Source organism: Liolophura sinensis, chromosome 9 (assembly GCF_032854445.1).
Source record: "Liolophura sinensis isolate JHLJ2023 chromosome 9, CUHK_Ljap_v2, whole genome shotgun sequence".
Classification (NCBI taxonomy): Eukaryota; Metazoa; Mollusca; class Polyplacophora; order Chitonida; family Chitonidae; genus Liolophura; species Liolophura sinensis.
The window spans coordinates 9,472,025-9,544,113 of record NC_088303.1 but is presented as its reverse complement, the minus strand read 5'-3'; the positions used below and the strand labels follow the sequence as shown (position 1 = coordinate 9,544,113).

General features: G+C 40.4%; 2 protein-coding genes across 3 annotated transcripts; one reads left to right on the top strand and one right to left on the bottom strand.

Annotated features, from left to right (window-relative positions):
- Positions 1–2,623: 2,623 nt before the first annotated feature.
- On the bottom strand, positions 2,624–21,514 carry LOC135475363 (solute carrier family 35 member E2B-like). Of its 2 annotated transcripts, none has more exons than XM_064755223.1 (6): positions 21,132–21,514; positions 11,497–11,632; positions 10,733–10,981; positions 8,272–8,325; positions 5,760–5,960; positions 2,624–4,570 (listed from the first exon to the last, which is right to left on the bottom strand). In XM_064755223.1, the coding sequence occupies exons 1-6, from the start codon at positions 21,370–21,372 to the stop codon at positions 4,360–4,362; spliced, it is 1,092 nt and encodes a 363-aa protein (XP_064611293.1). In that variant the 5' UTR covers positions 21,373–21,514; the 3' UTR covers positions 2,624–4,359. The 2 variants fall into 2 exon arrangements, with proteins under 2 accessions (XP_064611293.1, XP_064611294.1); XM_064755224.1 differs by lacking the exon at positions 2,624–4,570 and adding an exon at positions 4,977–5,521.
- A 9,798-nt stretch (positions 21,515–31,312) lies between these two features.
- On the top strand, positions 31,313–61,601 carry LOC135474951 (neprilysin-like). Its single transcript, XM_064754654.1, has 22 exons — positions 31,313–31,592; positions 34,784–34,914; positions 38,088–38,189; positions 38,590–38,751; positions 41,295–41,378; positions 42,202–42,407; positions 42,862–43,035; positions 43,505–43,594; positions 44,368–44,501; positions 44,756–44,849; positions 45,028–45,156; positions 47,480–47,578; positions 47,979–48,059; positions 49,412–49,515; positions 50,046–50,104; positions 50,333–50,384; positions 51,860–51,927; positions 52,312–52,442; positions 53,035–53,100; positions 54,082–54,180; positions 55,390–55,466; positions 58,265–61,601. The coding sequence occupies exons 1-22, from the start codon at positions 31,513–31,515 to the stop codon at positions 58,362–58,364; spliced, it is 2,322 nt and encodes a 773-aa protein (XP_064610724.1). The 5' UTR covers positions 31,313–31,512; the 3' UTR covers positions 58,365–61,601.
- Positions 61,602–72,089: the final 10,488 nt, after the last annotated feature.

Genomic DNA, 72,089 nt, shown 5'->3' with positions numbered 1-72,089 from the left:
ACGACCATCCGCAGGTTGTACCATGTTATAAGGTGATTTTTCATTTTATCAAAATGTGTGATAGAGGTACCATTGCAGAAAGGCTGTCCTGTCTTAATTTGCTTCCAATTAGGTCTGACCACCTCAAGTGGTACAATATCATGTCTGGCCCATGGACTAAGTGTTTTGGTCACTTCATATATGTCCCTATGGCACACTGGTCTCAGACGCCATCATTCATTTTAGTGTTATGCCTAACACATCTCTGCTAGTCACACAACACAATAATTTCTGACACCGCAATAACCGAACAAAGTATGCTAACTAGGAATTTAATGAATGGTTTTCAGCAGACCCATACAAGGAGAAGAAAGCCAAACAAGTCGCTATATTCGCGCAATATATGCCATCGCTTCGCTTCATCGTCAAGCGCTACAGAACGACGATTCGACGAAGGCCTATACCGGCTTTCATAATTAGACGAAGTGCTTTTTGAGCAAATCGGCTCGGTGTTTTGTAAGTGTACATTTACGAGACTAAAACTGATATATATATATATATATATATATATATATATATATATATATATATATATATATATATATATATAGAAGGTTTTTGTGAAAGTAGACTTACAGGTATAACAGATTCAATAAGCAATAAACTTTTATTCACTTTAAAATGGTACATATACAATTACGAACTGGATCATGTAACAACTGTTTGAAGAAAATATGCTTACATAGCCCATTTTTGGAGATTCTCTGATAAAACCGTTGGAAATGCATAGATTGAAACTGCATCCGCATCCGTGTCATACACATGGCTCGATTACATGGAAAAGTTTGTTAATCTTTACTGTCACACAAACATGTACACGAACATCTTTCACTACCACTCAATGCCATTTCACACACTCTAAGACATATTGGAAACCCGGAAAATTTTAATAAAGATATATCCAAGAATGTACCAAAAATTGAGGCTTCGGATTAGGGTTAAATATTAATTAGGGTCAAGGAATAGTAGAGAGTCCAGACCATTCTGCCATCGTATTTCCACGTTTGATTTTTATGGCAGCTTTGGGAGGTATACTCATTTTGTTGGACCAGATAACAACGTCCGACATAAGAACAGTTGTAATCAAAGAGCAAATGAAACCCATATTTTGAATATCGAGAACTTACAACCAGCATAGTACAACATTTTAGGAACTGGTCTCATAACCTTCCTTTTCCAGCATCATTAAAAAACTGCTGACTGTTCCTCTTTATATGAATCCGCCTTCATATATTTTCTTAGCTGTAAGAATGGTTTGTGGTGAACGTTATTTTCAGAATAGGCCTTGATATTATTGACGTTGAAAGTCGATTTTGGTAGACGACTGGTAAAAAAAGGTCTGTTTTGACACCTAGGTTGTCAAATGTTCACAAATAGCTGAAATGCATAAATTTGGCCGAGGAACATATTGTATCAACTTTCCCACCATTCGCTTTGTATTCGTGAAGCGGGCAAAAGGCAAACCATTACCCATCTGACCAAGGCTCCAGCAAGTCATTCCCCCAACTGACCAAGGCTCTAGGAAACCATTACCCCGAATTGACCAAGGCTCCAGAAAGCCCATAAACCCTACTGACCAAGGCCCTGGTAAACCATTACCCCACTTGACCAAGGCTTTAGCCAAACCGTTACCCAAACTCACCAAGGCTCTAGCAAACCATTACTTCAACTCACCAAGTCTCTAGCAAACCATTACCCCGAACTGACCAAGGCTCCAGCAAACCATTAACCCCTACTGACCAAGGCTCTGGTAAACCATTACCCCACCTGACCAAGCCTTAGCAAACCATTACCCCAACTGACCAAGTCACTAGGAAACCATTGCCTCACCTAACCATGGCCGTAGCAAAGCATTACCCCCAACTGAACAAATGCTCTAACCAAACCATTACCCCATTTGACCAAGGTCTCTGGCAAACCGTTGCCCCAACTGACCAAGTCTCTGACCAAGTCTCTGGCAAACCAGTACCCCACTCGACCAAGTCTCTAGCAAATCATTACCCTACCTAAACAAGGCTTAGCAAAGCATTACCCCACCTAATAATGGCTCTAGCAAACCATTACCCCAACTGACCATGGTTTTTAGCAAAACATTACCTGAAATGACCAAGGCTCTACCACACCACTGCCCCAAATGACCGTGGCTCTAGCAAAATCATGACCCCCACTGACTATGGCTCTAGCAAACCATTACCCCAACTGACCAACTACCCTAGAGAACGGGCACCAAATCGCAATTCAGGTTTAAATAGTAAACAATGCGTTGATATCTCAACAATTCACATCGTCCCAGGCATCTTCTCAACAGTGAAATGTCCACACGGACTGTAGTGCAGAAACGTGATGCGATTATATCTCGAACACTCGTATGACAAGCGAGACATCACCAAAGATCGGTTTTGATTTTGAACTACTGTTGCCTGCCACTCTCTCACTCCTGGTGGACAACAATAGTTTGTTTCACTCTGACACTTATTTAACTATCTCTGAACTGTGCTAAACCGCTTAAACACGTTACGAATTGAAACATCACAAACATGGCAACGACGCATACCATCACTTGCTCTAGAATCATATGAATACATTAAGTTCTGTTTCCAATTTAAACACCTTACATGTTAACGACTAGCCATTATTACCAACATAAATTTGAAATATGCACGTTGCTTTTTAAAACTAGATGACCCCATATGAATACGATTTAAGCAGATAAATATGCCGTGGTGCTAACGCACCAAACAAAATACGTTTACATGCTTGTAAAGCAAAATGAAGTATACAACCGAGTTTAATAAGTATGAACCTGGCATAACACCTTCCTAAACAACCCAGTTTCCCCACATAAATCAGCAATCATGACAATCTTGGTCTGACGATTGGAATAGTTTCAAACATGCGCTTCTTAAGACATTTATTGCCGTTTATGGAAGCCAGGCATTGCAATATTCAATGTTTGAAACATATATGTGTTTTATTTTTGAACACTTCTTCGCACTTTTTGAAGAAAAATGTAATAGAATGCATATTTATTTCAATATTAAAGGAAAAATCAAGTACCACATTTGATAGCTTAAAATCAATGTTAATAATATATATTTATTCTATTTTTAAAGAAAATAATCATTGACGTATGTGGTTTTTGATATTGCCACGCTTTTTTATTATTACCGAAAACAAGGGTTCGAAAGTTTACATACACAAGTGCATCTGTTTATTTAAATGTAGAAAATATCGAGCTTTTTAAGCGATTGAATGATTAGGCATGGGAAAATATGAATGGGTGTCCCGGACCTACGCCATACACAAAATTTGTGATGTCACTCCCATACATTCCCTCGTTTTCAACCCCAGTTTTGCTTTCAGCTGTACAGATAAACCATTCACTGCACGTTACACAGGAAAACGAATGGAGGTCAAGAAAACATCCCTCTCATTACGTATAGAACAGTCTTTTTTTATGACGGTCTGAATTAAGGCTTGCGTCATGCGTGGCCATGTACTAAAAGCTCATAGTGTGCCACGCATCTGAGGAGTGTTGATAACATGTACGTTTTTAAGTCTTGCTATACGGATAAACATTTTATCAGTCTTTAACCGGTCGTGAAGGAGCCCAAGTGGACTGATTCTCTGTAGCCCTACTCTTAAACCTTTTCCTTACAAACATTTAAATGTTAAAATTCAGTTGATCGGCATGTAAAATATTGCCTGTTTTTTACACACCGCCACCTTTTTTTTAGATGAGTCTCAGCTGCTTTTATCTTTCTGGTTACAATGGATATATTTCTAAAAAAAAACACTCCTCCCTGTCGCGCCAAACGAAAGCAAGCCAAAAATTAAATTTAAATCTCTCGACGCCTGGTGTGTCGATTGCGCGAGAAGAGGAAGGGTGGGGGTGCGGGGCCGTCATCCAGACTGTCTGTCCCATTGAAGAATGTTGTACTCCCTAAACGCAGAGGATAGGCGTTGTCCGATTGGTTTCGATGCTTTTTCCCAGAAGATCGAAGGATTATTTTCAATATTGCATACTAACACACACTGATGGATTTCTTTTGCCCCATTTAATTCAATATTTTATGTTTCAAAAAGACTGTATAAACATATGTATGAAAATAATTGAACAAAAACTTCAATTTTCATTCAGTTACTGAATACATTTATCTTTAATAATAGCATAATGATATTTTTGTGTGTGTTAATATCACAACGTTTGGCTTGCCATAGCTGGTGCCATTTTTTCACATAAATCCATAAAACAATGGCTTCTGGCGTTTATTTTAAAATCGTAGGGGTTAGGACTGGTCAAGAAGAGACGGACGGAAGTTACACAAGTTTGTAAACTCCTCCACCCATTGATCTGGGATGTTCAGTCCTCCTTTTAAGGAAGATTCGATCTCCATGGCGAGCAAGGGTATAGAGAAACACACCACAGATTACCATCACAGATCCTACACCACTAAGAAAAGTCACAGGATTCCCAAAAATTAGCACCGAAGTCCATATAAGCACAGCCCGCTTGACGGTGTTGGCAACACTGAAACCGAAATTTTTGGCTTGTAAATAATTTCTCCAATTTTTATTTCATTGGGGACGCTACTTCACGACACCGCCACCGACTTTCCACATTTTCTCTTGTTATTACCACGTATTACCACATTATGGTAATGTGTTCTTGTATTATTACCACTTATTACCACATTATGGTAATGTGTTCTTGTATTATTACCACTTATTACCACGTATTACCACATTATGGTAATGTGTTCTTGTGGCAGGAAGAAAGATTTATTCAAACATAACATCTGTTAAATTTTCACACATTTAATCCCTAGCATTCAAAGAAAAGCGTTTAAATCTAAAATTCACGAGTGGTAATTACAAATTAAGAGAAAACAAACGAACTGAAGTGTTTTACCAAATCCTTCTATATTATACTTTAACTTTGGTGAAATATTCTCAGCTATGTACAGCAGAGACACAGTTCAACTGACTGCCCAGTGTCGTCATTCCACATGACGTGATATCTTCCATACAGCATTTATATTCAGTTACAGTTCAAAATAAAAGTATATACACTCGAAAAATTAATCTGTTAATTTTAAGACACAGTCTCTTGTCTGAGTGATGCTAGAATGTATTCTGCTATTGCAGCAGCTTGTTCTGTTAAATATAACACACATACTCATACCTTTTTCAAGATAAATATCCTATTCTACTAACACGATATTACATTGAATTGGACTGAATATTATGTTACTTTTTGTTATAACTAACAGATTAATTTTTGAGTGTATGCTTATTTAAGAATGCCTTTGGTCGATAACTCACTACAATTACATTTTTCTGGTAATATATTTATTTATCTGATTTGTGTCTTACTTCGTACTCAAGAATATTTCACTTATAAGACGGCGGCCAGCATTATGGTGGGAGGAAATCAGGCAGAGCCCGGCAGCCATTTTTCTGGTAAAATCAAAACCCAACGCTGCAATAACCAAAACATAAATTCTTAAAGATAGTTCTGGTATTTCTGTTAAATTCTCACAGAGTCTAATGATACTCATGTTGAAGTATTAACCATTCCAATGAATGGAAATACAAACTTTTAAACTAAACATGAATGGTATGAATGGTGTGAATGGTGTGAATGGTATGAATGGTGTGAATGGGTCACTATCACGAATGCAATGCAAATACCAGTACCAGACCAGCGATATACATACCTATGCGTCACTGGTGAAATAAAGTCCATCAGAATATAGGCTGACAGACTCTGACAATGAAAACATATACCGTCCAGTATTAACATCCCTGCCAAATGAGAGTCTAAAATTTTCATGGCCAAATTGTTCATGGTAAAGACAGCTAGTGGAAGTTGAACGGAGATGGAAGCGAGGCTTGTGTAGAATTGTAACTCCAATGGCCTATGAAGAGATACAAATTCAGAAAAAACGTCAGAACAAAAAGAACAGGAATATATGGCAATATTTAGTTGCACACACAGAAAACACACTTTGAAAAAAAAAAAACACAAATAAAATAACCGTTGATACACTTGCTTACATGAAAAGTTTCAAACGATCTTGACTAAAACAAAATCAAGCAAACAAAACAAAAAAAATAACAAACTATGATTTGTAAGGTTTCTGTTGGTGGTAGGTGTTTTTGTTACAATCTTGTAGGCGGGAAACACATCACAGTACAACTAAAACCATTCACGGACACCACCATCTTTGTAGTGCAGATGGATCCTGAGCCCTTCAGTGCCCACATGGTGGCCATATTGTACAGCCAGTATTCAGCTAATCTATACTGTCTGATGTTATAGCTATACAGAGGGTGCTGTGAAAGTAACGATGATCCTGAGCCCTTCAGTGCCTACATAGTGGCAATATTGTACAGCCAGAATTCAGCTAATCTATACTGCCTGATGTTATAGCTATACAGAGGGTGCGGTGAAAGTAACGATGATCCTGAGCTCTTCAGTGCCTACATGATGGGAATATTGTACAGCTAGTATTCAGCTAATCTATACTGCCTGATGCTATAGCTATACAGAGGGTACTGTGAAAGTAACGATGATCCTGAGCCCTTCAGTGCCCACATGATGGCAATATTGTACAGCTAGTATTCAGCTAATCTATACTGCCTGATGTTATAGCTATACAGAGGGTGCTGTGAAAGTAACGATGATCCTGAGCCCTTCAGTGCCCACATGATGGCAATATTGTACAGCTAGTATTCAGCTAATCTATAGTGTCTGATGTTATAGCTATACAGAGGGTGCTGTGAAAGTAACGATGATCCTGAGCCCTTCAGTGCCTACATAGTGGCAATATTGTACAGCCAGTATTCAGCTAATCTATACTGCCTGATGTTATAGCTATACAGAGGGTGCTGTGAAAGTAACGATGATCCTGAGCCTTTCAGTGCCCACATGATGGCAATATTGTACAGCTAGTATTCAGCTAATCTATACTGTCTGATGTTACAGCTATACAGAGGGTGCTGTGAAAGTAACGATGATCCTGAGCCCTTCAGTGCCCACATGATGGCAATATTGTACAGCTAGTATTCAGCTAATCTATACTGTCTGATGTTATAGCTATACAGAGGGTGCTGTGAAAGTAACGACGATCCTGAGCCCTTCAGTGCCCACATGATGGCAATATTGTACAGCCAGTATTCAGCTAATCTATACTGTCTGATGTTATAGCTATACAGAGGGTGCTGTGAAAGTAACGATGATCCTGAGCCCTTCAGTGCCTACATACTGGCAATATTGTACAGATAGTATTCAGCTAATCTATACTGTCTGATGTTATAGCTATTCAAAGGGTGCTGTGAAAGTAACGTGTGTGCAACAAATCCATTGACGTACTTTCTTAGCTCTTTGGTACTTTGTGTTTTGGGTATTGACCTTGTGATTATTAGCCTGGAGCCTCTAGATTGGTTGACGACTGGTATGCGAATGTTTGTTTCGATGCAGAGATTAACACCCCGAAAAAACATCAAGCTTTAACCTGCCTATTTTGTGTTCGGAGTTGTGTACTTTCTTCACAAAAGAATCGCAAGAGCTAAACTTGTGGCTTTACAAACTATAAATAATGGACATTCACTTATTTCCAGCGTAACTCATCTGAGAGTTTTCTCTTCTTTTATACGTTTCAACCGTCTTTCAAGGAGCTTCGCATATATTACGACACGAATATATGGGTTGACGTCGTTTTTTGAAAATGGCTACAATGGACAGTTATTCAGAGGTACAATATCTCATACTGAGCAGGTATTCCCAGCAATCGACTCGTTGTCCAAAAGTTCACATCTAACTGTTTGATAATTATTTTTGACCTATGAGTAAAGTAAAGCAAGCAGTTAAGAATCAAATCAAATCAGGTTTAGTGATCTGAGTCTTTGCACATCTTTTGGACATCCAGTTGACTTATTTGCAAAAGAAGTGTTTATGACTGGTGAAATGTGTAATCAAAAAGTCTCATTCCACTTTCACGAAACGCCCTCTTATGAAAACTCTCAAAATTTCCTTCACACCCCCACAACATAAGCATCTTCCCTCTAATCAACGTCCAGGAGTTCAGCTGTTCAACGAGTTACAATCGCTTCTCGTAAATGATTGGCTGATTCTATTCTGTAACGCCTAATTGAGGGAATGGTGCCGAGAATTTGTTAATCCGATTTAAACATACCAGGTAAAGGTATACTAGGTTTAACACTTACGTGTACTTGTAATTCTCCCCACTCATAAGACGCTTGGAAAATACGTTTTGAAAACTGAAAAAATAGAAATAGAAATAGAAATTTGTTATCATTTATTTTTTTGTGTGTGTTTTTATTTCCTTATAGCATCGGTATTTTGTTCACTGTTGTTTACTGGTCTACAGTTTAAAGTAAAATAGCAAAAGATTCTTGCTTAACACCAGATCAAGACTTTTTCATTTAAATGATGACAGTCACTTTTATGGGTAGAGGAGACCGGAGTGACCGACCAACACCACTAGGTGATGCACAAAAAGGCACATAATATTAGTGGAAATAGTAGTCTTCAACAAACGTTGGACTGCACAAACGGCCAGGCGAGATTCCTCAACCAAGGCCCCAGAAGCAATGGGTGCAGGCGAATCTTCAAATCCAAGGTCGGGTTTGATTTGTTTATTTATTTATTTATTTGATTGGTGTTTAACACCCTGCTCAAGAATATTTCACTTATACGACGGCGGTCAACATTATGGTGGCAGGAAAGCGGTCAGAGCTCGGTGGAAACCCACGACCATCCGCAGGTTGCTGCCAGACCTTCCCATGTACGACCGGAGTGGAAGCCAGCAAGAGATGGACTTGAACTCACAGCGACCGCATTGGTGAGAGGCTCTTGGGTCATTACGTAGTGCTTGCGTGCTAACCCCCTCGGCCACGGAGGCCCCAGGTCGAGTTTGAATTCGCACCTCATGAATATTAAATGCAGGATGGATAATGGCAGATAAAAAAAAGCCCTCGGTTTAGTTGATTGCGTGTTTTGGGTTTAGCATTATTCTCAGTGCTCGTTTTACAACGATGACCTCTTGTAACAGAACGGTTCCTGTTTCGATATATTTACAGTGCTGACCCACGGAACGCCACACTGAAGACATCATATAGGGCACCACACCCAATTTGATATACAGGGTGTCCCAGAAGTCGCGCACCATCCAGTTTGAGGTTGAATGCTAGAGCTACAGAGCGGTGTGTTGTCCCATCTCTTTCAAATATAAAAATCAATTCAACTCTTTCTTGTACTGTTAGTTTATTAGCCATAATTAACTCTGAAAGAGAGAAAAAAGATTAAAAATCAGTATTCATTCTGAAACACAGAAAACAAATGAAAACGAGGATGGTGGCGACTTCTGGAACCGCTCTTTTGTTTAGTGCTGCTTCACTGAGACTCCTTATCGAAAGCAAGTAGGCCGCCCGTCCGAGCCTTTATACTGATACGGGTCAACCAGTCGTTGCTCCATCCCCTTCATGCTGAACACCAAGTGAGGAAGTTACAACTTCCTCTTTTAAGGTCTTAGGTGTGACTCGACCCAGGACTGACCATGGGTCTACCGCTCCGGAAGCGCACGCTACCAACTGTACTACCGGGGCCGGTGCAAGGAATTAGAGGTATAATACAGATTTGGTTTATTCTTTTGCCCGGTGTTTAACGCTGACTTCTGCAACGACGGGTCACTCTCGTTACATTCGACAAATTTTGTTACATCATCATACCAGTCTCCAAATGTCTCATACTGATTCATCAGTATTATTGCTTGACATCTGCGGGACACAGCGCCATTCTCGGCACAAATTACAACTACAGATTTAAACCGTACCGAGGCCCTAAAATCATGCGGGAAACCCCACTGGAGTTACATTGCTGTCTCATTGGAGTTACATAGCGGCCCCATCGGAGTTTCATCGCGGTCCCATCGGAGTTCCATCGCGGTCCCATTGCAGTTCCATAAAGGTTCCACTGTAGTTCTATAGTGGTGCCATTGGAGTTACATAGTGGTCCCATAGGAGTCCCATCATGGTGCCACTGGAGTTTCAAAGTGGTCGCATCGGAGTTCCATAGCGGTCCCATTGGAGTTCCATAGTGGTTCCATTGAAGTCCCATCGTGTCTCATTGAAGTCCCGTCCTGGTCCCATTGAAGATCCATAGTGGTCGCATTGGACTTCCATAGTTGTCCCATTGAAGTTTTAATCGCTGTCAACTGGAGTCCCATCGCTGTCACACTGGAGTTCCAGCTAAGGTATGCCAGCATTTTGCGGGGTGGTCATGGGTTTCCTCCGGGCTGTGCCTAGTTTCCTCTCACCAAAATGCTGACTGCGGTCGTATAGGTGAAATATTCTTGCGTGAAGCGTTAAATACTAATCAAATAAATAAATGTTTTGACTGAACGACCGAATGAACTGATTGCTTAGAGATGAAATGCTTTAAAGGGGCTTGGAAGTTTACTATAGCTGTGGACTAATTCAGTCAGTAGATGTTTCAGTACACTTGATATTCAAAGTGGTTATTCATTCGCTGATGGTTAAAATGATTCATTAGCAAATCACGTACGTTACTCACACAGACTACGTTCTAACATATGTATGTAATCCAATTATCCAATAAAAATATCAGTACATATAGCTACGTATGATTATCTATGTGCCATCTCACCAGTCTGTGATGTTCGTTAGTAGAGCAGCCACGAACCCCAATGTGTTGATGCTGATCTCAAAGGCAGAGCAGAGTACTAGTCCAGTCATGATGGGTACGAGTGAGAGGAAGGTCCAGAGACTTGTGTACTCTCTCATCAGGAACCAAGAGATAAGCACTGTGAACACCGGAGCGGACCCCTTCACGGTCTCTGTGAACGATACAGCCACGAACTTCAGTGACACCAAACCTAGAAGCACTGTCATAATTCTGAAACAGAGACCCTAGATGTTAGCTGAAATGAAACCCTCATGAAAAATTACAATCTGAATTCTAAAGGCAGACACAAAATGAGTTGTGCACTAAATGCTGTACTGAAAAGCATGGTTAGAATGCAGAAGAAGATCATATATGTCGTCTTATCTGCAATGATTCTAATCTCCACAACAAAGAAAACGAGGGTGTGTGTGCGATGTCACAACTTTCGACATAATGGTCCGGCCTTACTGTCAGGACTATGATCGGGAGGATGTAAGCGTTAACTACAATGAAACACCACTGGGGTTTGGGAATAAACATTCCAAAGACCGAAGGTGTTAAGCACAATGAGAAAATATGTTCCGCTTACGGAGACGGGAAAGAATTTTTTTACCGATATTCGATCTACAATCCTTCGATACAGGCAGTGGATCGTCCATTAAGAAATCGTGTTGCAGTGATTCTATGATGGATCTGTTATGATGGATCCACATCAAAGATAAGCGACTTTTGTCCAACTCACTCACCTCATCCCACCTAGTAAACCCATGTTTCTCCAAAACCGTGGAGGACGCTCGCTTTTCTCATGTGATTTGAAAGTGCCGATCCCAAAGTAAATCTGACAGAAGCCCAGTACTGTTGTAGTGCATATCTGGGAAGTTCCTGTAAATAAAAACAGAATAATTATGTCAGAATTACCTCATCGAAAATTGTCCCATTAAAAGCTTCAGTGAAATTATCGACTTTCATCTATTTATTTATCTGACTGAAGTGAATTGAATACATGAGTATAGTTTTACGCCATGGAGATCAGGAATATGCTAGCTTTAATCATCGCAGCGAGTACAGAAACACAAATATGACAAAAACAACGGAAGGGACAAAACATATTTATCCTAGATTTCACAATGTATTCCTCGATACACGTTGGTCCAAAACTAGTTGTAGATTATCTAACACTTTACAATAGCGTTGTTTTGATTGTGGGATTCACACATGCATTCTGTAGTGTTGAGTGTAGCAGCTATAGTTGAAATTTCATTGGTGTTTTACGCCGCAATCTACGATATTTCACTGTAACGACGGCAGCCAGCAATATGGCGCAAGGATACCAAGCACTGCCCGGCGGTAACCTTCGACCACCCCACGCTGATGACAGATCTTCAGGCGTACAACCCGAGACAAAGCCAGCTTGAGCTGAACTCACAGCAACAGCACTGGTGGGAGGCTCATGGGTCTTTGTGCTGCACTACTACACGTGAAATCCACGCCCTCATCCCTACAGAAATATATGCATATACAACCTGTTAATCCACAAAGTCAAAACGACCTCGCAAATGACCTTGACCACAAAGTCAACAGTCATAATATTATGTCATTTGAGTGGGAAGCCTATTCACGAGCCCACTTGTAATGATATGTTCGTTTTTCCGTCCTAAGAGGATTGCTCCTCCTTGACTGTAATACATACGACACATGCGCTAGGCTCATCGTGTTCACATCGAGTTTACATTCTGTCTAAACATCCATCAATACATATACATTTATTTATTTCTTTTTTACCTTCTCGCATCTTTCTGGTAAAAACGGCGCAGTTTCACTTCTCAAGATCAGTAAAATGCCTTATATTTCAGCTAACCTGGAGTGTTCCTCGCAAAACCTTCACACAAGAAACTAGAAAGACCTTGAGGTACTAAGTTAAACAACACTTGCATGTAAAACGTTTCAGACTCGCCTCGAACTGGGTAGATTTTTCAGCTTGTTGTTCAAATCTACTTATATGTAAACAGTAGCCTGAGAGACCAAATTATAGTTTTAAACAAGTTTAAATGAAATTACCCTAACACATTTATGGACGCACATATAAAATGTAATATTAATAACGAGAACCTAACATGAATAATGAGGTTGAAAATGATATTCAAATATACCAATGATGCGGACACAGAGAGAAACAGTGTTGATTGATTTTCACTAGAGCGGACTTCCAGTGGCCCAGACTGAATAATGGAGCCTTATTCAAACAGCGCAAATGTCGCTCTTCACGCTCGCCTTTCATCACTGCCACCACTACAGAGCGGCTTGACATTTGGAGCCTGTGAGACACACGCAGACTTATTTAGGCTTAGCCTCACTACTGGATGGTATCCTCGCGCAAAACTATTTAATCGACATTTATCAATAAAATCGTGCCAGGTGTTGTTGGTTAAGATCACGCCGTACACATTTTTGATAAAGAGAATGCATGTGTATAAGGTATTTTTTACAAAGGTTGAGACAGATTTCTGACATCACTTCCCGCCTCATAACCGTGACCCCACAGGCCTCAGCGTTGTTCCAAATTTCTGCACAAAATTTATTGCTGGCCGCAGTGATGTAACGTGACATAAGAAAAGACGCTTGCGCTGTATCCAGTACGTAATGGACCCTATAAGTGCATAGTCAAATTTTTTGTAAGAAAATTACTGGAGTATTTTGTAAGAATCTGGCATCCAAAGTATCTAACACTTTATTTCGAAGTCCAACAGTAATTGCTGGTAAAGTAAATGCCTTAGATACTTTTTGTACATGAAAACAGATATATGTTTGTTTGGGATAAGGTTAACAGAGTGTTTGTAAATGTAAACTGGCTCCTTTTATGTCTGTTTTAGACATAAATTGAGAACGACAAAAAAATTCTTAGACATATCTCCTCGCTGCGAACGTCCGCGAAAAAAGGAGTATATAGGAAAAAGGTAATAAAATTTACTTGAAATGACTAACTTTTTATCTGTGTACGGCTAGATGTTCCTTGGGTTACAACAGCAACAGGAGAACTGTGGTGACAAACTGAGAGAAATGTGGTGACAAGCTGAGAGAACTGTGGTGACAAACTGAGAGAACTGTGGTGACAAACTGTGAGAACTGTGGGGACAAACTGAGAGAACTTTGGGGACAAACTGAGAGAACTGTGGTAACAAATTGTGAGAACTGTTGTGACAAACTGAGAGAACTGTGGTGACAACTCAAACAATTGTGGAGATTAACTCAGAGAAATGTGGTGACAAACTCATTCAGGCGCACCAGAGGTAGACTGCGTTTTCGTGACATGTTCCTTGTTCACGAAGAGAGGAAGAGGAACAACTTTGTAAATCTACTAAACAAATCTACTAAACAAATCTGATAAAACTGGGTAAGGAGACAAAATGTCAAACAGGCTGGTGTATAACAACAACTGTGTTCGAGGTAATTCATGGGTTACAGTAATTAGCTAAGAACTTGGTAGCGTTTGGATCGTCAGTCCCCTACTTCAGCATTTCATAATGACACCAGGATAATGCCATTATAACAGAGTACACATTTATATTCTCCAGTGAATGCTGTACCTGACTAAATGTCGGTATAATAACTGGGACCACCACTACCCTATAGGTTACACATGCGCATTTCGGACAAACTGCCTCCGAACTGAAGTAAGAAGGAGTACTGATTGGATAATACTGCCAGGTACACAGAGATACACTATAAATTTCTGCACTGTTATTTTTTATCTAGTTAAAATATATCAATTTTTTTTAAATTTTGAATAAAACTGAAAACTCCTTGCCCAGTGTTATTACCCACTCCCCAGGAGGTAACCAAGGTAACAAAGTGTTATGACTTCACTTCCAGCAACCACACCTGACAAAATGGTGGTCATGCTGTGTTGATTTCCTTGATATGTTCTAGACTAAACTTCAAGCTGCATGTGGAGGTATGTAATGGTGCCACGCGAAAGTTAGGAGATATAAATTTTTGAGGTTGAAGTTGACAAATTTACTACATAAACAGTAAGGAAAATCAATGAGCTGGTGTACCATATATAGCTATAACCTCTTGTTCGGAACTCAAGGTGTGATGACAAGTTTTATAATGCGGAAACTTGTAAAGTTCGGCACACATTACTCAGAGCTTAAGCCACGACTCAATTCAACTGAACTAGTCGAACGGAATTAATCCCAGTCGCTGATGGCCATACGACTTAAAGATTGACCAGCGTTCACGGACATGTAACGACAGGACAACTCCGTTGCGCTGTTATTTCGATATACAGAAGGGCTTAGGGCCGATGCAACGGTGGATTCTGGTCCAGTTGGTCTTAAAGCTCCAATTCATGGCGAGTTTAAGCTAATGTACTGATTAACCTTCCTTCTTCATGGTTTGAAAAGCATCATGAAATGATTCGCCTTAATTTATTGACATGTGTATATATATATATATATATATATATATATATATATATATATATATATATATATATATATACATATACTTTCTACATGAGAAAACCCGGTTTCTTTCCTCTATAATACTTGCCGCCGTCGTACGACGTAAAACATCAATCAAATGAAAACATAAAATACATGACAAATTCATAAAATACGTGAGAAAACACTCACAAACACATGACAATCACTCTGTCAACAAACATACAGTGATAAATTTAATTCCAGACAGCCAGACTGAAGGCCATACCAGCAACGAGTTTGAATCCACGCTGTACATAATTCTTGCAACAGCTTCATATAATGCACCTTTGGAGGTGCGCCCCCTTCCCATCGGCTCTCTTCAACAGATAATCTTGCGTTTGGCTTAAAAAAAGTTATAAGCTTTGAACTTTAGGCCAGTTTGTTTATCTGTGATATGGACACACGGAAGAATAACCACTGCTGCTATAGATTTCCGCTGAGCAGGGCAGAGATACTAATGAACATACATCTCCAGCTGTTCCTTATCAACATATCTTCTGATACGTCAGATGTAAAAATAATGCAGATCTACAGCAGGGATGTTAGTGTATGTGCTCTCAAGTGTGCAGATGTCAAGAACGATTCTCCCAAAGGAAAACCGCTGCATGTATAGTGGATAAGTCACTTACCTGAGTATAGCTAAACCATTTAGCCAAGATGCTCTTATTTATGTGATGACGTCACGTTTTGTGGAACGCTTTATGGGTGGTGTAGGAGATTTCTTTCATTGTTTGTATGTATGGAATTCAACGTTTGTATAACACAGGATGTGCAACATATTATCGAATATTAACTATTATCGAAACAGACGAAGTATGTACTGACCAATTTGTGTTAACGATAAGAGCGAAAAAAAAAACACTGACTGACCGCCAAAGCGAGCAACAATAAACCGTTGTCCACAGAGATCCATTTAAAACTGACAAGCTTTCCTCCCTTTTATTTCTCCTCCTCGCAAAATGGCGTGGATCTTGGCAAAAGTTTAATACTGCCAACTGTATTTGAACTTTACTTCAGTGTTGCAAACCGTTGGTGACGTGGTAATCTTGAGTTACCAGTCGTGAAAAAATCCACCTCATTGATTGGTTCCACCGAAAAATCAGCTTACCATGAGCTCGTACTAGAGAGTTTTTTTTTGAAAATTCGTTATTTTTCTTGTTACCACAAATAAACTAGTTCATGGTAATGAGTCAAATGCACCATTTTTACACCAATACGAACGGAACAATGTTGTACATGGTTGGTTGCATCAAGGCGTAATGACTTGTATGAGGAAAAGGGCGTTCCAATGTCTGATATCATCGCAGATTTCACCTGTTCTACAACACGCTATAACATGTAAAATATAACATTTGCAGACTACACGCAAAGCTAAGCAAAAGAAATCTTCCAGGTACTACATGTACCAAAAACTTGGGAATAATCACATTAAGATGGCCAGAGGATCAGGTCCATATACGCTTACTCTGGCACTGAAATTCAGGCTGCGATCATAAATGCAATAGACTAGAGTAGGTTTGTTGATTTATTTATCTGATTGATTATTGTCTGACGCAGTTCTCAAGAACTTGTCACCTAAACTACTAGTATATGGCTGCCAATTTTATATGGGCGAAAAATAAACACAAATGACGGGGGTAAAGCACCCATATTTTAGATGGCATATATAAATAGTTTCACCCGGACCAGAAAACTCTCCACGCACCAATATCTTCCGATGAAGCATAGTGGTTTTCTTCAGTTGCGATAGAATCCGCGCGCCCCACGAAGTCATAAAGAAATCCAGGGGACGCACAGATTGACACATCACAATTTGGGTCTTAGTTGCTTAAGGCACTAGGGATGTCCCACCCACAGTTTTGCCTTCCGTATATTACCGATTTCGTGAAAGTGCATGAGATGTATATTCTCAGTTTATAATGAAGGTTTCGCTTAGGTAAAAATCGCATATACATGTATGCACTATCTTACCGGGCCCGGGGAACATAGCAGTGTACCCATGTATTTGTGTCATTGCGCACTGTGTAACGTCATGTACAATAACTTTTGTTACTATTATTTATTTATTTATTCAATTATTTATTTAATTGATGTTTTACACCGTACTCGAGAATATTTCACTTATACGACAGCGGCCAGCATTATGGTTGGAGGAAACCGGCCTTAGCCCGGGGAAACCCACGATCATCTGCAGGTTGTTGCCAGACCTTCCCACGTACGCGCGGAGGGGAAGCCAGCGTGAGCTGGACTTGAACTGATACGACCGCTTTGGTGAGAGGCTCCTGGGTCAGTGTGCCGTGCTGGCGTCTGTAGGAAGACGTTCCCATGAGGCAATGAGGTATGCTATCATTGGGGCTGGGTTGTTGTTGGGGCTGGGACACTTTTGTAGTAAATGACTGAAATAATGATCATGGTTTGGTCTATTTAATTTCAAATTAAACAAATTTTGACTTAGCACTCAATATTTTACTTGTATGATGCGAACATTTTTATGTGAGTAAGAAACGGGAGTGCCCAAAAGGTAAAGCCAGTAAAAACTTTCCTGTTGCCATATATCTATATTTCTCGAAGGTCTTTGGTACCATTCATCATAACATTTTTATTGAATAAGCAATAAGTAAATTTTGTCGTCAAATACAGCACTTGATTATGGAGGATCCACACTGGGCTTAATTCTCTTTCTACTCTACATGAAACGATCTTTCCAATTCTGATGTGTTACAACCTATTTAATTTTCCAATTTACTGCCATGATAGGTCATGCAAATTGTAACAAACAATGTCAACTGATTTTATTTATAGTTGACCGTTATTTAACGCCATACTCGAGAATTTTTCCACAGGAATGGCCACAGCGTACTCGTTTGTCACTAAATGTTCCACATGAATGGCCACAGCGTACTCGTTTGTCACTAAATGTTCCACATGAATGGCCACAGCGTACTCGTTTATCACTAAATGTTCCACATGAATGGCCACAGCGTACTCGTTTGTCACTAAATGTTCCACAGGAATGGCCACAGCGTACTCGTTTGTCACTAAATGTTCCACATGAATGGCAACAGCGTACCCTTTTGTCACTAAATGTTCCACAGGAATGGCCACAGCGTACTCGTTTGTCACTAAATGTTCCACAGGAATGGCCACAGCGTACTCGTTTGTCACTAAATGTTCCACAGGAATGGCCACAGCGTACTCGTTTGTCACTAAATGTTCCACATGAATGGCAACAGCGTACCCTTTTGTCACTAAATGTTCCACATGAATGGCCACAGCGTACCCATTTGTCACTAAATGTTCCACATGAATGGTCACAGCGTACCCGTTTGTCACTAAATGTTCCACTCGTTTGTAATTTTTCCACATGAATGGCCACAACGTACTCGTTTGTCACTAAATGTTAACAATACTAATGTTGTTTGCTTATAAAACCTCGTAGCCCTGTTCGAGCATCAGTATAGACTTTAATCAATGGTACTAATATCGGATGTTTCTGCTAGTTTAAGATTTTATAGGTACCTTTTTTAAAGAGAAAATCAACTGCATTAATCATGTCGATTGCACTTGCAAAAAGGTTTAAATAACAATATTAAATTGGCACGAAACTAACAATTTTATACTACTATTCTTATTATCAATGTCTTATACCTATTTATTGTATACGTTAACATGATTTCGGGTAACAACCTTCCATCAATCAATTCTTTATTTATAGGTCATTAGCGTTGATAGCCTTGTCCACGATAAGTGGAAACATACATGTAAAGGTCATGGAAAAAGTCTTGACCTAAAACAATATTACATTTTCAGCTCTTTAATATTTGTTCATAAATAGATGAATCAGCTTGGAGGCATACCTTCATTGATTATTAGGTCTGCCAACGGCAAATGGGGTGTTCACAATCATACGTCACCAGATGTCATTGACTGACAGTACAGATTCGGTTTCCTGGGTTAAATCTTACAATAAATGTACCCTACCTAAAATTCAGCTTTGGAAAGGTGTAGCCAATCAGAATCCATTCTGCATCCCCTTAAAGTCCTAAACCCTAAGAGCGAATGGAACAATGTTTAGCCCTCCATCAAAGATATTCCATCGTTCTCTGAATACATCCACGTTGAAAAAAGGTCTTTTGCCTTTTACATGTTTTGGTACTGTACACAGATTTACCGTCATGCTGGGACAATGGGGGGAGGTGGGGGGAGGTGGGGGGAGGTGGGGAGGAGGGGTTACCGACGTTACTCCGTCGGTTAGCACGCTAGCGCAGCGTAATGACCCAGGAGTCTCTCACCAATGCAGTCGCTGTGACTTCAAGTCCAGCTCACGCTGGCTTCTCCTCCGGTCGTACGTGGGAAGGTCTGGCAACAACCTGCAGATGATCGTGGTTTCCTCGGGCTCTGGCCGGTTTCCTCCCACCATAATGCTGGCCGCCGTCGTATAAGTGAAATATTCTTGAGTACGGCGTAAAAGACCAATCAAATAAATAAAGAAATAAATACAAAGACAATGAAAAAACATTTTCTTTCATTGGTTAACATATTTCTAGCGTCACACATAGACTTTGAAAATTCATGAGATATAGACAAAGCTCTATGGAGGCTTTCAGTGCCTTAGGAATAATTTTAAAAGGGTAAAAACAATTAATGTATCCTTAGTTATTTCAGAAGAGGGGTAGAAATAGACCTCAAAGGTCAGAGCCATTTTGTTCTGATACGCCATGTCAGAGAAACCCGAAACACGACGTCTGATGACATTCTAACCCACGGACAGATTTGAGGTGACGTCAGCGGAAACAGGAAAAATCTCGGGTTGTCGAGATTATTGTTAGAAATTGTCAGACAAAATGGCGGTGCTTTCGATTTAGTCAATGTGCTCGATTTTGTTTACTTTGAACTGGATTATCTCGTTTAAACTTAAACAACATTACAAAAATAGTCATGCTTTAAAACTTGGTGTGGAATACATTATCGATATCTATACATACATCTGGTCTAGTGTTATCTTTTCTTTTAATGCTTTATATAACATAGGCGTAGACATGTTAGTGTTCAAAATATTCATGTGTACATGTATAGCACTGGTGTCTAAAAATATATGTATGTACGTCGTGTATGTATAATTCTGATAGGCCTACTTATTTTGTTGAATATATACAGATACTTATTTTGCTGAATAAATACTGATAATTTTTTCGGTAAATACCGATCTACCTAATTGCACGACATACTAACCCAAGACAAGAATGGTCTTATATCAAAGAATATAACAGAACCATGCCAGACCGCCTTTGAAAAATTATTGTCACGAAGGCATGGCGATAAATGAGAGCGAGGGAAGTTACAAAATCCCTATCCAAGACCGGGACTTGAACCGGCACCTCGTGCATTGAACACCTCACAAGTGAACCCCGTCCCGCTCCAGATTTAAATCTTACAGCTGGTTATATCTCATGCAATGAGATCACAAACAACGAGACTCGTGTTGACTTACGGCGTCCTGATGTTCTCAAATGACTTTATATGGGTAATAGCTCCTCATTCAATCAGGATCATTATGAAACTCAAAAGTCAACTGACCGTTTAACTAAACACAAACAATTAGAGGCTACGTAAAGAAGTTCAATATTTTTATTTTGATAGGCAAATATTGTCTTAATTTGTGAATGCCCTGAGTCAATATGATTATAGAGATTGTTAGATTCATCATTAGGCTGCTCTGTTAATCGACACAAGGCAATTGGCCAACTAGTGTTACAGGTCACGTTCCCTGAACTCAAAGCAAACGACATTTGTCTCCCATACAAGTAGCTGTATATATTTTTATAGACCCATAATAGGATACTGTATGCTTTCATCACTGTAAAATTGGGTTCCTCATTTCTGTGCATACTCACCGAGTAAGGTAGGATCTCCACCCAGAAATGATAGAATATACTTGTTGAGAAATAAAGTCCCAGCGCTAAACAGGTACCATATAATCAAAGCAGCAAAAGCTGCCACGTTAAACAGTGCACCCTTTCTCAGCGTCACGCTTGCCTCGCTCCCCGACAGGCCTGTGTTCTCCCGGCCGATGTCACGTCTCTCCCGGGCTGTTGTGCTCGCTTCGCCGGGGAAAGGCACAGTCGCATCATCCATGCTGATCTGTCACAAGAAGCTACCTAGAGCGTGTAGTACACCCAATATACCTATCCAACACCTACCAGTGACATCTGAGTAAGACAGAGTTATACACGCCCTAGAGCACCACATCATACTGAAGAATCCACAAAGTCGATCTTTTGCCCATCGCCATGTTTGTCAACTAAATCAAGCCATTCTAGACGCTAAGATCATCATTTATACTGCTTTAAGCTTAAGTAAATGCTCGTGTAAAAAAAGACGCCATTTTTACCGAAGGGAGGTAAGTATTACAGTAAATAAGCCTACTTCGCAAACGTTACGGACTTATGGCCAGAGTTTGTTATACTAGCTAATCCAATTCAAGGTAGTAGAAAGCCGTAACCACAACGTCAAAGCAGTCCGCACAAGGCCCGCTGTTCAAGCATGACCTACATACAACGTGTCCATTAGTTTTCATGCTCTTTATAGCGAGATATGGGTACTGACACACTTTAATATGCTTAAAAATATCTTTCAGTATCCGTCTTTGAGAAAAAGAAAAAAACGGACAAAGAGTTGTTATACATGTACTATACTATAGCAAATCCATTATAGTGAAAAATGTGAAGACTACATCGGGTAGAGCCTACATCGTGGGGTGTTCGCTGCCAATAAGACTACATTGTATAGTATATACGTCACAGAGACCTACTGTAACATTGATTCCGTGATTAATCGAGGTTTACATGACATTACATGTACTTATACATGTATAAATAATATGCACAAGACACTGATTCTGACCAGAGATTTCAAAACAGGAAAACAATATATCATTCGATAACCAGATAATGTGCAGTGCATCTACTGATGCCTCTTTTAGAAGTACTGGGCTCTCCCGCAGGTCTTAATTACTATATGCGGCAGGTTTTAGGCCTAATTTAATGAAATCATAGCTTACTGATAATTGCCACATTTGTCTTAAATATATGATTCAGTCATAAAAGCGAAGTCTTAGCTCACAGGCTAAGGATTCTGTTAAAACGATGTTAAAAATGTTAAACGCTGTAAAATAGCCGTGAGTACCAAAATCTTTAAACGCTTAAATGCACACACGCGCAATGTTGTGTGTAGGTTGTACCTGTAAATCGGTATTAAACAGTGTAGAAACGCATACTCTCAAAAAATAATCTGTTAAATTTAACAGAAATTCTGTTGTCTGAGTAAAGATTGAATGTGTTCTGTTATTGTTATTGTGCAGATTATTGCGTTATAGCAGAAATATTCATTAAATCAACACAAAGATTGTATTAGGCTAACATGATATTATGTTGAATATGACGGAGTATGTTATATTAACAGAATACATTCCAGCATCACTCAGACAACAGACTTAAAATTAACAGATTATTTTTTTCGGTGTTGTTCGCTGGTGTTTGGCTTCGGTGCTTGTGAGATACATGTAAGCCTAACGCTTTGCTTTACGAGCACAGCTAAATACAGAAACAGTGATGTGTTACACAAAGGAACACGTTTGTACGACAACGTTCGACTGATTAAGATTAGTTAGGATTTATGTACATCGCAGCTGATCCTCAAGCGTTGAGGCCCCGTAAGCCTCTACATTCATCCTCAAGCTTTGAGGCCCTGTAAGCCGCTACATTCATCCTCAAGCGTTGAGACCCCGTAAGCCGCTACATTCATCCTCAAGCGTTGAGACCCTGTAAGCCGCTACGCTCATCTTCAAACCGCTACGCTCATCCTCAAGCGTTGAGACCCTGTAAGCCGCTACGCTCATCTTCAAACCGCTACGCTCATCCTCAAGCGTTGAGACCCTGTAAGCCGCTACATTCATCCTCAAGCTTTGAGGCCCTGTAAGCCGCTACGCTCATCCTCAAGCGTTGAGACCATGTAAGCCGCTACGCTCATCTTCAAACCGCTACGCTCATCCTCAAGCGTTGAGACCCTGTAAGCCGCTACGCTCATCCTCAAGCGTTGAGACCCTGTAAGCCGATAGGCCTACGCTCATCCTCAAGCGTTGAGACCCCGTAAGCCGCTACATTCATCCTCAAGCGTTGAGACCCTGTAAGCCGCTACGCTCATCTTCAAACCGCTACGCTCATCCTCAAGCTTTGAGGCCCTGTAAGCCGCTACGCTCATCCTCAAGCGTTGAGACCATGTAAGCCGCTACGCTCATCTTCAAACCGCTACGCTCATCCTCAAGCGTTGAGACCCTGTAAGCCGCTACATTCATCCTCAAGCTTTGAGGCCCTGTAAGCCGCTACGCTCATCCTCAAGCGTTGAGACCATGTAAGCCGCTACGCTCATCTTCAAACCGCTACGCTCATCCTCAAGCGTTGAGACCCTGTAAGCCTCTACATTCATCCTCAAGCTTTGAGGCCCTGTAAGCCGCTACGCTCATCCTCAAGCGTTGAGACCATGTAAGCCGCTACGCTCATCTTCAAACCGCTACGCTCATCCTCAAGCGTTGAGACCATGTAAGCCGCTACGCTCATCTTCAAACCGCTACGCTCATCCTCAAGCGTTGAGACCCTGTAAGCCGCTACATTCATCCTCAAGCTTTGAGGCCCTGTAAGCCGCTACGCTCATCTTCAAGCGTTGAGACCATGTAAGCCGCTACGCTCATCTTCAAACCGCTACGCTCATCCTCAAGCGTTGAGACCCTGTAAGCCGCTACGCTCATCTTCAAACCGCTACGCTCATCCTCAAGCGTTGAGACCCTGTAAGCTGCTATGCTCATCCTCAAGCGTTGAGACCCAGTAAGCCGATAGGCCTACGCTCATTCTCAAGCGTTCAGACCCTGTAACTCGCTACCATCCTCAAACCTCCAGTTCATGTAATTCATTACGCTCGTCCTCCAACGTTGAGACACTCAACATTTTGTTTATGGGGCATGTAATTCTTAAAGAAAATGTTGGGTAGGATAAAATTTTCGCAGCCCATCACCTTACCCAAAGTTGAAAAAAAAATTCCAAGCTGGGCAGACGTTTGAGATGTTCGATTCGAAAGTTTATGCGGCTGGATTACTGTTGAAAGATGGTTTACCAGTCCTAGCTTTGACATTACATTTCGGGCAATTAGGGAATCGGGAAAGGTAGGATTTGAGGCGGTATTTGTTAGTGAAATTGTTCGCGTGGAAGTCTGTATGACCGAGGCTGTTATGGTAGGAACGTTCAACTTAGCTTTCCTAAAGTTGTATTAGATCCTGGAAAAGCGTGTACAGCAAAGCAACTGGGCGATACAATGACCTATTTTCGCTCACATATTTGCCACCGTAGATATGTGAGCATACGCGCTCCCGACACGAATTAAATACCCATGGAATAATGGAATTATAATTGTTTATAGTCGATGGGTAGGCATACCCGCTGCGAGTTGCAGTGGTGGGAACAACCTGCCGCTCAACACCGCGGAATGAACAAATCGAGCTAATCTTTATATTCACCGACAAAAATAAACAAGGCTTGAATTATATTGAATGGAAACAGTGATTGGTAACACATAGAAATGCCAGTTTAAATTTTGTCTGAGTTCCCATTACGGGCTTCAGGGTAGGGCATGCCGTCTGATATCACGTGAGCACAGCGGCAAGTAGGCGAGGACTGAAATGATCTGGAGGGCCGCCTTGTCGACTCGTAACCTTTGTAGGGCAAAGGCTAGCTGCTTCCTACAGTTCGTGTCACAGCCCGCTGTTTCAACCAAGCAAGTAACAAAACAACTTCTGCATTCCGGCAGTGAAAATCCGGACTTCTTTTCTTGTTTGTTTGGCTTTTGGTGGTTTTAGTAGGCATGGCTAAAGAGTCCTCGTAATCAAAGGGTGTTTTTGATGTAGTCCATATTTTCTCAATCTGTGGCATTTTAGGCCATGTATGTAACTTTACAGAACCCTGTGTTGTGTTACTGCAGTCGCAAAGCCACACTTGGGCATGGAATAACCTCAAAATTGGCTGTAAAAGTATAGCGATTGTCTCCTGTTGTCTGTGTTGCACACAAAGAGAAGCCTCACATGCTTACAGGGTGGAGTAGATTTTCTGATTTTTGATCACCAAATTCTACTGTTGTTCTTCAGTTTTCGACGTCTTAAACGATCAGGATCGATTAAGGGAACATGAAAGTAGTTATGTGCAGTTTGGAAGGCCCAACGCAGGGGTGTTCAGTCCTTATAAGCAGCTACGCTCATCCTCAAACGCTCAATTCATGTAAGCGGCTATACGCTAATCCTCATAATTATACGTCCAGTCCATATCAGCCCTGTTACAACCCTGTTTCAACTCTGTTTCAAACGTTTAGGCCCTGTTAGGCCGCTACTCTCATCCCCAATCTTCAAACGTTCCCTCCATATAAGCCGCTGCACTCATCCCCAAGCATTTCGACCCTGTAAGCCGCTATACTTATCCTCACACGCACAGACCATGTTAACCGCTGCGCTCAACCTTAAGCTTCAGACCATGGAAGCCACTACGTTCATCCTCAAGCGTTCAGTCCATGTGAGCCGCCGCGCTCATCCTCAAACGTTCCGACCATGTAAATTCGCAATGCACATCCTCAAAGGTTCAGGACCGAGTTTCACTAAGATGTACATGTGCGATAATCGCGCCTATATGACAATGCTACGGTAACAGTGAGGTACCGGTATTGTAAAAAAAACCAAATTTCGTACGGCGTTTTGTGAAACTTGGCCCAGACCATGGAAACCCCAATGCTCTTTCTCAAGTATTTAGATCATGTGAAACAGTATACTGTAAACAGAACCTAGCGGCTTACATGGACTGATTCTTTGATGATCAAAACTGCTTGTTTGAGTTATAAACACTAGGAATGTATAGTTCGTGGTACTTGAACCAATGGATTGTTGCAAATTTGTTTCCAATTTCTTGCGGTGCAGATTGTGATCTGTTGTGTGGACTTCCGTGGTTGTACATAGCTTGCACCTTTTCGACAAAGACAGAAGGCATGTGTTTCAGTTTCAATCCAAAAGCCGTCGGACATGCCAGCGGGGTGCCCAGGTGCCTCCCACCAACGCAGTCGTTGTGAGTTCATGTTCAGCTCACACTGGTTTCCTCTCTGGCCATACGTATGGCCTGTGGGTGGTCGTGGGTTTTACTCGGAGCCTGCCCAGTTTCCTCCCGCCATAATGCTTGTCGGCCCCGTATAAGTGAAAATATTGTTGAGTACGGCGTAAAACACCAATCAAATAAATAAATAAAACAGCCGTTCGAAAGTAAACTGGATTGTCCCACCTTTTTAATCACCTTTTTAATTAGTAACCAGTCCCGTCCATATTAGCAATTTATAGAGAATGTTAACAGTTTTAGAAAGGATCAGAACTATAAATGCCAACTGACTTTCTTCACGACCCATCGACGCTGTTAACACGTTAACGCGAATAACCTATGCAAAATGTAAGCAGGAAATCTGCATCATTTCATATGTCACCTCAGCCTGCCAAAAAGAAAGGCCATTAATTGACTATTTTCTTTTAATTTATTATAGGGTCCTCTGTTTAAATGGGGAGACCACCCTTCTCTAATGTTTAAAGATGGTTCCGCAGAGTTATCGCCCATTATCTTCTAAAACTGTTTGTGGGGGTTTCATGTTAAATGGTGAAAAAGGTGGAATAATTTTGGAATAGTTACTTTTTAATCGTCACTAACATTCTTGCTGTTGTTCACCGTTTGAGGATTTCTCCTGGCTGCATTATAAGCTAAATTATATATCGTGCACATGTTCCAGCTAGAACATATTTTGCTCCCCCGGGGCACATTTCTTTCCCCGCCTCGGTAATGTGAGCATTGTTTAAGCCCAATAGGTCATCAACAAGCTGCCTGGTAAATAAAAAAAAAGTCTGTAAGTAATGGTATTCATACGAAAACAGGCACAACTAGGTCTCTTTAGGTCTGTCAAATGAGGTGCCCAGTTAGTACTCATTGAAATCCTATGGGCTCTGGTGTATGGTTTCACCGAACTTCATAAGGATATTATTCCAGCAATAATAATAATAATAATAATAATAATAATAATAATAAAGAAATTTCAGCAATCCATTAAACCTTCCCATGAACGGCAACCAGTCTTTAGCCCTAAAGAAGGACTTCATGATGTCGGACTACTGTGTGCGATAGCAATCAATTTTTTGGGCAGAGGAAATTTCAAGGCTCAAGGTACACCATCGTCCTTCGGCAAGTTACTGGCGATCTTCCTCACGTGTGACTAATGTGTACTGATTTGAAAATTATATTAATGAAAAAGAATTGATCTTGAACGAAGGCAAGACTATGTAAATGGCCAAAGGAGCGTCATGGTTCGCTTACTGTCATCAATGTCTTACGTACATTTAGAAATTCCCTGTCCGAGGTTGGAAATGACCTTGTGTCAGATATGTCGTAGCGAATGGAATACAAAGGCCTTTGCCCTTCAATAACTTTTGGGTGTACCATCAGGACTTTCTGTTCTCTCTTTTGCAAATAGGTGGGCACATTTCTTTCCCCGCCTCGGTAATGTGGGAATTAATGGGTCATCAGTATACTGTCCAACTTTTAAAAGACTACTTTTAAGAAAGTGTGTATATATAAAATGGTATTCATACAAAACAGGTAGATGAAAGTCTATAGGCCTGTCAAAACAAATTTGTATGAGGTGACCATGCTGTACCCTTCTCACAAATGCATGTGTACACAGATAGATAAAATGTACTTGGGGTGGGTTAATTAAGATGTATAAAAATGAGGCACTAGGCCTAACGGTGTTCACGAAAAACTGATGTGGCCTAGGACTGATCAAAATGCGGACGAATAGAATAATGAAAACTTATCCTCTAGTGCATATGCACCGCCGTGTGTCTCGAATTAACTAAACGTCTCATCGTTTAGCAGTTATTAATCCTCGTTCCTCTTAAATAAGTAATCTGTTAAATTTAACTTACAGTCTGTTGCCTGAGTGACGCTATAGTGTATTTTCCAATGTCATTACGGCTAGAGGGTTGTTCTGTCAATATTGTGGATTTTTCTGTTAAATATAGCACGCATGTTCTATTAATTTAGCAAAAAGATTGCATTAGACTAGCAGAATGTTGTTTAGAATATGACACAGCTTTATGTTGTAATAACAAAATATGCTCAACAGCAGCTTCCGTATGGTCGTGGGTTTCCCCTGGCCTCTGCCCATTTTCTTCGCACCGTGAAATATTCTTGAGTGCAATAATAAAATAAATAAAATATAAAAATAAAATAAATAAATAAACTCAGCAAAAATATAAACTCAGTACTACGTGTGTCCACCATTAGAATCACAGAGAGCGTGAACTGTAATTACCGACCACTCTGTTTTCACGCTGCCATGGCTCCTGGAGTGAGTGAGTGCTTGGGGTTTAACGTCGTACTCAACAATTTTTCAGTCATATGACGACGAAGGAATCATTAGGGTGCATGCACGTGTAATGTGCCTCCTTGTTGCAGGACGGATTTCCACCGCTCTTTTATTTAGTGCTGCATCACTGAGACGACTTACCGAAGGCAAGTAAGCCGCCCCGCCCGAGCCATTATACTGATACGGGTCAACCAGTCGTTGCACTATCCCCTTCATGCTGAACGCCAAGCGGGGAAGTTACAACTTCCTCTTTTAAAGTCTTAGGTGTGACTCGACCAAGGATTGATCCTGGATCTACCGGTCCCGACATGGCTCCTGGAAATTGAAGTCACAGTTGATAATGAAATACTTATCCTAATGGTTGAGTTAACACCTTATTGAATACTGAGAGAAAACAATATAAAATTGCCTCGTACGTTTTCATTTTCGTTGAGTATACATTTTACCACCACTCAGAGAACACACATACTGTTAAAATTAACGGATTATTTTTCTGAGTCTTGTTGAGAAATGGGAAATGGCGCAGACGGTCCAAGTACCTGTCACGTGACCTGTTTACTGTTGATGAGCAAGGCAGGTGAACTTTCTCTATGTAGGATAAGTCATTCCACATTCTGTTTCTTGTTACAAGCGGTTTCAGAATACATATGGGCGGGTGAGTAATGGACTGTGAAGTACATAACCTGTAGCGCTCTAAGCACACCATGTTTGATGGCTGCCTGTTTATTGTGAAAGCTTGTAAATTACTGGGAAGTGGGCACGTGCACTCAACAGTGGTGAGGTGTGTGGTCAAGAGCAAGCAAGGGGAGCTAATAAATGAAAACATGTCGGAGAAAGAGTATCTTTTGTACTGATAACATTCAGAACCAAACAAGAGATTTTGATGGGTTGAGAAGTTTAGACTTACATGTGTATTTACAGACGGATAGAGTACAGTGGATGTCCGGAGTTAACCACCGTAAGCAAAATGGCGAGAGCTGCATTCCAGATGACTCAATATGTTACGCAACATGGCATCCATTTGGTCCTTTATTTCGTGTAAATACAAGTAGGCCTATATATTTCACTAGTGTCTTATTCCGAAGTAACTTATTTCGTCCTTGTTGAAAACTTGAGGTCATACAAAAACAATTATTTGATTCATTTATTTATTTAATTGGTGGGTTGCTATTACACTTTCCCACGGACGGAAAAAATAATGACGACACAATCGTCTTTTGATTCAAATCATTTTAAATAGATTTTTGTTTCTCGCTGTATTAGAGAATTTCTCTTTTCCTTGACCTCAGCCAGATTTATGATTGGGAGAATCAGAAAGCTCAGAGCAAATCACCGACTATTACGATGTACCTGACAAACCTCCTGACTTAAACCCGCAGCCGAAACAACCAAAGCTGGATTCGAACGCACGAGACCTCATTGATCAAGGGCCTGATTGTAACAGCGAGCCAGTGCGTTAAGCAATCATATTTTGATAATAAAAACCCTCTGTATATTCTGATCCATCGGCGGCAACATACCCCAGGAATTGCTGCAGAACTTCTCCTAACCTGGAATTTCTTTGAGTTTATCTCCATGTCTTTTGGTGGGCCTTTTTGGAAGATTTTCGAACATCCTTATTTAAAACATGGAAATTTCTATGAAGGCATAATTGGTAATACATTGTTTTCCTTTAACCCAACAGTAAATTTTTCACTGTAATTAAAGTGAGAAATGAAACATAGAATTAATACCACATTACATTACTCAAGACATAAACCCAATCTAGCAAACCCGTGTTGACGCTTTTAACAAAAACTCTTACAACGCCAACCTCTGAAGATACACACCTTTCTTTTTTTTTTTTTACATATAACTTATTTGCTATTGGTGTCGCACTCACAAACGTCACGCTGACGTGACATGCATGGACGGCAAATGTACAATGTACAATTTGCGTGCGACACCGAAAAGAAAGTCGACAAATTAGTTATTCACAGTATGATATGCATCATTAGGTTGTGAATACGGTTTCTATTTCTAAAAGTTTCGAGTATAATATCAATCATACCTCGCTTAAGCAGTAAAAATGAAGAATATTTATAGCCTATGGAAACAATGTTACGCGTGAAATAGCTATCTGTAGCAGGGGTAAAATGATAACAAAATTCCTTTTTCGACCAAGGCTAGCATCTGATACATAATTCGTAAAGAGTTAATGAGGTGGGGACTGAATGCTTCGTGAGGATTAATATTGCCTTTATATTATTTCATACGAACAAACTGTCGTATTGTATGAAGCATTTAAATATAGTTTCAGACAATCGTGGTCAACGTCTCTGAACTACGTGCCTTAGATAAGCGAAATCATTCCTTGGGTCTAAATTATTTTATTACCGTGTTGACTGGCACTGTAAACCATAGAGCATAATTGGAGAAGAGGATTTAGGGCTCGGGTAAATTATCTTCTCTGAAGGTAAGAGTGGCGGTGGACATGTTCAAGTGGGCCAGCCCGGTTAATAAGAGTAAACAGAGATAAAGGCGTTGCTAACGCGAAATGGGTTAGCGGAGGTCTAAGACACCCCGCATATCTAACCTGAATGCGTATCTACACATGCCGGTTTAGCAGTTTCTCTTGCCAAAAGGCACGGGTAGCTTTTATGACACCGTTGAATTACTACCATATTGCAATGATAAATGGCCGGAGTACGTACACGTTAATCTGAAGAAGCTGAAGGTTTTAGGTGTGGTTTAAAGCGGTCAGAAGTGTTCATACTGTGGGTGTGATTTTGAAAACAGAGGTTAGGGTTCATGCCTTCGGAGGGTTTTACGTTGACCCCACTGGACTACAGGAGCACCATGAAGCTCACCACGACAGAGTCCGAAATTGGGTAAGAAAGCTATGGTTGGCAAGCTCAATAGTTTGCTTAAAGGTAAAGATCATTCTAAAATGAAGTATATATCAGATCAAAGACCATTAAAAACTGTCCACGAAAATAGTTGGATTTATTTTTGGAGAATTTTTCTAACTGAGTAAAATTGTGTTAAGTGAGCAGATTCTACGGTAGCCTGTTGTGATCCAGAAGGTATCAGTTACGTCACATCTATACTTTTTGCCTAAAATAATTCACTTCAAGGTCAAATCGGCGAATGCATTCATATATGTATATGTATATGCAATTTGAATGATGAAAGACTGTAGCAGTCTGTGTGTTACGTAGCAAACACCTTATGTGACCTCACTGGTAGCATTGTGGTCAGAAAAGGTCACCATAGAATAAAATATTGAAATGAATTTTATTAGGTTAAACAAAATGTGAAAGAGAAAAAAATAAATCCAACTGTTTTCGTGGACAGGTTATAATGGTTTTTCATTTGATATATACTTCATTTGAATGTTTTCTTTGCCTTTAGTGGATTCAAAACAGGCGTGTTATGCATCAGGCAAACGATGATTCACTTGAAAGATCTTGATCAATTCATTTAAACGATTTCTTTGCGATAAATAAAGTTCTAAGCTTACTGTGAGAAGCCACGTGTGTGTAAATGTACGCTGTGTAATCTTTTTTCATTCATTTGGAAAACATTTGATGATCTCTTACATATATATCCATCAAGCTTCTTTCATGTTATGAATTTCAACTGATATGGTTTAATTAAAAATTCGTTTTTTTGCATGAAAAGACCTCTTTTTTTCTACATCCACATCTGCTAAAAATGGATGAACATGTCAAACAGATTTCTGTCTTCATATCTAGCAAATTGTTGTAAGCTTTTGGTCTCAGTACATGTGATTAGTCAGAGATTAACTCTTTCCAAGCATCAACATTATCCTTTTGATGACTTCACTTAGTGGCTAAAAGTCCGTAATGAAAAACAAAATCACAGCACCGCTTAAACTGAGATAATGGCAGCGTACGACGGACGACAACGAGAACCCAACAGACTGCACAGACAGACGCCAGATAGCTGTCGACTGGCGAAGTAGACAGACGACAGATAGCAGCCGGCAAATGGCGTAGACAGCCGACAGATAGCAGACGGCGTAGACAAACGAGAGACGGCAGCCGACAGACAGGGTAGACAGACGACAAATCGCAGCGGGCAGACGGCTTAGACAAACAATGGACAGCACACGACAGACGACATAGACAGACGCCAGAAAGCAGTCGACAGACGACGTAAATAGACGGCAGCCGGCAGACAGGGTAGACAGAGGACAGAAAGCAGCCGACAGACGGCAGCCAGCAGACAGGGTAAACAGACAACAGATGGCAGCCGGCAGGCGGCGTAGGCAGACGACGTACACAGACGACATTTAGCAATTGGCAGACGACTTACATAGACGACAACGAACGCCCTACAGAAAACGCAGACAGAAGACAGCAAGCAGCCGAAAGACGATGTGAACAAAAGAGAGCGGACAGGCGACAGATGACGTAGACAGACGACCAAAAAAGACGACAGCGAGCAGCCGACAGACGGCGTATACTGACGACAACGTGCAGCCAACAGACGACGTGGACGACAAAAGGCATCAAGACAGATCAAATAACTGCTGCAAATTTGTCAGTTTTGAAATGTGCTCGTTCAACTGAATTAATCAGGAGGGTAAGTTATTTGGAGATCATCCTTTTTTACGATGATTTATCTTACACACAACGTATGTGTGATGGTGTTAAAAAGGTGCCCCTAACTTTTTTTAGTACCTATATCTCACTTTCTGGTAGAGTATAGCCTTTTAGCACTTTGAACAATTCATTTATCGTACTATATTAACAATGCATTGACCCCCAACTGCTCGTCATGGCAATGATTTTCAAAGCACAAAACTTTATACCACTTTGAACTATCCAGTTCTGATTGAAACCTTTAAAAAAATGCGACCGCTTACTCAATTCTTGTTTTTTAGATTAATGTGAACGGGTTCACTTATCATAGTTGCTTTGGTTTAAATTTCACAGGATACGTAACGTTTTTTTTTACATCATGACAATCTGAATCAAGGGTAATGGCTTCCAGTCATCTCAACAATGTTTCCGACATACTTTGGGATTTGATATGATTTGATTTGGTTGGTGTTTTTACACCATACGACGGCGACCAGCATTATGGTGGGAGGAAACCGGACAAAGCCCGGGGGAACTCCACGACCATCCGCAGGTTGCTGGAAGACTTTCCAAGACCCTTAATGTTGTAAAATTACCATTATGACAGGTATCACCCATAAGATTGGTTAGAAATCTGGTGTTGTAATATTATCGCAATTAATGGAATATAAATTATTATTAGGAATTTGTTGAAGTTGGAATATCAGTGTGCTATAGGTGTTACAGTATTATCTTTACGCTTTTGACGTTAGTATTATAGTATAATATTTAGTATTATAGTGTTATAGTTATAATTTGTAAAACTTCTATTAACATTAACTTTTTATGCTACAGGGTAATAACTGTATTTTATAAAACTGCTGAAAATATGACAGTAGTATAGTATTTTTTGTAAGACGTCCTAGCTTGTAGAATTATCCTTATTTCTTCAGTGTGACGTTGAATAACAATCAAACCTCATTACAGTTTTTTAAAAAAAGTCCTTCCTACCCTGTTCTACTATCAGCATGATTTGTTCAACTTCTGATGATGCAGTATTATCATTATACTAAGTAAAAGTCTGTTGTAATTATTTTTACAATACTTTACAACTTCTACAATTTCATATTTTTTCATATTTTTACAAAATTTGATTACACAATATTATCATGAAGTTTTGAAATTTCTGATGTTCAAGTTTTACAATTTTAATTTGTAAAAATTATTATTATTATTATTAAAATTATTAATTTTAATTTGTAAAACTTCTGACGGTGCTGTATAATACAGTTATACGTTGCAACACGTCTGTTGCTCTAAAGGTGTTTTTATTGTCTAAAACTTCTGAAGTTTCAGAATTATCTCTATGATTTGCATAACTTTTGACGGTGTAGTATTACCCTTACAGTTAGTAAAACTTTTTATGTTGCAGAATTATCCTTATAATTTGCATGACTTCTAAGGCTTGGAATTATCCTAATAACTTGTTGTAGTATATATCGGAAGAATGGCTGCTGCGGAGGGCGATCTTCTCTGGAGAAGGTGCTGTTGTTTGTTGTCATCCTCACCCTCGCTGCCGCCATTGCAGCCTGCATCGCCATCGCGGTCGTCGCTCAGAAGGCCGGTAAGATCATAATATCATCAGTAGTACACTGTACTGTGATATGATGTCTTTTGGGTACGATGCTGTACTGTGATGTCATGTCAGCTTGGTAAGACACTGTACTGTGATGACATGTGAGTTGGGACAGGGAACTGTATTGTGGTACGATATCAGTAGGGTAGGACACGGTACCGTGATGTCATGTCAGTTTGGTAGGACACTGTAAAGTGATGCCGTGTGAGTTAGGATAGGGCGCTATATTGTGGTACGATATCAGTAGGGTAGGACACGGTACCGTGTTGTCATGTCAGTTTGGTAGGACACTGTAAAGTGATGCCGTGTGAGTTGGAATAGGGCACTACATTGTGGTACGATATCAGTAGGGTAGGACACGGTACCGTGATGTCATGTCAGTTTGGTAGGACACTGTAAAGTGATGCCGTGTGAGTTGGGATAGGGCACTATATTGTGGTACGATATCAGTAGGGTAGGAAACGGTACACTGATGTCATGTCAGTTGGGTAGGGGCATTGTACTGTGATGCCACGTAAGTTGGGGTAGGGCACTACATTGTGGTACGATGTCAGTAGGGTAGGAAACTGTACCTTGATGTCATGTCAGTTTGGTAGGACACTGTAAAGTGATGCCACGTAAGTTGGGGTAGGACACTATATTGTGATACGATGTCAGTAGGGTAGAACACGGTACCGTGATGTCATGTCAGTTTGGTAGTATACTTTACTCTGTTGTGATGTCAGTTGGGTAAGACATTTTTGATGGGATGTCATTTGGATAGGATACTGTACTGTGATATAATGCCCCAGGGCATTCCCACTTTTCAAGTGATGGGTGCCCCCAGATATGCTTGGACAGAATTTGATCCGGCAGCAAAGTTTATACTGTATGGCCTAATTCTAAAATTCCCGGTCTTCCACATTTACTCTACTTTTCACATTTTCTGAACAACAAAGACTAGGTAAAAATCATTATTTCTTAATCAAACTGCATACAAGACTGATTCTTATTTATCTGTAAAAGCATTTTGCTAAATGATAAGTTTGGCTAAATTTTTTGATAAGTTAGATAAATTTTCAATTAAGAGCTAGGTTCTCTTTGGTTTTAACAAATAACATGAAGTAAGAAAACGCTGAAAAATATATTAAGCGTTTTGAAATTCTTTATTTTCTGACGCTCTTTTACAAAGCCTTTTAGATTGTGAGAACAGTTCAGTGGCTGTCATATTAATTTGGTGCCCCATTGTAAGACTTGGAAGCACGACTTCTAAACTTGACGCACTGACTTTCAAATAATCTTTCAAAATAATCTTTCAAATTTTTTGTCAGTTTCTGTTCCGCACTCTTTTACACACTAAATGTACGTCTCTAGGCTTTTTAATGGACATCCCGCATCTGGTTCACTACGTTTGATCTTCAAAAATTTTTAAAACCATGTCGTTTTTTACACCTCTCTACTCTTTAAACTCCTGTGACTTTGAATGTCTGCTAAAGTATAGGCTTACGTCTTTATGACAATCTAAGGTCTTGGAGGCCCTGGGGCCCCGGGGGTCGACGAAGCTGACTGTTACATGTAGACCAGTCTCTGTGCATACAACCCTGTGCTGCGTGGTGCATATACTTAAGACTTTATCAGTCGTAAAAGTGGCGCTTAGCAGATGTGGTATTTCAATTACTGGTTGCACGGTGGTGCATATGATGTGACGAACAAACCGGGTCGTCTTTCATTGGCGAAAAATGTGAAACATTGTTTGGAAAAATTTTGTCTTACTGAGACAAAAAAAAAGTGTATCTCTACATGTCGATTTAGGAACAAAGGGAAACAGAAGAGTTTTTTTTTACAGCAACATTAAATAATGCACATACATATCTTATTCTTGAGTGAGTTTGCATTACTAGACACCCGCATTTGATCTTAGTACCTTTTTCATAGTCTCTGCGATAAAATACAAGGTGACTGAGTTCAACAGTATAGTTTTATAGCCGGTATCCAGAACGTTCACCACATACCTGGTACAAACAGGCTACAAACAGCACAAACTAGCATAATAGTATAATAAATTAGGAAACTGATACTGGCCTCAGATAAATCAGTCTGACTAACATACCTGTCATTATGAGCATGAATACCCCTGCATTACGCTCAACCATCAAAGTATCATTCTGTACAGTGAAGTTTGTCATCAGTTCTCATCTTCAGTATTTTCGACCAAAGCCTGAAGTATTTTCTTGGACATATCTGTTTGGTTGGTTGGTTGGCTTGTTGGTTAGTTGACTGGCTGGCTGGATTGCTTGTAGGGAGGTTGGCTGGTGAATTGCTTGTTTGGCTGTCTGGTTGTTGGTATAGTTGAATGGCTGAATATTTGGTTGTTTGGCTGACTGTTTGGCTGACTTTTTGATTGGCTGGTTGTCTTGTTAGTTAGTTGGCTGGCAGGTTGGTTGGTGACTTGGTTGTTTGGCTGTCTGGTTGTTGAGCTAGTTGGATGGCTGACTGTTCGATTGTTTTGTTTGGCTGTCTGGTTGTTGAGCTAGTTGGATGGCTGACTGTTCGGTTGTTTGGTTGTTGAGCTAGTTGGATGGCTGACTGTTTGGTTGGTTGACTGTTTGGTGGGCTGGTTGGCTTGTAGGTTAGTTGGCTGGCTGGTTGGTTTGCTTGCAGGAAGGTTGGCTGTTGAGTCGCTTGTTTGGCTGTCTGGTTATTGGGCTAGTTGAATGGCTGAAAATTTGGTTGTTTCGCTGTTTAGTTGATTGTTTGGTTGGCTGGCTGGTTGGCTGGTTGGTTGTTTGGTTGGCTGTTTGGTTGGCTGGTTGGCTGTTTAGTTGGCTGGTTGGCTGTTTGCCTGGCTGATTGGCTTTTTGGCTAACATTATACGACGAGTAACTATTCCAAAGGCGACGCCTTTATAGCATCTACAAAAGCACCAGACATGCTGCCAAGCCAGAGTATTGCGATACAACCAACCTTTTCCCATTAGGCATGACGCCTAACAAATGAAGCAGAAGTATTAAGAATTTCAAAACTCATGAAGTTGACCATAATATTTCTGACATTATAATTCCCTGTTAGTTGTAGCCCATTTGAAACAAAGGTTCTTGCACCTTGAAATATGCAGCTCACTGAAATGCATAAATGAAGCACACACAGTACAATTTCCATAAAATTGGCTCTCTCTTGTTCAGAAGAGGCGGAAGAATCTACGGTGGCCGCCACGCATGCTCCGACCACACCGGCAGTTGTTGAGGATGACAGTATCTGTGTGACGCCTGGATGTGTGGCCGCAGGTAACTTAACCTTTCTAGTTTGCCTCACACAGGTCGTTAAAAACATCACTGAACAGCTTCAGCTCGATGACGGTAGACCCCACATTAGATTCTATTGTGGCATCATTCACTTTATAGGGTTTACCATGGTTGACAAAATAACCATTTGGACACTCAATTTCTGAAAGGTTCATAATACTGTTAATAAATCTGTGTTAGTTTATGTTGTTATTTCTATATTATTAATGCAGCAACCGCATCCACTATATTTTCACCTTGAAACTGAGACAAATGACAAAAATCTTAGCATTCTTTATAATTTCTCACCATATCACACAGCTTTTCACATAAATTTTAGTGGTATTCGGTATTTATTATTATTTTCTTTTCATTATGAGGTGTATTTATTTTCTGTCCTCAGCTGCACGTGTCAATGAATACATCGATACTTCGGTACATCCCTGTGATAACTTTTTTAAATACTCCTGTGGCAACTGGATCAAAAAACACCCCATTCCCGAGGACCGTTCGAGTATTGATACCTTTGGGGTTCTTCGGGACGAGGTGGAGGTCATTCTCAAAGGTAAATAGTACTTGACTTACACATTTGAAAGTTTCTCTTTAATGTGGCACAAGTTTCACGTCGCGTTTAAGTAACGCATCCAAAAACGTTGCGCTGTACTTCACGGGATTTGCAGTTTGGTATAAATGATATATATTATTCTATTACAACGTGCGACTGCTGTTACATCTTGGAACTACCATAACCCCTCGTTGTCATATAACGGAAAAGTTGTTAAGTACGACGTAAAACCCCAAGTATACATACGCACATACATATACGCTCACACACACATATATCATACAAACCTATATATATCATACACATGTGAGGTGGGCGTGAGGTAGGAGGATCTCCAAGATCCCCTGTCAGATCGACGTGGGTTAACTGAAGTCTAGTTTGTCATAGCAATTTATTGATCACTGTACACACGGGGCCGTTTCCACATCCCGGCGTTGTCCCTTTCGTGCCAAACTCACCTGTTCGACATTCCAGTGCTTCTAAAGTTTCGATCACCAAACGCGCCAAACAAGATGGCCATGCTATCATTTTAAGCTGGAGGTTATTGTAACCTGCACAACGTCGTTTTTCCCACTTGTCTTTATACAGATCAAACACAAACTGTCAGTGTGAAGTACCGTTCGTGTACACATTTCTAAGCTTTAATGTTTATTTTGTAGAGAGGGAAAAGTTTCCCACAACTCTAGTACAAATATGTTCAGTCACTGAGCTCAGTGCAAGAACTAGATATCGGTATATATCCGTGTCAGTCCCAAGGAGAAAACATTCAATGACTAAAAAATGCTTCCAGCATTAAGTCTTCCATTGGCTTGCAAATACTTTATTTTTTGAAGGACAAGTCTAGGAAGACAAGAAATCTATTGATAACCAGTCTTATATGTGTATGTTATTGGAAGAATATCTATGGAAGCGTCTGAAGTAAGCAGGATGCTTGTATAGTTCATTTATTTATTTATGTAATTGGTGTTTTACATCCGTACAGTAAATTTACAGGATCCTGAATACGTAGTAGATATTACCACAAGTATGTGCGGTATGGTTGTCGCACGGCAATGCAGGATTATCGATATGGTTGTCGCACGGCAATGCAGAATTATGGAGTGAGCGGTTGGGGTTTTAGAATTATGGATATGGTTGTTGCACGACAATGCAGGATTATAGATATAGTTGTCCTGTAGCAATGCAGGATTATCGATATGGTTGTCCCACGGGAATGCAGAATTATGGATTTGGTTATCCCACGGGAATGCAGACTTTTTGACATGGTTGTCCAATGCCAATGCAGGATTATGGGTACGGTTGTCCCACTGCAGTGCATGGTTATGGATATGGTTGTCCTACGGCAGTGTATGATTATGGATATAGCTGTTCCACTGGAGTGCATGATCATGGATACCGTTGTCCTACGGCATACATGATTATGCATGATTGTGAATGATTATGGATATGGTTCTCCCACAGCTATGCTGGATCATGGGCATGGTTCTCGCACGGCAGTGCATGCTTATGAATATGGTTGTCCCAAGGCAGTGCATGCTTATCGATATGGTTGTCATACGGCAGTGCGGGATTATCGATATGGTTGTCCCACGGTGGTGCATGATTATGGATATTGTTATTCCACAGCAGTGCATGATTATCAATATTGTTTTCCCACGCTAATGCAGAATTATCGACATGGTTGTCCCACGACAATGCAGGATTATCGATATGGTTGTCCCGCGGCCGTGCAGGATTATCGATATGGTTGTCCAACGGCAGTGCAGGATTATGGATATTGCTGTCCTATGGCAATGCAGGATTATGGAGTGAGCGGTTGGGGTTTCAGAATTATGGATGTGGTTGTCGCACGACAATGCAGGATTATGGATACGGTTGTCCCAAGGGAATGCAGAATCATGGATATTGTTGTCCCACTGGAATGCAGAATTATCGATATGGTTGCCCCACGGCAATGCAGAATTATGGATACGGTTGTCCCACGGCAGTGCAGTATTATGGATATGGTTGTCTTATGGCATGGCATGAATATGGACATGGTTGTCCCACGGCAGTGCAGGATTATCTATACTGTTGTTTCACAGCAATGTAAGATTATCAAGATGCTTGTCCCACGGTAACGCAGGACTATCATGAGCACAAGGCAACGAAAATGATCTAATCAATATTAGATAATACGGATCTAATCGCTCTATAAGCAATATTTAATAGGCTGATAATAAGGATTTAATAGGATGATAATGAGGATCCAATAGAAAGATAATGAGGATCTAATACACCTGTAAGCGTGATCTGATATATAGATAATGATAATTTAATACATGGATGATGAGGATTTAATGAAAAGTTAATTACACAATACAGCTGCGACGTTGCCATGACGGTGCCATGACAGTGCGATGCTCGTATATTTAGGTTTAATTATTATGTTTGTATATGTTTCACAAATGACTGTTACATTCATGTATGATTATTTTCTACGGGTATCTTTGGTTTGAACGTATAAGCTTTGTGACTTGTTCAAGTGTCGTTATTATTTGTAGACCTACTGGAACGACCGGCTGATGAGAAGGACATTAACGCAACTCTCAAGGCAAAGCGATTGTATGACTCGTGCATCAATGTGTGTGAGTAAAGACGGCATGGCACAGTTCATGTGTATATACAAGTTCCTAGTGGGGAAACATTTGGCCCATCTGTAGATATGAAAAGAGCCTAATCAAAGTTTGTTTTATATAACTGTGTTTAATTCAGCATCGAGCGGAAATAGAATATTCCATTGTAAAATAAGCTGTAATTAGGCATCTCAGCTTTAATACTTAGGCCTACATGATGCATTTCAATCGATAATGATATACAGTTATCTCACTACATTTGAATCAGCAATGACATACAGTTATCTCTCACTACATTTAAATCGGTAATGACGTACAGTTATCTCACTACATTTGAATCGGTAATGACATACAGTTATCTCACTACATTTCAATCGGTAATTACATACAGTTATCTAACTACATTTCAATCGGTAATGACATACACTTATCTCACTACATTTGATTCGGTAATGACGTACAGTTATCTCACTACATTTGAATCGGTAATGACATACAGTTATCTCACTACGTTTCAATTGGTATTGACATTCAGTTATCTCACGGTAGCGTTCCTGTAAAAATCAGACTCAAACTTATCCCAGTTACTTTGGATGGGCAGAGGTAGCCAGTCATAGGCTAATTTGAATCGATTACGTCACCAAAAGTGGTAATATAGTTAGTCACTGCTGATGAGACATTGACCGAAATATTCAACCAACCTAGAACTGTGATTCTTGTTTCCATAAAGTAACTATGTTGTATTCAGCTGGATGCACAAGGTGTAAATAGTAGTTTGTTGTATCATAGGAAGAGCAATCATTTATTCTCATGGGAAATCGCGGTATTTGTTTAGCTCTCATAGAAGAACGCCATCACGCACCACTAGACTTCCTGTACAGTACGACAGGACCCTGGCCGCTGCTCAACTCCTCAACCTGGGATAACTCTTCCTTCGACTTAATCCAGTTGCTGATAAACGCGACCAGACACGCTTATCGCCCTTTGATAGAGATTTATGCGTCGACCGATGCTAAGAACTCCTCCGCCAGGATCATTTACGTGAGCATTATGTGTGACGTCATTTTTGATGTATGACCAATAGCTTCGATCACACACACACGCACATATATCATTTGGAAACACCATCATATTATAAGAAAATTCATTATTCAATGAATAAACCATAAAGCGACTTGCTTAAATGCGACTTGCTTAAATATGACATGCTTCAAACCATACAGTGACTTGCTTCAATGTGACTTATTAAATATGACTTGCTTCAAACCATACAGTGACTTGCTTAAATGTGACTTGCTGAAATGTGACTTGCTTTAAACCATACAGTGACTTGCTTCAAGCAAACCAATACGTCAATCACTAAGGCAATTGTTATGAAATACATTCAATAAGTGATTCATTTATGTGTTCTGTCTGATTTTTCTGATTTGTCTGAGTTATGAATCCATCCGCTGATGGACCCAACCACTCAGTCCTTCACCTGCTATGTGTGCAGCTGGACCAGCCATCACTGATCATGCCAGGCAGGGATTATTACAACGAGAGCGTATATGACACGGCCCTTCCTGCCCTGAGAACCTACATCCTGGGGCTAGCAGAGGCATTAGGGGCCCAGGGGGTGGACAAGGCCGTCGAGGAGTTGGTCATCTTCGAACAACAAGTTGCTCAAGTATGTCGTCAAAGTTAATTCAGATACCTTTTTAGCCTGTGTCTGGTTTCAAGAAACTTGAAGCATAATCTCACTATGCGTAAGAAATTTATTCCTTTGCGCTAACTAGCCCCCACCCCCACCCCCTTTAAGGTAACGATTTAAGCAATTTTATTGAACTTAACAAGTTTGCTGAAACCCGGCTCTAGTTCTGAAGAAACTTCTTAAGCTACCGCATGGATTTCGTAGATTAAATTAACTTTGGAATACAATCGGTGAAAATCATTTAATTCTTTTTCAGAAAATAAATAAGTAGAGATATTTATATATAAATTCCCCTTCAACACACAGCTAGCTCACTTCCTCAGTTTAGAGGACGGTTTATTTCAACTTCATTGTAAGAAACATGATATCATAGCTAGTCTAAGCTGTCACTTTGGACAGAGTGTTTTGTGTATTAGACATAATTGATAAGTGGCCTTCTGTCCAGGCGACGGTGCCAAGTGAAGACAGACGAGACTCCACGAAGCTGTACAACAGGATGACCGTGGCAGACCTGGCCACAAATGTCAGTGCTAAGGTGGGAACGTTTGGAATCTTTGTTACAGATTTGTTAGGATTTCTGTTTCGGGTTTACAGATTGGTACCTATATCAAAGCTAAGGTCTTCTGTTACAGGTTGATACTTATATCATAGGTTAGGTCTTCTGGTATAGATTAGTATTTATATCAAAGTTTAGGTCTTCTGTAACAGATTGGTACTTATAGCATAGTTTAGGTCTTCTGTCACGGATTGATTCTAATATCATAGTTTAGGTCTTTTGTTTCAGATTGGTACTTAAATCATTTTACATCTTCTCTGTTGCAAATTGGTACTTGTATCACAGCTTAGGTCTTCTGTTACGGATTGATACTTAATATCAAAGTTTAGCATCTTTGTTACGGATTGGTACTTAATATCAAAAGTCATTAATATGCCCCATTGAGATTTTCTCCCCAGTAAGCATAAACTTATAAATAGATATAAATAATTATACGGATATGTTTTTATCGTACTGAGATACAGTGATAATATCACTAAGATACAGAAAGTATGAAATATTTCCATATTTCGACACTTGACGATAAAAATATATCCGAAATGCTCTGAAAACCTTTTATGTGGCTGGGTTAAGTGCCGTGTAGGCTTATTCCCTGCTAACTTAGCTGATGACATCGGAGAGGTCCATGCAAAGTCAGAGAGGTAGTAGACTACATCCAAAACAGTTTGGATTTAAATGTGTATTGAGTGATCCTATGTAGTCCTATTTTCACAACACTTGATAGTTTTTGTTTATTTTGTGGCTGCGAGCAGTTCGACTGGCCACGCTATATAAAAGGCGTATTGGAGATTGGAGGTATTGCTGTAGGACATGACGAACCAGTGGTTGTCAGATCTCCTTCTTACTTGACAAGGCTTATGGATATACTTGAACAGGCACCCAATGAGTAAGTTCCTTCTCATGCATTCATATTAGCCAACTCATCTTTCAATGATTTCCCGAACCAATCACCCGGCGATTTAAAGAATCATTCACTCAAACAAACAGCGAAGGAAATTAATCACTGAATCACTCAATCTCACTCTCTCCTGTACGCATTTTGCCTAATCTTCGAATTGTCTTTCATTCTTGAGTATGGCATAAAGCACCAATAAAATGAATCAAATTAATCAAACTGTCTCACTACTGTACTTCTTTCAGAACAATAGCCAATTACATCATAACGTACATCCTAGTGGATCTGGCCAAAGCACTTCCTGCAAACATTCGCGACCTGGAAACTGATTACCAAAAGGTTAGTTTATATTGCTATTTTAACTGGTCGACCAAAAATGACCTTCAGTGTCTGGATTTTGGTGGTCATCAAGACCTATATAGTGTCTTTAAATCGATAAATTAAAGTTTGTTTTTCTTTTCAAATTTGTACATTAAAAATTGCTGTTTCTTTTGAGTTGTGTGTTTTGTGTTGGCAGGCCGTGTTCGGAACTCAAGCCGCTCGTGCCAGATGGAGAACTTGTGTGGCGATAACCCGAGACGTCCTGGGGGACGCCGTGGGAAGAATGTTCGTGGATGAAGTGTTTGACGAGTCAGCCAAAGACATTGTAAGCGGTAGGACATTGAAACTCAGAGTAAAGGCTATTGTAAGTCATGAGAATTTGAAACTCAGAGTAAAGGCTATTGTAAGTCATGAGAGTTTGAAACTCAGATTAAAGGCTATTGTAAGTCATGAGAGTTTGAAACTCGAAGTAAAGGCTATTGTAAGTCATGAGAGTTTGAAACTCAGATTAAAGGCTATTGTAAGTCATGAGAATTTGAAACTCAGACTAAAGGCTATTGTAAGTCATGAGAGTTTGGAACTCAGATTAAAGGCTATTGTAAGTCATGAGAGTTTGAAACTCGAAGTAAAGGCTATTGTAGGTCATGAGAGTTTGAAACTCGAAGTAAAGGCTATTGTAAGTCATGAGAGATTGAAACTCAGAGTACGGGAGACTGAAACTCAGAGTAAAGGATATTGTAAGTCATGTGATATTGTAAGTCATGGGCATTGTAAGTCATGGGCATTGGACGGGGCCTCCGTGTCCGAGGTGGTTAACGTGTCACTAGCGCAATGACCCAAGTGCCTCTCCTCAATGTGGCCGCTGGCTTCCTCTCCGGTCGTACATGTACGTGGGAAGGTCTTTCAGCTAGCTGTGGATGGTCGTGGGTTTACCCCGGGCTCTGCCTGGCTTCCTGCCATCATAATACTGGCCGCCGTCGTATAGTGAAATATTGTTGAGTACGGCGTAAAACACCAATCAAATAAATGAATCAATTGTAGTCCATGGGTATTGTCCGCCATGGAGGATTGAGACTGAGTGTCAAAGGCAAGTGTCAAAGGGGTAAAGTGCATTGCATGGTGACTAAACTGACAGTCAAACCATTATGAATTAAGAGCCATGAAATATAAACACTGTTACCTTTTCCTGGAAATGTTTACTGAAAAAAGTTTCACTTCACATAAAAGTGGACGTTTACCTTTGTCATGTAAAGGTTAACATTTATTTAAGTAAACTTTTACCGGTCATTAGAAAACCTTTGCTGAAAGATATACTAAAAAAAGCAGCCTAGATTTGTACCCTTCATTAATACACGCTGCAGAGAATTAAAATACATTATTCCAAAATAAAAAAAAATAACAACAACAAAACAACCCCCCCCCCCAAATAACAACAACAACAGCAACAAAAACAAAACAAACAAAAAAAACAAAACAAACCAAAACAAAGCGCATTGCATGGCCAAATGTAAACGTTCAGCTATCTGGGTGGAGAGTGGGATATGCCCTTACCTGAACATGTAGATGTTTACTTAGTTCAACTTATAGATGTGGAATATTTACTATCAAAACATCAAAACATTAACACAGTATGTGTAAAACATATGCTGAACGTTTAATAGGAACTCTAACTGCGTACGGTAAGGACGTGGTGTGTGAACGGCTTTGGTTACGGTAATATATCGGCTGGGCATAAAGAAATGGGCCGTACTTTGATGCTGCATTGCGCCATTATCCTTAGTTTAAACCCTTTCAAACTTTAGACATTCACATCGCATGATCTTGTTAATATACTGACCAACTGTCAAGGTCATAGCTTAAGTAGTCTGTACACAGGTATAAAATGAAAACATAACCTCAAAAACACACGTTTTGGTGAACCACATTGCATCACCTGTCAGGTGTCATGAGTAGAGTGCGCGCTGCACCTGTGTGACACGCGTCAATCAATTGTCGTCTGGAAAAATTGTCTGGCTCTAATGTCAGAGAAACCCTTCTGCCAGATACGCACAAGTTTTGCTGAATCAAGATGGTTTTCTATGCGGTGGACAAGGAATTGATCGTAATTTCACGTAAAACAAGGTAGAACATTTTGAAATGTCCGGAACATGCGTTTTAGACTCTATTTTGATTTTGGTCCCATGAACACAAATCCTAAAGGATGAACTTGAAATCTGGTCTGTATAGTTAGGACATAAATTGAGTATGTAAATTTTTAGAAGCTGACGTAAGAGGATTTCGGAGATATTGAGTGTCCAAAGTACGGCCCATTTTTTCATGCCCACCCGATATATACATGTAAACCAATATAATTACGCCATTAACACTAAAAGTAAGGCAATTTGTCAGCCATGGGTATCGTAATGTAGATCATCGTTTTAGAAAAAAAAACTGTTTTAGAAAAAATGTTAGTAATTAGCATAAATGAATTTATCTGTTTGTTGTTTGGCAAATGGTAAAAAGAATAGCGTGATAAATCGTACATTAGTGCCTGTTGAAAGTCCCCGTTAGCCACAGATTATGAGAGAATACAACACAGAACCTATTACTCTGTGTTTTTCAAATGTCCAATGACAACATCTGTCAGTGAACATTTGTTTCGTTTCAAGGCTTTGGAAATGATATCCAGCATCAGGAAAGCGTTCAACGGTCTCTTAGAGGACATTGATTGGATGGACAATCCAACCCGCAAAGTCGCAGAGGAAAAGGTAACAAGTGATTCTGACTGGAAGATAATTACTAACAAAAATGCATTTATTAGTCGTACAATCCATAGTGCTCTCACAAAGGACTGTACTTCTGTAAAGAACAGTATATATAGTCCTATGACCCGTGAGGCCGACTTTATGTAGTGCACATTTAGTTGCAGATTTGACGCTACTATTTGGGACATTACATTAGTACTGTAAGGTAATATATCGTATCACCTGGAGGAAAGCGAAACATATGTCACACAATGGGATATTGTTCTGAAATTTATCTGATGATAATAAATTTGTGAAAATTATAAAATATTCACCCTTTTTATAAATGAGTGATTATGACTTAACGCCACTACAATATTGCAGCCAATCGATACCCACTAAAACATTTTAAATTTGTTTTCAGGCTGAAGCCATTGGCGAGAACATCGGCTACTCTGATGATGACGTCAAGAACAACACAGTTCTGGAAGCAACATATACAAATGTAAGAAACTCTTCCTTGTGGATCATGTGTCCACTAAATCTATATGGACGAGACGGATACAAATGTAAGAGACTTTTCCCTGTGGAATATGTCTCCACTAAACCGTTTGGAGGCGACGTAGACATATGTGAGAGACACTTCCTTGTAGAGCATGTCTCCACTAAACCGTTCTGGACGCGACGTAGACATATGTAAGAAACTCTCCCTTGTGAAACATGTCTCCACTAAACCGTTCTGGAGGCGACGTTGACAGATGTGAGAGACACTTCCTTGTAGAGCATGTCCCCCTAAACCGTTTTGGATGCGACGTTGACAGATGTAAGAAACTCTCCCTTGTGAAACATATCTCCACTAAACCGTTCTGGACGCCACGTATAAAGAAATGTAAGAGACTCTTCCGTAAAGAACCTGTTGCTGACTTGACCTACTGAAAGTTATATTTAAGAAGTAATGACTCATTTATCGAGTCATTGTTGTGAAAGAGTAAACTCCACAACAAGAGCTGCCATTTTAAAACATGTTGGCAGCAAATCAGTTTTTCTTCATGTCGTTCTCCAATTTTTGATAAGCTTTTATACATGTATATAAATTAAATGCTGATACAACAGAAATAAAAATTCGAAGCCATCATTTTTCCCAGATTTTTCGATAGAAAAAAACTGGGAATATTTTGTCGCCCTCTCCATCACTCATGCTATTTTGAAAATCCAGTTCGTATCTAAAAGCCATTTTGGGATGACATGTGCTATGTCTAATTAAATAAGTAGAATATTATTAGCTATTTGGCCGTTTATAAAGAATATCCAGTACATATTTGGAATAGTTCAGGGAACGAAAACAGAAAGCGAATACATAAAGTCACATGAACATGCTTATCATCTGCTTGTAGGTTAATTGCTTTAATAAGCTTCACGTTTTAGCCAAAGGTACACAATGAAAAAATCATATTTTTAGTAATTATAGAAGTTTATTTAGCAGTGACACCAGATCACAAGTGGACACCTGGAGTTACCACCATGTGTCTCACATGCGGTTCTCTCTTCATGGAATTTTTTTAGACTTTTAGGAAGTCTGAATGCCACAGAAGTTTATTCAGGGAAGAACATGGCCATCCACGAAAGCTTTGGGTCAGTTTAACATGCCTGTAATCAGTCAACACTGAAATATTCGGTTGTACAATATTGTTGTTGTCTCAGTGGTATGGCGTATGGGATGAAACATTTCTCTTCCACATAATAACAAATCCGCCAAAACAGAATTGTAATAACAAATGTTAAATTACAAGGCACGAAATGTTACTTTTAATTAGAGACGATCCTATATTTGTAAACAATAGTTTTACTGTCTGCTAGGTGGATTACCTGTCCACAGAGTTATTCGAGAACACCTTGAAGGCGGGAGAATGGGCCTCGGTCGAATCATTTAAACGGCTGAGAGTTCCGGTGAGGAAGGACGAGTAAGTACAGTTGGTGCCAAACTCGCCAATACGAATAACATTTGGAACAAGGTCACTTGAGACGAGTAACATTTGGGAAATGTTTGACTTTTGTTTAATTCTGGTTCTTGATAGCAACTTGACATGTAATACCAATGACTGTTTACTTCCGTTTGACAGAGGAAAGAGTAGAAGTCTCGACTCCGGATTAAACTGAAGAAAAACATCGTTGAGGTGATCACATCAACGGATATTTATTTGATAATGTAGGGATTTTTAAATGATTTGGTTTTGATATGATGGGTGTTTTAGACGGAGTCAGGAGTTTTTCGCTTGTATCAAGGTAGCCAAGTTGATGTGTGAATTGAATATCTGTGTTTAAATCAAGACCAGTACTTACTTATTATCATCAATGCAACTAGCAGATTAATTTTTGATTATGGTTTTGGTTTATTCGGCCTTATCCTTTTCTTTAAAGGGATAGACCACATGACCTTATCCGACTTCCATACTTTTTCCAATATGTAATGTGTAGTGTTTCTAAATTCCAGGTGGGGAATATCGCCAGCTGTAGTAAACGCGTATTACAGTTCCACCAAAAACCACATTAGTAAGTAAAAATCTTGTTTGGCTGTGAATGCACTTATAACACTCATTCAAACGGTCATTTAAGACTTTTCTAGACAACAATGAAAACAGATAATTTAGTCTACATACATTTGATTACTTTCACACACTTTATCTCAAAAATTAAATATGGAACTTCTGCGATGGGTTTGATAAACTACGTTTTCTCAGTTTTCATGCTTATAAGTTATTTAAAACTGGATTGTTGCAGCATTTCCGGCAGCTATTCTTCAACCGCCATTTTTCTCCAAGAACTATCCCAAGTAAGCTTATAACTTATTCATCAGTCAGTATAAGGTGCAGATCCCTGATCAGATCCCTGATCAATCGTCAGACACACTGGACGTATTCGAATTCCTTCACTCATGTTGATCCCACACGAGAACGAGGTTTCGAATGCCAATGTGAAGCACGAGTTCATTGTTCGCGAACTTTTCATTCCCCATTTCTCCAGGGTAAGAACAGGGTGTAACATGAACGATACTGAAATAAAGCGAACTCTGTGCTCATTTTGCACTTATATACTCTTGTCAGCTGACACGAGAACACCGCACTCAGGTTAAACACTTACGTGAATTCGAATACAGCAGCTGGGTGTATTCGAGTGTTGATCCCATACGAGAACAAGGTTTCGAATGGCAAAGTGTAACACGAGATCAATGTCCGCGAACAAGATTTTCACTCCACATTTCTCTGGGGTTGGAACGAGGTGCAACAAGAACGCAGAGGGCGTTTTATTTCAATATTGTTGTTTATACACCCCGTTCCATCCCCGGAGAAATTGGAAATGAAAACCTCGTTCACGAACAGTGAACTCTTGTTACACTTTGCCATACGAAACTTTGTTCTAGTACGTGGATTCGAATACGCCCTTTAAGTGCTGGATCAATCCCAGTCAGCACGGCAGTTCATGTGTTGTTACATGAAGTTCGATGAACGTGCGTTCAACCAGTATGGCATAAACTTTTATCTCGCACTATGGATGATGTCTGTGTGTCATGTAAAAAAAAATTCTTCGATTGTCTGCCTCATGCTGTCTTCCTCTCCAGCCGCACGTGGGAAGGTCTTGCTGCGGATGGTCGTGGGTTTCCCCCGGGGTCTGCCTGGTCCCTCCCACCATAATGCAGGCCGCCGTCGTATAAGTGAAATATTCTTGAGTGCGGCGTAAACACCAATCAAATAAATAAATAAAGTAGTCCATTACCTGCCATAGCTGATAGTTCCACTGTTTCCTGCACCAATGAGTGAAATACTTTCGAGTACTCAGCAGTCGTATGAGATCTAATCTGTATTGGTAACGGAACTGATTTGCTCATATCCACAAAAATCGTTTCCTGTTCTGATTCGGAGTTTGTAGAAGAATCTTGCATGGATATAATTTTAAAGTTTTGGTATCTGAACTGCAATTTCCATAAGACCAAGGCATTCATTAAATTTGAAATTCAACGCAAAATTTTCATTCCTATTCATGTATTTTGTGTGAAAATCTAGTATTTTCGTTCAGTTTAGTGCTTGTGAAATTGGATGATTGGAATCAAGTATGGTAGGGTTTGTGATCGTGAAAACTGGAGAAAATAAAATAAAACAATTCCCCTGAAAACTTCTAAGTGATCTAAGAAAGTTCATCTAAAAGGGCTAATTTATGCAATTAAGAAAACAAATTAGGCTTACTGTGTTCGCTATGTAATGCATAGCACCCACTCTAGCATTACACGTGACCTTGACCCTTACTGCACAGGTCCATGAACTATGGTGGCATTGGACTTGTTATAGGACACGAAATCACCCATGGCTTCGACGACCAAGGTAATCAGTAATTTCAAAGCATATATCTCTGATGACCAGCGTTAACCTAGGGGTAATATTTTTCTCCCTTGCAACATATGCCTTAGCCAACTACTCATTTTCAATAATGCTACTTCGGCACCTGCATCAACTTCAGTGGATTTAATATGTTTCAGAATACTGTGTACTAAATACTAACTGAAGTCTGTGAACCAGACGTATACAACGATATCTTAATGTTGACATTAAGATATTTAATTTAAACAGGTCTGTGTTATTCAAGATAGGCTTTGGTAGACATTTTTAACTCTGCGGTATGTAGCAGCTAGGATCAGTTCAGTCTACATGCCCGGAATAAAATTGTCAGAATGATTCTCGGTATTTTATCAAGTCCTTATTTTACAGGAAGACAGTATGATAAAAATGGCGATCTTAAGGAATGGTGGAGTGATGACGTCATTAGGAAGTTTAAAGAGAAGGCACAGTGTATCGTTGATCAATACAGCGATTATCTGGTACCAGAGGCTAACATGAAGGTAAACACAACACACCTTACAACCTTAGATAATCCAAATAAAGCTAATCTCCAAAGATAAAATCTGGTATGGCTAGTACACTTTTCAAGCAATGTTTTGTATACATATATTCATTGCTTCCAGGGTGTATTTAAAAAAAAATCTGTTTTGTGAATAGAAATTTTTGTGAAAATGGTAAGACAGGAAAGGTTGGATCAGAAATGCATCTTAAGATTATCAAGGCTGAATAGCTATGTCTTACTGGGCGAATATGATAGAGGCACAGATTCTAAAGGTGGCCTGGCGAACTATTGTAGGTTATTGTAATTGTACTATTATTTATAGTACTGTGTTGTTTGGAAACATATATTTAATAAGCACGTACGCCGTAGCAGAGAGGTCATACCTCAGAAATTACACAGAAAAGGGGTTTGTCTCCAAATTTCGGCTTGTTTTTTTCCAGTCTTAAAACTAACTACCGTACATCTTGTGATTAATTATTCTGTAATGAGTGAATCAGTGACAGAGTTCAGACCGCAATTTCATAAACCCTGAGGTCAATCAGTTGTATGTTTATAAATCTTGTCATTTCTCTCCCCGTCTCTGTGTACAGCTGAACGGGGTAAACACACAAGGGGAGAACATTGCGGATAATGGCGGCCTAAGACAATCCTTTACGGTGAGTGTAAATACGCTGAGAATAGAGCCTGATGGAGTCAGCCAGCTTTATTAGGTGTTCCGTGTTACAAACGTCTATCAGATATTTTAAAGTGACACAATACATGACTTACCTAAGGATAGTAACCTAGTATAACATGGTTTAACGTTGTTCGAAGGTTTTCCCCCGACCAAAGTACTATCAAAAGATAGATTTGTTAAAGTAAACAGAGAGCCTGTTGTTTGAGTGATGCTAGAGTGTATTCTGTTATTCCAGTAGATCATTCGGTTAAATACAGCACACCTATTTTAATAATTCAACACTAAGATTGTATTAGTCTAACAGGATATTATGTTGAATATGACACGTTGTCATGTTATAATAGCAGAATACAATCAAGCATCACCCAAACAACAGACTTTCGGGTAAAATCAACTGATTATTTTTTGAGTGTATAATATGGCTTAGGGCCAAACTGTGACCAAGAGGTTAAGCCAAAAATGGCTAAGTGAGGTGCCTGTTCAAGACGACCGTTGGGCAGGGGATTGGTGTTCCCTAGCCCGTACTGTTCGTGGGATTGTGGTAAAAATAAGCGGCTATTTGCGTAGTCTAACATATGTTGAAGACCACGTGCATACATGTACGTCAGTTATAGGAAAGTTCGCCGAGATCTTGTCGAAGGGTGGCGGTGTACAAAAAACAGTGAAGTAAATAAATAAATAAATAAATTAAAAATGAAATAAATAAATACATCAACACAGTCCAGGTATGTCAGTTACCGACATTTTGCTATTTGTCCCGGTCCAGGTATGTCAGTTACCGACATTTCAATATTTTCCCCTGTCCAGATATGTCAGTTACCGACATTTCGCTATTTGTTCCTGTGTCGGCCCATTAGTTGCAGCATGGCAGTATATGTAGTCAAGTCCTGGCCTGTCTGGTGCAGACATTTAGCTATGTATGCCTGTTCCTGTATAAGTGGCGCCTCCGTTTGGTTTTCAGGCGTACCGAGACTGGGTTCGTAACCAAGGCAAAGAGGAGCCCAAGTTGCCGGGAGTGGACTTGAACCACAGCCAGTTATTTTTCGTCAACTTTGCTCAGGTGTGTAAATAGGATCTTTGGTCAGCCAGTACTGTACCGACCCCAAGCTATGGGACCCTTTAAAGGAAAGTGTATAACTTCAGGCCTTTCGTGATATTTCAATCATAAACGAAATGATGCGGCTTGACAAGATTCTTGTGTCAGGGAAGACAATAAAATGTTTCCTGAACTGTGAAGTTTTATCCTATAATGATACAAGATAGTTCTCTTTAAACGCTTCACGCAAGATTTTTATGTTCTTGACCGCTGTTATGAGTTCTGGTTGTTCGGGCAATGGTGTTGTTTAAAATACCAATAAAACAATAAAATTAATTATTAACAAAACATATAGGTCAGTGGAGATATATTTGAAAAAGCAGTAAATTTTGAAAGCCCCACATTCTTACATTGCCCACGGGAATACATACGAAGTATACAAATGTAGCGACGCCGATTCAGAGTCCGACATTTTAAAATGAAAGGAAGATTTTTTTTTTTTTGATTGGTGTTTTACGCCGTACTCAATGAAAGGAAGAGTATGACTTTCTAATGTTCAACTGTGTGGTATTATATATTTATTCTTGTAGTACTTTTACTGGTGTTGATTGTCTCGTGTTGATTGTCTCGTGCTTATTCTCTCATGTGGATTATCCCGTGTTGATTGCTTCGTGTAGATTATCTTGTGTTGATTGTCTCACGTTAATTGTCTCTTGCCTATTGCCACTTGCTTATTGTCTCATATGGATTGTCTTATATGGATTGTCTCATGTGGGTTGTCTCCTGCTTATTGTCTCGTGTAGCTTATCTTTTGATGATTGTTTCGTGTTGTCTCGTGTTTATTGTCTTTTGTCGCTTGTCTCGTGTCGATTGTCTTTTGGTGATTGTTTCATGATGATTGTCTCTTGTTGAGCGTCTCGTTCTTATTGTCTCATGTGGATTGCCTCGTGTTGATTATCTCGAGCTTGTTTTCTCTTGTGTAATATATTCTTGTGGCAATTACCTAGAGTTCATTGTCTCTTGGTGATTGTATCTTGTAGCGTTTGTCTCGTGCTGATTGTCTCGTGTTGATTGTCTCTTGTCCATTGCTACGTGCTTATTGTCTCAAAGGAATTTTCTCTTGTTGATTGTTTCGTGTCGATTGTCTCGTGTTAATTTTGTCGTGTTTATCATCTTGTGTTCATCATCTCTTGATTATTGTCTCATACTGAATGTCTCCATTGTCTCGTACAGATTTGGTGCAGCACGATGAGAAGAGAAAACGCTATCAACCGGATATTAACAGGCGTTCATAGTCCAGGCAGATTCCGGTAAGTTTTCGGTAGTCCTTAGCTTTCACCCAACATATTGTCCCTTATCGACAACACTACAAACATTCTTAGAATATAACACAGCATTTTATAATGATCTAGAATTGCTATGGTTTTTTCGCCGAGCTAAAAATCTCCAAGAAAAGATGCGGAATTAAAGGTTGTAGCGTCCAGAAGGTGTAGATTTTTAACGATGTAGCGATTAAATTATGAAGTTGTTAGACTTCATAGCGACGGAGTGATGTGACGATTGGATTGATGTACAGATGGAACATTGTGACCACGGAACATTTATCAGATTGTGATGTTAAAATACGCAGGTTTGTTCAACATCATTATTATACAGGAACGCTTACCGAATGATAAACGGCACTTTGAATTGTTTAATTTCGTCTGATTTCTGAGAAAAAACCTCCAGTCAGCATGGGGTTTACGTTACATAACTTTGTTACATCATTAGAATGGCGAGAACTGCTACCTCTTTATATTTACCTTATAGTTAAAGGACAAACTAAAACAACCAAACACCAGTTAATGTGGGAATTCTACCAGGAAGATACTTGATTTGAATCATCGTTCCATTCCTCCATGGTGTCATCGCTCGAAAACCCCAATCTGGCGTCCACTTATCACCCCATCTTCTCATCACATCTCATCGTCTTAGCCCCGTTCCTTCATTGCTTCATCGCTTCATCCTTGCATAACCACGTTCCTGCACTGCTTAATCCTTACATAGCCATATTCCTTCATTGCTTCATCCTCCCATAGCCACGTCCCCCCATTGCTTCATCCTTCCATAACCACGTTCCACCATTGTTCTATCGTTTCATGTCCGCGTTCCTCCGTTGCTTCATCATTCCATAACCACGTTCCTCCACTGCTTCATCATTCCATAACCACGTTTCCCCATTGTTTCATCCTTCCATAGCCACGTTCCTCCATTGCTTCATCCTTCCATAGCCACGTTCCTCCATTGTTCTGTCCGTTCATACCCGCGTCCCTCCATTGCTTCATTCTTCCATAGACACGTCCCTCCATTGCTTCATCCTTGCATAGCCATGTTCCTCCATTGTTCTATCCTTTCATATCCATACCTTCCTTTATTGTTCTATCCTTTCATATCCGCATTTCTCCATTGCTTCATCATTCCATAACCACGTTCCTTCACTGCTTCATCGTTCCATAACCACGTTCTTCCATTGTTCTATCCATTCATACCCGCGTTCCTCCATTGCTTCATCCTTCCATAGCCACGTTCCTCCATTGCTTCATCCTTCCATAGCCACGTTCCTCATTACTTCATCCTTGCCTAGCCACGTTCCTTCATTGCTTCATCCTTCCATAGCCACGTTCCTCCATTGCTTCATCCTTCCATAGCCACGTTCCTCCATTGCTTCATCCCTCCATAGCCATGTTCCTCCATTGTTCTATCCTTCCATATCCATACGTTCCTCCATTGTTCTATCCATTCATACCCGCGTTTCTCTATCGCTTCATCCTTGCATAGACACGTTCCTCCATTGTTCTATCCATTCATATCCACGTTCCTCCATTGCATCATCCTTCCATAGACACGTTCCTCCATTGCTTCATCCTTAACTAGTCATGTTCCTCCATTGTTCTATCCTTTCATATACGCGTCCCTCCATTGCTTCATCCTTCCATAGCCACGTTCCTCCATTGCTTCATCCTTCCATAGCCACGTTTCTCCATTACTTCTTCCTTCCACAGCCACGTTTCTTCATTGCTTCATCCCTCCATAGCCACATTCCTCCATTGCTTCATCCTTGCATAGCCGCGCTCCTCCATTGTTCTATCCTTTCATATCCGCGTTCCTCCATTGCTTCATCCTTCCATAGACACGTTCCTTCATTGCTTCATCCTTGCAAAGCCACGTTGCTTAATCCTTCCATAGCCGCGTTCCTCCATAGCCACGTTCCTCCATTGCTTCATCCTCCCATAGCCATGTTACTCCATGGCTTCATCCGACTAAGTCGCCTTTCCTAATCGCACCATCCTTCCATATCCGCGCTTCCTAGTTGCTTTAACCCTCCATAGCCATGTTCCCTCGTCGCTTCATTTCCCATAGTCGTTTTCTCGCTTCGCTCCATCCTTCCATTGTCGCGTTTCCTAATCGCACCATCCTTTTATATCCGCCCTTCCTAGTTGCTTCAGTTCTCCTTGGCCGTGTTCCTTCGTTGCTTCATCCCCAATATTCGTGTTCTCGCATCGCCCCATCCTTCCATTGCCGCGTTTTCCAATCGCTCCATCCTTCCATTGTCGCTTTTCTTCCTCACTTCATCCTGCCATATTCGGGCTCCGTAGTTGCTTCAGCCCTCCATAGCCGATCTCCCTTGCTGCTTCATAGTCCATAGCAGACTCCTCGAGTAGCTCCATCCTTCCATTGCCGCGTTCCCTCATTGCTTCATAACCAGTAGTTGTGTTCCTTAATCTCTTTATCGTTCTAAAGCCGCCTTTCCTGATCGCTTAACCGTTTCTTTATCGTGTTCCCTCATTACTTCATCGCCCATAGCCGCAATCCCTCTTCGTTTCATCATTCCATAATTGTGTTCTCTCATCGCTCCATAAACCTCATCTTTCAACGCTCCATCGCTTCATAGCCGCATCTTTCAAGGTTCCATGCATTCCTTCATCGTCACATCTAGTACAACGTTCAAACACGTTGCTTCTGGATCAGTTGTGTACACAATTTAAGATTCTTGGGTTCTGGTATTCCATGTTTCCTCATCTTCTATCATCGACAATATATCATTGTTTTAATATTTTTGTCTTTACAGAGTGATTGGTTCCCTACACAACTCCATCGAATTCTCAGAAGTTTTCAACTGCCCTCAATCCTCCTACATGAACGCGGATAAAAAATGCCGGGTTTGGTGAAATCTATTTCAGCCGCATGTTATGCTTCGACCTGTATTATATCATCTTGTGTTGATCAATTCCATCACGCTTCCCTTAGAGCTCCATACCTTTCGTGGTCATCAGCTGTGATGCATGCGCAGAAGTGACCATTTCCGTCATATGGTTATTTCGGTGCGTTCGAAAATGATAAACGAAGCTTACAAACTATGTCTATTTTGAGCGCGAGGTAAGTTTGAACTACAATTAAATAAATAAAAGTTCGTAAATGGGTTGATTAACGTTCAACGTTCATCGGGGAACCCCACACATTCCGGTCGTTCATGTACATCGACCTATATGAAAGAGAATACAGCCTTTATTGCCTCTGAATTTCATATGATTTTAATACTTCATTTTATTGAGAAATCTAATTCTAACATCATTTATTGTTACTGTAAAGAGCCATAGATATGCTTGTATTATAGCATTTGATATCGAATTTTAAAACAATATTGTACTTGGCAGCGTGAGTGTGAAAGCAGTGTATTATTTTGAGGAATATCGCAAACTGTGTATATCATCAGATTAGTTTATGTATACCAGACCTGGCAAACATTATGATTTGATTTAACATATATTTTTATATGTTTAGATAAAAAAGCAGCTCTTTGGTTGAATCTGTTAAAATGGGCTTGGCATTTCGTTAAGATAATGGCTTATGGATTATTCCGTTGATCTATTTTAGCCATGTTGGAGTGTACTTGTTGTATACGCACGTGCCTTCTACTGTACTTCTGCATTTTATAGGAGATATGGAAGAATTTCATGATGTTAAGTCAGTTAAATCAGTCATCGTGAGCTTAGGCACAAACCTTGTAAAAATACTTCAGGCGTTTTTCTTTGTATAGGAAGTAAATAAGATTGTATATTCAGACGACTTTAGGAGTAGACGGAATTTTTTAATGCCAATAGCTTCTTAATATTATATATGGACCTGTAAAGAATAATAAAAGCTGTGTGGAAATTATATTTTCATGAACAGTTACTCTAAAGTTTTAAATATTGTTCAACGGGTATCTTGATTACATCAAATCGCTTATAATTCAGCGCATTATATATAAAATGTATACTTATTATGGAGTGATTTTGTGTTTATTCCTCATCCTTTATGTAAATGTGACATAATCATTTTAGAAGTGAACAGACAGAGAAGGGGTAGGAAAATAGCCATTTCATCTTGGTTAACAATGGGCAGAGTATACAAAAAGTTGATTATTTTTAAAATCAGTCAATATCAAAACCAATCAATATCGTGTGTGGCCACCCCTTGCTTCCAGGCAAGGAGAGTTCAAAAACTCTCCGACGCATAGAAAAAGTCAGACGTATGATGAGATGACGTGGGATTCGTTGCCATTCATCTTGGCGAGCGAACGCCAATTGTTTTCGGTTGGCTGCAAGGTGTGGCCGTTGTCTTATTCGACGACCCATGATATCCCAAAAGTGTTCTATGGGGGACATATCTGGGGATCGTGCAGGCCACGGCGAGACCTTGACGTTGTTGGCGTCCAGGAAGTTCTGCACAACTCGAGCTGTATGGGGTCTGGCGTTGTCATGCTGGTACAGAATACCACGTGGCTGCTGTTGAAGGAATGGCAGGACAACAGGACGTAGAATTTTCACGAAACGTTGAGCTGTTAGGTTCCCGTAGATGATGACCAGTGATGTCCGTTTTTCGCCACAAACCCCACCCCACACCATCACGCGCCGCCACCAAACGGTACCACTTCCTGGAAGCATGATGCAACCGTTCGTTCGCCTCTTCGACGGTAAACTCGCTGTCTGCCATCGGCTGGGAAAAGGCAGAAGCTGCTTTCATCCGTGACACAATACGTTGCCCATCGCAACCTCTAGCAACGACGTTCGGCTGTCAACAACTGCCCTCTAAATGGTCGACAGGCAGTAATTCCGTGGGTCTCCTGAACACGGTCTGCCGACTTAACCGGTGACCTAAGGCATTGATTAAAGATGACATCACTGTCAGGAAGCGGTTCCTCAGGTGTAAGGTGCGTAGGTGCCCGTCTTCTCTGAACGTAGTTACCCTAGGCCTGCCTGTTCTTGGCCTGTCCGATGTCTGCCCTGTCTGTCTGTAACGTTTCATCAAGTTTGACACAGTTACATGAGAGCAGCCGAAGGTCCTTGCAATGTGGGCATGGGTGGCTCCCATGGATACCATACCCAGGGCCCTTTCGCGTTGTTCTGGAGTCAATCGAGGCATGACTTTGGTGGTTTTTAGTCAGTGTGCAAGTGCAGCACACTGTGTGTAACGTTTTTATACACTTATTACATGTGTAGTTGGGGCCATCCATGGGTCATGTGATTTTTCAACTATCCTTGATGTCTCAAAACAAATTCGTGGGACGTATGTGAAGTTTAAATTTAACTCACGGGGTCGTAAAGTTTCTTTTGGCCGTCAGTTTAATCAGCTAACACTTTGACAGATGAGGCTTTTATCTCCGACAAGGCATGTCCGTAATCTTTCGCAATATGCTGATGATCGATTTGTTGTGTTTTTTAAAGGGTACAATTTCTGGTCACTGAAAAAGTGCTCAGATGTTCAGTGGACCTGGGAAAAAAAGCCATAAAGACCACTAATTCCAGCTCTTGGACACAAGCTGGGAAATAGCACAATAGAATAAATAATAATAAATAAATGATTATGGCTTATCACCACTTTGGCAATGTTGCGATTGTGTGGTGGCGATAGTACAAATAAATGTCATTTGCTATATAATTCTGTGTTATTACCTATGCCACTATAAATCTGTATTTCTCCCATGATGGCCTGTGTAAGATGTAGTTTTCTGACTTGTTTATGCCATTATGTACAGGGTGGTATGTATATATGAATATTGCTATCAGCTCCATAGTGATGCCCTTCTGATTCATGCCACAATTTCACTAGGAATCTCTATCGTTATCGCACATAGCCAATAAATCTTAAGTCTTCAAACGTTTGGCTTTTTCTGAAACGAAAACAGAATAACATACACAATTCTTTGGACTCTTTAGATGCCTTAGATCTCAGTATTGGTAGGGCTATAAACTGGAAACAGTTCATGAAAACGCTTTTTATTAGACTTACAGTGACGGACTATAATAAAACGTATTTTGTCGTCATAGTGTATTTTATTACCCTAGCCTATTTTGTCGTTAACCCGTTTTGTCGCCCTTATCTACTTTGTCTATTTTGAAAGGGGATCCTTAGAGAAGAATTCTGGTACTATTGGATATAAGGTCTGTTTCATTCTACTCGTATTAGCTTTCAGAATATAGATCTCTACTTCCCCATTCACCTGAATTAGGTTTCCTTTATTCATGACTTTGTACATTCTAATATTACATCACTTTGTTGACCTGGAATTATGTTCACATCGTCAGAGTTAACACGAATGTTAACTGACACATCGGTATCATTTGAATTTCGCCAAGCGCTGTTTTTGAATTTATTGATTGCTGGACACGTGTCGGCTTCACTCGACATTCCCCGGAAAATGGATAAAATTGACTATGTGGATGCGCACACAGATAATACTAAACTTTCATTATTCCTATAGCATTAAACGGAAGCAACAAATAAAAGGTGGCATGACCAAGAAAATGTGTCTCTTTTGGGGAAGAGTCTAGCCTATAGCAGACCATTCAGGTGATTTTAAATCGAGGCTGTCCGAACCCAATGCGCCGGTTGCATTTGCATTCCTTACAGTCTGTTTCACTGGGGCAACCTCTGGGTGACACGAAGTCAGAATTACCTGCTTTACCCTCATCACCTTTGTCACAGGACGAACGATCGAGTTTCAGGACATCAAATCTGACGTTTCAGAGCGGTTAATGTGGGAGCAATTCCATGGACAGAGCGGTTAACGTGTAAGCGATTCTATGGTTAGAACAGTTAATGCCGATATCAGAGCTGTTCCAGCCAGATGGAAGCGGAGCCGCGGACAAGTCAGCCGATATCATACCTGTTCCAACCAGATGGAAGCGAAGCCGTGGACAGGTCAGTCAATATCAGAGCTGTTCCAGTCAGGTGGAAGCGAAGCTGTAGACATGTCAGTCGGTATCAGAGCTGTTCCAGTCAGGTGGAAGCGATTCCGTGGCCAGTCAGTCAATGTCAGAGCAGTTCCAGTCAGGTGGAAGCGATGCCGTGGCCAGTCAGTCAGTATCAGGGCAGTTCCAGTCAGGTGGAATTATGTATTAGCTGTTTTATCATGTGTTCGTCAAGTTTGTTATCGGAAGTGGTTTCACCGTCGAAAATGATGAGCAAAACAATTTTGAACAGTGTAATATTGCAGAAAACTCCTCCGAGCAGATACACGTAACTTATGGTTGATGAAGCTTATGGCCAGTAGGGCATTCAGTCCGTAATCGGTGTTGTGATTACTGCTGCAGGCGTTTTAGGTAGGTCAAGAATTTAGCGCGTTAAAGTTATAATGGCGTACTGAAAGCAGGTGTAAGAAAAATGATGAGTACATGAATGAGATCTTGTTCAGCACCAGATAGAGATGATTCCGGCCATATAGTGGCGAGAAAAACGCAGCTGTACTTTCTGTGCTCACCATTGGTTGAGAACAGTGGCGACTTCTGAGTGAATACGTGCAATAGATGTTGCCGTCAGCATTTGGCTACTCAGCATTCCGACAATCTAATTAACACAATAGCTACATGATTGACTTCGTCTGATTATTGAATATCGCCTTTATCTCGAAACCGATCTACGAAGCGTGTATCTTGAAAACCAGAAGGTCAGATGGTCAAAAGTACACAGTCCATCAGTTGATTTATCAAATGAGGTAATGATTTGGATAAATAATTGGCTTTGAAAATCCAAGTAATTATATTTAACATTTGAATGTAATGCCATTAATATTATTTTATTATCAAAATATGTTTTCGGTTGATGGGCGCTAAAGATGTCTTCTTTGTGCGCACGTGTCAACTCAAGTGACAATTTAAACTAAGAACGATAGGAAAAGTACCCGCCCATAAGAAACAGACGACGGAATTCTGCTGTAATGCATTTCGAGATGAATTAAATTTGAAGCTACACTCTTTTCATACCCATAACTGAACCGGATAAAATTTATTTGTCGACTCTTTCCAACGTAAAGCTGATTCTGTGTTTTATGTCCATCCATTGTGGACAACAGCTAAAAACTCCTGCTGATATCTTGCTTATCTTTAGTAGCTTTTTATTGGGCATTCCTAAGTCGCCTGCTATGTGCCCATGCCTTGGCAACGTGCTTTTTTGGTAATGTTCCATCACTGTTCGGGTGCTGATTAACGGTTAACTTTAGGGGTGTTTCTGAAGCCACAGTCATGGTTTTATTTCAGCATCAGAGTTTCTGGCCCATTGACCCCCGAATGCTATTAACTCCCACTAATCTGCTTTACAACTCTAACGATCTTTAATCCAGTATTTTCTCAGGCATAAATCGAAGTCAGTTGTAAAAAGACGCGTTGGACCAAGTCGAGGTTAATCCAGTTCAGAAATTTGTTTGTTCACAAGGTCAGGTTTAGTTATTTATTTAATCGATTGGTGTTCTACGCCGTACACAGGAATACGTCACTTATACGACGGCAGTCAGCATTGTGGTGGGAGGAAAACGGACAGAGCCCAATAAAACTCACAGTGCTGCCAGTGTGCTGCTCTAGCACACTAACCAATTGGCCACGGAGGCCCCCCGGTCAAATTTAAGCCAACCCACTACTAGCAACGTTACCAGTCCTAGGCACACGTCAAAGAGAAACCGACTTAAGCCCAACAGTTGCCTTAAAGTAACATCACAAGCACTGGAAAATGACCCAGATTGAAAATTCCCATTAACACAAGTAATATCACACTGGTTCAAATTCTGCTAAAGCCATGGTGCTAGGGGAGTATATAATTTGCTACTGTTAAAGTATTTAGTTGAACGGTTAGAATAAAACCCTAACAGGGTTATTTGGCTACAGGCCGTATATTTCATCGCTTACCTATGACCATTTGTCAATCACGACACTGCCATCGCTGCGTCTTGATTTATAGTTATATTACACTAAACATATTACTCGCCGTATTCTGTACTTGTCTTAGTAGCTCAGCCTTAAATTACAACTGAAGCGACATTATGCTGGTCTGTCTGAGTTTCGACAAACTCTGAACAATTAATCAATGAATAAATAATCCTGATTTAACACGACATTTAAAACCTGAAATGACTTGAAGTAAGCTGCTTGCATTTTAGTAACATATTACCTTACTCGAAATGACTTCCTAGTGTTTTCATGGCCGAGACCATCTTTATGTGACACCTTAAGTACCAAATATGCGGTTTCCAATCATGCCGCTGGCTGTGGAATGAATGTGTCCAACCAATTTCAAAACTGTGACGACTTCGCTTTTTGAGATTTAAAGATTGTCATTTCGTAATCACTCTTCCCTGTTCCCAGCGGTACATAGTCCTTTCAGGCTGACACTCAGTATAATTGCTCCCGCGTTTTATTACATTTTAAAAATATTAATTTCCATAAAAGGTTTGTGCTGGCCAAAATTTACTAAGTGTGTGTTGATATTTTGATGTTACGGCTTTTTATAGGTCTTTTTAAAGATTCTTGCGCTGACATTTATGCTAAGTCTCGTCTGTACAATGCGCCTTCCTGGACTCGTATTTATCAAGCAACTTAAGACTTCAGTAATAAATTGCAAGTGCTTAAAAAGACAAACTAAGAACAATAAAAAAAATCAAATTGCGGTTGGTTTCATTGTTATGTTGTAAAGAATTAGTGTACAAATTTTACATTTCCTAGAGCCAAGCACATTAATTGTTGTTTGAATTTTTGACCTAAGTCTTAAGACGCTTGATAAATATTGTTTCACAATATGGTAATTTTCTAGTTTTTATTTTACGTATTCCACTGATATCCTACGTGTAATCCACCCTATGCTAGCCCCCATCGATTTATCTAACATCTGGTGGCCACTTAAGCCCTAGATAACTTCTCGATACATTATTCGAAGTAATACATTTTAACAAAGTTGCAATATTGTGTGTGTGTGTGTGTGTGTGTGTGTGTGTGTGTGTGTGCATTTCAATGTATGATTGAACATTCATCTGTGCACGTGTTTTTTCAGTTCACGACACGTGTCGGATGTCATATTCTGTATCTTTACGTCGCTTCTGTACCACAATCCTTAAAGCACAAGCGTCGCTATCTTCACATCACTGCCATCATTAGATAAAATTTGTTCAAAAATCTTGAACAAGATCGAGGATCACGGCAGGCGTGTTTCCCTAGAACGATTATACCCAGTAACTTTATCTACTCTAACAACGACTAGTCAAAATAATAACGAGGGGGCAGTTTTCATTCATTTCAGATATTCCCACTACACACTTCTGATTCCAGTACATCATTGCACAATATTCCTCACGATACTGGCCAATTTATGTCGTTAAGAAACATAGAAAACTACTGCTTTAATCCAGCTCAAATTAACGATATCGAAAACGCAAACTACGTTACAGGAGACTCAATAGAGTAACAGGAGTACTCAAAAGATATCAACACTCACCAGTCCGACAATTATCAAGAAGACTCTTTCACATCAATTATATCTGCCTTACGATCAAATGACACAAGTCCATTCTCCGTACTCTATCTTAATGCTGGAAGCCTCCAAAATCACTATCCAGAAATATTTACATATACGTCCCAGTTCTGTGATTGGCATTTCCGAAAGTTGGCTAAAGCCTGGGGTAGCGTTTATGTGTGATATTCCAAACTATACTGAGTTGTCAATATGCAGAACAAAGCGGTAAGGTGGGAGATTAATCTCGTATGGCCAAAACACACTCGGCGAATCCTTTAATAGGAATGACTTAACATTTATTGACGATGATGGTGAATATGAAAGCCTTTCCGTGGGGACAAAAACACGAAACATATGGTAGGATTAATTTACAAAAAAATTTGGTAAAAGTGTAGAGTATTTCAAGGACAAATTATCAACTATACTAAATTCATTAAAACCAGAAAAAAACACTGTTCTATCATGAGAGATTTCAACACTGATCTGTTCAAAACAGAAAACCATTTGCTTTCTAAAATGTTTCTTGAAACTTGTAAATCTTTCCATTTTTCCCCCAAATCACTAAATCTACAAGAATTTCACCAACCACAGCAACATTAATTGAAATAGTTTACAAACTACCAGGACCAGACAATGGTATCTGGAATACTGTTGACGGATATAACGGACCATTTTCCTGTATTTCATCTCATTAGAGCTGAAGGAGATGTACCTATAATTAGAATTCGGAATGCGTCTAAGAAATTAAGACAGGAATTCACAAAGATTATAAAAATCAAGATTGGAGCAATCTCATTAGCGAAAGGAATACTAATACAGCATATTCCATCTTCTTGACTCTGTTTAGAGACATTTATGATCAATGCTTTCGATTCATCTCTATTACAAATCCACCAAGAAGACATAAACCCTGGATTACTCAAGCAATCCTGAAATCAACACAGGACAAAAAATATGTACATTGCATTTGAAAAATTATAAGGAAGAGTTTAACAGACAGTGTAGACAATATCGAAATAAACTACCGGCCCCGATAGCACAGTTGGTAAAACGTCCGCTTAGGAAACGGTAGATCCAGAGTCAATAATGAGTTCAGTCACACTTAAGACCTTAAAAGAGGAAATTGTAACTTCCTTGTTTGGCGTTCAGCATGAAGGGGATAGTGCAATGACTGGTTTACGCGTATCAGTATAATGGCTCGGGCGGGGCCCCTTACTTGCCTTCGGTAAGGCGTCTCAGCGAAGCAGCACTAGATAAATGAGAGGTGGAAATCCGTCCTGCAACAAGGAAGCACATTACATGCACTCTAAAGATTCCATCGTCGTCTTATGATTAAAAAAATGTTAAGTACTACGTTAAACCCCAGGCACTCACTCACTCAAAATAATCTAAACCATACGCTTGGACTCGGGAGGAAAAAACTATTACGACGAATAATTCAACACAGTTAATAACAACATCAAAGGAACCTGGAAATTAATAACTGACTTGATTGACTCTAACATTTATCATAGATTCTCCAATAGCTTTAAAGTTAAAGGAAATGTTGCAACAGATCCACTTACTCTCGCCGATTGTTTTAATAAATATTTCAATACATTTCCTAGTAAACTCGCTGAAGCACTTCCGCAACCATTGAACAAGTTTGAAAGTAGCCTGAAACCGTCAAATGCTCCAGCACTCGTGTTTGAATGTTGCTCATCGCGCAGTGTTTCTGACACTATTATATACCTCTGGCTTCTATGATATCATAAGTACGACGTTAAACCCCAAGCACTCTATGATATCATCCCCACTAACACATATTACGAAGGCATCCTTAGAAACTGGAATTTTCCCGAACTTGATGAAATGTGCAAAAATTACTCCGATCTGTAAGTCAGTCTCAGGAAATGAGTTTGAGAATTGCTCACCTATTCTATTCCTACAGTGCCTCATTAAAATCCTAGAAAGGGTGGTAGCAAATGAATTGATTTTCCTCCTTGAAATCCACAATCCTCTTAATGCCAACCAGTTTGGATTCAGAACCAACCATTCGAATACTCATGCCTTAATTGCCTTATGTGGAAAGTTAATCATCGCAAAAGAAGCAGGTTAATTTAACATATCTCTTTTCCTCGGTTTATCTAAAGCTTTTGATACGGTTGACCACACAATACGCTTCCGGAAACTTCGTCACAATGGCGCAAATGGGATAGCAACTTCTTGGTTCAAAAGCTATCTATCCTTACGTGATCAATCACTTTCTTACAACAACCATCAATCATCTCCAAAACGGACTACATGTGGCTTTCTAAAAGAATCATTCCTCGGTCCTCTACTCATTCTAGCCTATATTAATGACATGACCAATGTTTCAAACATCTTTCATATTATTCGAGAAACCCTGTCAATGGTTTTACAGTAACAAACTATTGCTGAACATTAAGAAAACAGAATTTATGTATTTTAGCCCAAAACGAATAAAAAAAAATCAGATTTTATACCATTAATTTCAATATCAAACGAGCACGTAACACGTACAACTCAATTTGAATTTCTCTGGGTGTATATAAATAACAGATTAAATTGGACAAACTCTCGAACAAAATTTCTAGGAACCTCGGAGTCATTAGGATATTAAAAGACACGCTGAAAATGAAAACCTTGGACTCTATTACGCTGTCATTTATCCTTACCTGTCGTACTGAAATGCACTGTGGGGGAACGCTTACCAAAGTCATTTACTTCCGCTTTTTAAGCTACAAAAACGTGCCATCGGCATAATAACAATGTCAAAGAGACTTGAACATACTGGCCTACTGTTTATTCAATTTGGAATTCTGTAACTACCATTCATAAACACATATCAAATCCTACAACTTAACCACAAACATTTTTAATCCCCGCAACTCGTATCACAGACTCTCTCATCATACTTTACAAAACAGTCGCCTTATCATTGTTAGTACCCGAACAGTCTCCTTAAATTTGCATTGCCATTAGTAGTAGATCATCTCAGTTTCGCCGAGGCTGGGTTATTCTTATCGGTGGAGGCGGAGGGGGCGTAGATCCTGGGTTAGTCTAAATGGGTGAAGGGGGTGGAGGGGTGGAGGTGTAGGAGGGGTGGGGAAGGTGAGAGATGGTACTGCAGGAGAAAGGCCTGAGAAGGGGGGTGGGTTTGCTTCAAATGTAGGAAAGTAGCACTCCCACATCTCCAGTACGTCCTATCCCAAATGCTCAAAGTTAGCCCGCCTCTCGGTGGTCTCATTCTGCAGATCTTCCGGGGCTAGATCTCGCTTGGTATTGTAGCGCAGCTCCCCTGTGGCGGTGTAGTTCAGGTGACACAGGTTAAGGTAAAAATGCCAGTGACAGCCGTGGAACTGTAACGAGAAAGCGATCCGGTGTAACATGAGTATACCATCACAAAAAAACAATGAATCCATTCTAACCGTGAAAGAAATAATCAAAATACAAACAAGAACCTGGAAGATGGTGCGTTGACCGTTCAGGGTGACAGATTCGTCCACAAGCTGACGATCACCGATGCTTCTTTCAGTGTTGTTCAAACGAAGTCGGATGGGGACGCCAGGCATCGGCTTGCCAGTCCAATCACAGCTCAGCTAGCCGGGGTGGTGTGGACCCTGTGGACAGGAACGTGGTGGGGGAGGTGTCGTTAGGCCCCAATCGGATGTAATGTCTTGTCCTATCAACGAAAAGTAGGTGGGAAGGTTCAGAAACAGGTAGCGAAGGGTGAGGCCTGATGCTTATGAAGTCTTTAAACACATCCACGCACATTGTCTGGTAGAACGTGTCCATTTCCCCCAAAACTCCATGAATGAGATGACGTCCAAATTATTGTACCACACCAAGAAATCGTGGAGGGTCGTCATGCCGTGCGATCGTCACACATTCTTCAAGGCCTGGTACTCTTCCACGGAACACACTTCATCCTTCAAATTGTTGTGGAAGGCCTAGCGAGGTGGTAGGGCTGTATCCTGGAGACGCTGGAGGCTGTGCACGCACGTGCAACAAAAGCGACCTTTGGTCAGCCGACATTCGTAAGCTTTCACCCAGTTGTCGTAACAGTAGTTCGGTGCCAAATAATTCCGCACGTCTAAAAGTTGACCCGTGGAGAGGGACGTGCTCGTTGTTCCGTTTGACGAGGTACTTTATCCCGTCTATCTTGGCCAGGTAAGGGCACTACTATCGCTTGATGAGGTTAAGATCGCATTTTCCCGAATTAAACCCCAGGGCGGGCAGCTCGACCAGATAGGCTAAAAGGTGTTGCTTGAGTTTTGGGGAGTAGGATTTCCGTTTGGATGCAGGATCGACTGGGCTGGCCATTCGCTCGTGCAGCGTATCCAGAACGTGGATACGCTACAAAGCTAGCCTCACTGACGGTGGTCAGCTACGTCATCAAGGTCTCAATCAAAATTAAAACAAGCCCTGTAGCGGAAGTACCTGTCGTGTTCGGACACGTCGATAACACCCACGTCTATTGGGTCTTCGAAGATGGTAGGTTTATTTTTGAACACCTCTCCCATGTACTTGCGTTTGATGGCCCTATCACAGGTGCGGGCATGTCGACTTGCATTGATTGGGCTAGGCTTTACTGCAGGACCTGCAAATAAACGAGCAAGCGTACTGAGAGATGTCTTTGACAACACTGAACTGCTTGTGGTACCAACTGAGCATCAGGGTGGTGGGAAAACGTCCTGTGGTGTGGTGGAGTTCAATCACCAGTTCGTACACCTGAATGTTCACTTGAAATACTGTCTCGACAAAATCTCTAGTTCTCTCATGGGAACTCCTCGGAAATACCGGTTTTCTAACCCCTTAGCTTTTAAATATGTTTGGAAATACTCCATGGCTTTTAAATCGAAATTTCTGGGGTCGACGTTATCTAGATGACAGGCCAAACAACGCAAAAAGCACAAGCGATCGTTGTAAGCCCTGTGACTACCACTTACCATGTTGTGGAGGTCTTTTTTGTGCTTCACATAGTCGGATAGCTGCACTGGCGCGCCAGTAGCGGTGGTTCGGGATTTGCGGTCGAAGAACGTGACGTTGGTAAAAGTGTCCACGATCCATTTGCTGTTTAAACGTTGTTGGCGTGCCGATTCCAGGGGGTCCGTCGTAGACAGGTTACATGTCAGTACCTCCACGTCACCGTAGGACTGGATCTCTCGGGATTGATCGAAAACTCAGGTGTTGGTGCTGGAGTAGAAATACCGCAGTTGGTCGATGTACTGGTCACGCAGGATAAATTCGTACGTGCCAAGTTCACACGGAAGGCTGCAGCAGGTCGAAGAAGAGTTGTTTTAAGTACGTGTTTAACTGATACAGCCTCACCACTTGGAAACTGTGTGTGTCTTGTGACGACGACGGTGGAAATGTTGGCAAATGGACATCCAGTGGCGCTAATACACGTCCCGTAACGTCGAGTCCAAGGGTTGAAACGGGTAGGCGTCCACTGCCCCCACGACCGTGTTTGTGGAAGTTGGGGGACGAGGGGGGTTGTCAGCCTCATCTTCTTCCCCGTCTATGCTGGCCGACTCCAGCGGACTAAAGATAGCTTTGGGGATAGAGGTGGGTCTGTTGTCCGTGGAGATGGCGAGGTTGTGATTGTGGTGCTGGCGGTGGTAGCCCTGACCGCCTTAGCTTACCGGTAAACCATACGGATAACCCGTAAACGACGGGTCTGCGGTTTTATATCACTTAATAACCTCATCTCCTTCCAGAACATTCTACTACCTGGCTGTTTCCGGCCGAATTGCGCAATGACGCCAGGCTGACAGAAAAATTACCCCGGCTCAGCCCAGTACAGTATGCACTCCAATTACCCACATATGGGTTTTGCCACGTCGACGGCTGGCGACCCGTCTCGGACTTTCTCATGACGTCATGCCTATGGAAAATTACCCAAAAACCTATCCTTTAGACAACAAATCCAGTACACCGTGCACTGGGGTTTGACCTCTGTTCACTCTACACTTGACATGTACACCAGGCTTCACATAGAAACATTGTTCTACATTAATGGTCAATACGCCGTAAATCAAGAATATTTCTCTTATACGACAGCAACCAGCATTATGGTGGGATGGCAGAGCCCGGGGGAAACCCACGACCATCAGTAGGTTGCTGAGAGACCT

Bases quoted from the DNA above. Each gene is read 5' to 3' on its own strand.
- LOC135475363 (XM_064755223.1), bottom strand. From the start codon at position 21,372: ATGGATGATGCGACTGTGCCTTTCCCCGGCGAAGCGAGCACAACAGCC. The intron at 11,633-21,131 runs GTGAGTATGCAC...TTTTATTTACAG, and splicing joins TGGAGATCCTACCTTACTCG to GAACTTCCCAGATATGCACT. The intron at 5,961-8,271 runs GTAAGTGTTAAA...ATCTCTTCATAG, and splicing joins GGGGAGAATTACAAGTACAC to GCCATTGGAGTTACAATTCT.
- LOC135474951 (XM_064754654.1), top strand. From the start codon at position 31,513: ATGCCTTCGGAGGGTTTTACGTTGACCCCACTGGACTACAGGAGCACC. The intron at 45,157-47,479 runs GTAAGCGGTAGG...TTTCGTTTCAAG, and splicing joins ACGAGTCAGCCAAAGACATT to GCTTTGGAAATGATATCCAG. The intron at 50,105-50,332 runs GTAAGTAAAAAT...GGATTGTTGCAG, and splicing joins TTCCACCAAAAACCACATTA to CATTTCCGGCAGCTATTCTT.